General features: G+C 38.2%; 4 protein-coding genes across 4 annotated transcripts; 1 reads left to right on the top strand and 3 right to left on the bottom strand.

The window, feature by feature from the left end:
• Positions 1-6,469: 6,469 nt before the first annotated feature.
• On the bottom strand, positions 6,470-11,150 carry LOC101862522 (cytochrome c oxidase assembly factor 7 homolog). The gene is made up of 3 exons (XM_005104868.3): positions 10,917-11,150; positions 8,228-8,368; positions 6,470-6,954 (listed from the first exon to the last, which is right to left on the bottom strand). Exons 1-3 carry the CDS (start codon positions 11,020-11,022, stop codon positions 6,515-6,517), a joined length of 687 nt encoding a protein of 228 aa, XP_005104925.1. The 5' UTR covers positions 11,023-11,150; the 3' UTR covers positions 6,470-6,514.
• A 1,706-nt stretch (positions 11,151-12,856) lies between these two features.
• Positions 12,857-20,921, top strand: LOC101862292. The gene is made up of 2 exons (XM_005104867.3): positions 12,857-12,980; positions 16,626-20,921. The coding sequence occupies exon 2, from the start codon at positions 16,714-16,716 to the stop codon at positions 18,988-18,990; it is 2,277 nt and encodes a 758-aa protein (XP_005104924.1). The 5' UTR covers positions 12,857-12,980; positions 16,626-16,713; the 3' UTR covers positions 18,991-20,921.
• An 11,962-nt stretch (positions 20,922-32,883) lies between these two features.
• Positions 32,884-52,416, bottom strand: LOC101862057 (nuclear inhibitor of protein phosphatase 1). The gene is made up of 7 exons (XM_005104866.3): positions 52,336-52,416; positions 48,461-48,521; positions 47,287-47,440; positions 46,208-46,422; positions 45,222-45,360; positions 43,749-43,813; positions 32,884-40,035 (listed from the first exon to the last, which is right to left on the bottom strand). The coding sequence occupies exons 1-7, from the start codon at positions 52,374-52,376 to the stop codon at positions 39,706-39,708; spliced, it is 1,005 nt and encodes a 334-aa protein (XP_005104923.1). The 5' UTR covers positions 52,377-52,416; the 3' UTR covers positions 32,884-39,705.
• Positions 52,417-58,123: 5,707 nt separating this feature from the next.
• Positions 58,124-60,811, bottom strand: LOC101861833 (dnaJ homolog subfamily C member 4). The gene has a single exon (XM_005104865.3). It carries the CDS (start codon positions 60,664-60,666, stop codon positions 59,758-59,760), a length of 909 nt encoding a protein of 302 aa, XP_005104922.1. The 5' UTR covers positions 60,667-60,811; the 3' UTR covers positions 58,124-59,757.
• Positions 60,812-61,164: the final 353 nt, after the last annotated feature.

The raw sequence follows: 61,164 nt of genomic DNA, 5'->3' as shown, positions 1-61,164 counted from the left end.
TTTTCAGCTATGTCCCCATTTTTATAGTGTGTCGTACTAGTTCGCATTAGGCCTACCACTAACAATCCCAACGATTGCGTCATATTGCAAACCACAGTAGTCTAACAGGCCAACAGAAGTTTGCAGACGGTTTTTCTCAAGTTTCCTTTGCCTGCTGATATCATGGTTAAGAATATTAGCAAAAAACAGAGAGCTTTTTGTCTTGAACATTTCCTCACCACCAACTCATTTCGTAAGTTTCGCTTAAGGTACGGAAAAAATGTTACGTTTAAGGTGCCCTTAAGTCCTTTTTGGTGTCAAAGGTGGAAATGGTAAATCAGTTTGGGCCTGTAGAGAATCGGAATTAAAAATTCAATGACAAAACGACTTCTTCAGGTCAAACACACAGTGTTCGCACCCTTTTAAACATCACCAGGGTTCAGAATTCAGTAGATGAGCACCTTGAGACGTCTGTCCGTTGACGATGTCTGCAGCAATGACTTTCCTACTTCTCAACGGTCCACACTCTCAAGGCAGATCTTTATTTACAACTGTACCGTTCGCAAAGCTATCAGAGGACAGCAATGTGGTCATGCATGATTCCTCGATCGTCTTGAAAAGTGCGAACTTCGTCTATGACACTTTTTTCCTTGGCAAAGCCCATATTCACCTTTCAGGTTATATCAACTCCGCAAATGCTGTCTATTTGGGCAACCTCACCCCCTCCCCCTTACATTGCCTCTAGAGACAGTTCCATACTGTAAGGTGTACTGTGTGTGTGTGACTTTGAGTATTCATGGTTGAGTGTATCCTTGTGTATGGCACCACTTAACATTATGAACGACGCGTTAAAATGTGTCGAGTCCAAAGGAGGACATACATAGTATAGACAATTGGTTCTCGGAATTCCACAATTTAAGCAATATATTTTTAAAACTCTGTAGGAGAAAAGAAATATTGTTTAAAGGTTACAGAGATGGAAAGATTAGATTTTAAAAATAAAAAGAAAGGAAAAAACAAACCAAGCACTATGACTTTCCTTACAAGATCTTTTAAATTGGTGCATTTTGCATCGGTGTTTTTTATAAACGCCATTTCCGTTTTCAAAAATATTTTTTCTTTGTGAATTTTATGTCAAACAAATTCCTTTCGAACGAATTATTCTGTTCCAAATTACAACATTCTTCTAGTACAAATGTGGTGCGAGATATTTTGAAAAAAGGTTGTACAGTTGTTGTTTTTATCTGTCTGTATGTATTGAAATTATTTTTGTACCTTTTCAGTTGGAGACAGAATATTCCAACATCAGTAATGAATACTGCTCACTGAAATCCTTAATTACTTTCTGGGCAATCAGTATTATCCCTCTCCAGGAGGTAAAAGATCTCTAAAAATTACTACTAGTTCTACTATCAGTATTAAGATTATTAAGAAGTATTATTTTTGAATTTTTTACTCTTCAGAATGTTTTATTCTGAGATTTTCTGCGTGAACACAAGTAAATAATATTATGTTGCTAGATTTAAATACAGAGTCAGTATTATATAGCGAGCATTATATTTAATTTGTTTGTACACTCTAATGTGGAATTAAAACAAAAATTATTTCCATTTTTATGACTTTTATGTGTGTTTTATTTGGTGTACAGAGGAGCTTCATATTATGAATATATTAAACTTTTCAGGTCTGTTTTGACTTTGACTCATCACTCTTAAACAAAAAGTACTAAATATTTCGATGTAAACTGTATATCATTGTGAAGTCAAAGAAATAGTTGTATACCTGTTGTGTATGAAATGTTTCAACGCAGTCATTTTAATTATGTTTGCGTAAAGAGAAGCACATTGGCACGTCAATACTCAATTAGTTCAGGGAAAGAATAAGACAGGCAGAAACAAAAGTAAAAGAAGGGAAGAAAGCTGCACCTTCCGACCACCCACCCATACAGACAGAAACAACAGAGGGAAAGACAAGAAATAGGACCTACCAGTGACTGCAGAGGAAAAGAGAAGTAGGAATAGCCATTGGTGCCCTCAGCTCACCTGTACATTACAGATAGATTATGCAGAGAAAAAAGAGATAGAGGTATTGGCTTATAATTCATCTTTATCAGTATCAGAAGTTAAGTTTTAGTAAAAGAGTTTACAGCACTTGCAACAAAATTAAGTCACATGTAATATGTGCCGAAGATTAGAGGTGCTATAAAAAAGTAACAAACACAAAAAGAAAGAGAGATGAGGATAAATGTTTGAAAGGGGAAAAAAGGAGCAAACCACACCAAAGCACCTGCCAACCACCCGCAGAAGTACCAAGCCAACATATCTAAAGACCTGTATAATTTCTAAACAACCCCAGATCCTACCGAGTACCTGCATAGCAGCCAAGGAGTTCATACCATCTGAGCTCAGGCCTCTAAGTTTTAGCTAAAAAAATATTTAATACTGAAAATCTATTTGTTTAGGAAAAGAGAAGCACATTAACAAATAACACACTACGCTGTCATTTCGGTAATCTAGTGGTTCGGCATGTAATCGAAGGGTCATGGGTTTGAGCCCATGGGGCTCAATGTTGCGTCCTTGGAATAGGCACTTTACACAAATTTTCCTCACTTCACCCACGTGATAAGTACCTGGCTGTAGGCAGTGAAAGATTTTGAGTTTGTTAGTGTTAGTGTTTGAGCGCTTAATCGGCTGCTTGCACTGTATGTTTCCCGGGAAGCCAAGAATGTTTCTGAGGGTTCTAAGGTCTGCTGGGATAATGATAGTTGTAAAGCCCATAGCACAAGTTGTACAACATACATAGAGATATATATATCATATAAATGCAATTATTATTATTAATTAGTGCAGGGAAAAGGCCCAATTATACAAACAAAAAAACAGTTTAGTTTTAGTAGAGGTTTTACGGCGCTCGCAACTGCATAAGGTCATATGAGCGCCAGAAGATCAAAGGTGTTACAAGAGAGTAACAAACATAAAAAAGAAGGAGGGGGAGATAAGGACGATAGATGTTTGATAGGAAAGAAGGAGCAAACCACACCAGAGCACCCGCCAACCTCCCAAGGGATACCGGGAACCACAGTAGTAAAAAAGTAGGACTTGCAAGAGGTGCCTTCCAACCAGCGGCTAAAGGTTCTAAGTAATCTAAGGCTGAAAAAAAGTTTCATTTTAGTAGAGGTCTTACAGCGCTCGCAACTGCATAAGGTCATATGAGCGCCAGAAGATTAGAGGTGTTACAAGAGAGTAACAAATATAAAAAAGAAGAAGGGAAGATAAGGACGATAGATGTTTGATAGGAAAGAAGAAGCAAACCACACCAGAGTTCAATATCATCTGATATGTAGGAATACAAATGTATTTTGGTCAGGGTGTTCTGACAGAACAAATGACAAGTGTATACATAGTTCTACATTGTGGCTTTGGTATAGTGTGAGTTTAAAGACTTGTTCAACATGCAAAGACTGTTTGAAGAGAAGTATGAATCGTAAAGAACCTAACTTTTTTTACACCACAGATACTTTGAGTTTGAGGGGTTTTTTTGTTTTAGTTTGATTTTTTACAAAGCATTTGCAATACAAATAGGTTATATAATGCTGAAGATTACACTAATTAAGGGTGTTGCAAGAAGGTAACATACACACAAAAAAGGAGAGAGAGAGATACGCTTGATAGGAAAGAAGGAGCAAACCACACCAGTGCGCCTGCCAACCACCAATCACCACAGACGCTTTCAGATCAAACATGTTGAAGCCATTATAACACAATAGCACAGCAGGTAACACTCCTTATTTGGGTCAGTGTAATTAGAAACTAGAAACTAACCAGGATACACAAGAACACATAGGCCTACACAGCAAGGTGTTTGAGTTAAGTTAAAGGTTAAACTAAAATACAGTACATCAACAAAACAACAGTGATTTAGTGCTGAGAAAAAGACCGACAGAAATAACAGTGAAAGAAAAGAAGTAGGACCTACCATTACCAGTGGTACCCTCCAAACACTAGGCACAAGGCATTTAATCAAGAAAATGATGTCAAATCAAACCATGAAACAACATTGTCCATTTTTTAAAATTTATTTTAAAAAATCATTGTAAAATTTTCTTTTTATTTCATTTGCATAACAACAACTTCTTACACAGCACTCAACATCCTTGAATACAAACTATCACAAAAATATTTAAACAATGTGGCAGAGATTATTTGGGTGAAAGCCAAGGTTTCCTTTACCTCAGTGATGTATATATGTATTTGTTTCGTTTGAGTAAAGAGAGGTAGATTACACAAGTAACCACCATTTATTGGAGGGGAAAAGTAGGACAGATAGACAGAGACAAAAAAAATGAAAGAAAAGAAGTAGGATCTACCAGTGGAGTTGCGCCTTTCACTTCCAACCATCTCCCCTTGGTGATTTTTTAAAAATCCACAGATAACTAACTCATATCGCAATTGTCAAAAAGCGAGCAACAGCAACTCCATTTCTTTTTATTACTTATCATGAGAAGCAAGGTTAAACGTAGAATTCAGTACTTCACTTGCAACACAGACATTTTAGGCATTTTGAGAGAAATAATTATTTCCCCTCTTTCCAGGGTAGAGAGCATTTAAGGGACATCACTGCTTCATTTCTAAAGCTGTAAGAAACCCAAAAGGCAAAATATAAATAAGCCTAATAACCCCCCCCCCTTTTAAACTAAAATCCTTGGTGTGTGTTTATTTTTGAATCTGTCATCCAAATAATAACTTCCAGAAAATCACAATTCGCAACCAATTGGAGTTTTGTTTTAAAAAGAAGCACATCAACAAAAAGCAAAAAGGAAAGAAGAGAAGTAGGTTTTACAAGACATGCCCTCCAACCATCTGCTCACAACAATTAAATGCTTTCATAAACCCTTCATATATATATAAATGTGTTCTAGTAGCATTCATCACTTTCATCACATCAGAAGCTCAACATTTGATCAGATTTCCCCCTAGAGACAGATACTACAGACACAGCAGCTGCACAAAGCAATCATTTTCTTAAAAGCAACGCACTGAATGCTGACACAACACACGAGTGACACTCACTTATTTTCACCAGAATAAAACGGAATCTGCAGCTTGGTAGAATAAAAGTTAACACAGTAAAGTCAAGAGGCCAACAAATGAACTTTTAAGGTTCAATAATAAGCGAGGCACAAAACTTTCTTTCACCCCACCCGGAATAAATTGTGCACAGAAGAGTTTTAAGCAAAACCAGGCTCGTCTGTAGTGGAATTGTCCAGATGGCAAAGTGGCTTATATTGCTTCCAATGGTATAATGCAAGCAAAAACTGTAGAGTCCGTTTCCGAAAACAATGGGGAAAAAATCCAAGATATTTTTCTTGTATTTAAGCACGCTCTCTACACAATAAACCCGGTTACACCTTCGGCATTCAAGTCATCCATAGGATTTCAGTTTAAGGGAAGACTCGGGTCGGCGATCCAAGGCAAATATCAATACAATTTTTCAAACTATCCAACTTTTGTTTTTTGCGGAAAAACTTCCTTTGACATCTGTTCTATCAAGTCAAAAGGAAGAAACTGTTGAAAAAACACCCTAAATGACCTAAAAGGGCGTTTGAAAAGTGCAAATTGCTCTAAAAAGCATTTTAAAAATCCCTGTTTTTATCTGTTTTTCTCAAAATCTACTTTTTGACATATGTGACCTCCAGGGTGCAAGGAGTTTTCAAAAACTACAGAAGCTAGAAGCTTCACATTTGGTGTACAGGTGCTTTAAGATCGATTCTGGGGATCTATGTAATGGAATTGGGAAATATTGGTAACTTGAGGAAATATTCAATTTTTTTTTGTAATATGTACCCCAAAATTTCGTCAACTGACTCCAGGGTGTCCAATGACTTTGGGCTCACTTTTTTTAGTTTTAAAGATAGGTCAAAATCCTTATATGGATCCCCAGTTGATATAGATTTGTACTTGTGTGCCAAATTTCAGGCTGATAATTCTATATTTACTATGAAATTCTTCTGCACTAAGAAACTGGTTTGAAAATCCAAGTTGGCCGCCACAGAGACCCATTTTTTAGAAAAATTCAACAAATTCCCCCCTAGTACGTCCTATTTACCTATGAACTTCTTACACAATTACATGAAATTGAATAAAAGTCATTCGTTTAGAAAATTTTTCCAGGAGTGTACGTCTCCCCTTAAGCGAACTCCATTATATATAAAAAAAACTACACACAATCAGTACCTCAAACAGACAGTTAATATTTGTCTGATAAACAACCAACTTTCGAATCAGAAATAATTTATAAATAAATATTTCTTTAGATCAGGACACTTCAAGAGAAATCGCTAAAAATAAATTTATAGAAAATCTCTCATAATCTCAAAAAGAGCCACAGCTGTTATTCCATTCTTCCCTTATTTCCCCTGAGAGTGATGAAATGAATCTTCCAACAAATTATGCAAACACACTGGTCCCCACATGGTTATTCCAGCTCATTCTAGCGTTTACCTACAAAATGTGTATGAAAACTAAAGAACACAATATCATTCATTTACTTTGACAGTCGGTTGCTTCTTTCTCGTCTCCTCATACAGCTTCATGGCCCTTTGCTTTGCCTCATTCGCTAGTTTGGCATTCTTCTCCGTCCCGTTACCGTGGCGATACATGAGACCCAGGTTGCTACAACTGTACACGCTCCCCAGCTCACAACCTTTCTTTGCCAGCTGAAATGCCTTGGAGAGGTCCTTTTCCACTCTCTGACCCATCAGATAGAAGGTGCTCAACTTGAAGCAAGCCTCCCCATCGTTGAGCTCACAGGCTTTGTCTAAGAGAGACATGGCTTTCTCCGAGTTGCTCTGGTTGTCGCCCGTGCCTGACAGTCTGAGCTGAGCAGCGTTAAAACATCCCGAGCCTAGTCCGTAATCGCAGGCTTTCTCGTAATATTGCAAGGCAGAGATCAGGTCTGGTTTGTTATCTGGTATACCTAGAAGGAAAAAAGAGTAGATGGTAGATGTTATTTTTATACTAACTTACACACCCATACACACAGAATTTAGGTTCTGTTTGTTTAGCTTGTGGGTTTGATTATTTGTTTATACTACTTATTTGATTCGATGTTAACACAATTTAAATCATTTAGGACAGAAATGGGCAAACTATGGTCCAGGAGCCAGATGCGGCGTATGAGCAGTTTCATTCTGGCCCAAGAATGGACCCAGTAATTAATGATGAAGGTGGCCAAGCTGGAAGCAATAGATCTAATATTCTATCTCATGAAATGCTCTTGCGTGACATGTGCTACAGACTGTAGTGACAGTGTCATTTTAAATATCACTTTCGAGAGCTTTGAGTATTTCAACCAATTTCACCCGAGCTTCGGTCCAAGAGATGTTCAGAATCGCATTATAAATTGACCTGCGACTCGGACACACTTGCCCATGACTGATTTAGGAGGTGGGCTGCTTACCCCCCCCCCCCCCCCCCCCCCCCCACACACACGGCATAATATTTGTTTGAACAATAATCAATTAAAGACACAAAGATACACATAAACCAGCTCCACAACATATAATATAAAAGTAAAAAATAATGTTATATGACAGGAACAATTCAGCAGTAGAAAAGAAAAGAAGCAAAGAGATGTTACAAGTAGTGAGAATGAATGGTTTTCATTTCTTCCCTTTGTGAACCCCAAAACAAATTTTGAAATGTCATCATCAAACCAATCAGCAGTAGTCATTTATTGAAAATTGCTCAAAAAGGGAAACCCCAAAACAAAACACTAATTTAATTGAAAAAAAAATGTTCAAAAGAAAACCATAATTGAAAAAAAAAGAAGAAGAATGTTTTATGCATGACAAAAAAAAATTCATTTTACTTTTGCTCTGTGTTGACAAGTTCACAAATAAAATCACATCTCCCAGTTTAGTAATTTCATGCCACTGATATAGGCCACTATGAAGCTTCTGATAATATTATATTTGACAGATCAAAATCATAGTGAAATATAAAGAATTGTAGCTACTGTCATTTTTGTTCCCTAGTGCAGTCCATATCGTCGAAAATGACCACCCATTGTTGAGGAGAAAAGTAGATCATCTTAGACAGGTGGACATTCAGGACAGTGTCATTATAACATTTTAAAAAAGCAAGAAAGGTGATGAGAAGCGGTCGTTTGTACAGGTGGCCGTTAAAGCAAGTTCGACTGTTTTTCCATTGTAAAACAATATGAGCACAAACAGACAGTTCCAACAAACCTTTTCCAGTGATGAGACACTGGCCATACTTGTAGCAGCTCTTTGGGTATTTGTTGCTGTCACAGTTCTCCTTGTACAGAGGGGCAGCTGCTGTGATGTTCTTCTTCACATTCTCTCGGAACTCAGCCAAGCGGTGGCAGCCTGAATGATTAAAAATAAAGACAGGAATCTCACTAACGGAAACGTTTACACTTCTTTTAACACTATTCACATTATAGATATCCAAATCCAAACATTTTTTTTATTGGGTGTGTAAAGGCTTAAAAAATTTTAAAAAGTGCTTTTTCTTTTCACATCTGTTACTGACTCTTTTGATTCAGTTGATGTGAAGTAACAACTTAACAAGGGAAATCAACAAAATTTGTTTCCTAAAAGAATTCATGATAAGTGGACTTTGTGGTCTGCTTCTTACAGAAAGTCAAAACATGGTGTGTTTGGTCTTGATCTTTTTGTTTCATACCCTTGCAAGCAAATCTTTTAACCTCCACTGTAACCACTGACCATTTAAATTTTATGATCAAATGATATAATTTCAAAAAAGGTTCCTGTTATTATGACATGATAGGAACCTGGGGATTTTTTTAATTCAGGAGGTTACAAAAAAAAAGAAAAAGAAAAAGAAACAGCTTAACAAAATCCTTTGCTTGTGTTTTTATTAATCTAATACTGTAACTGTAAGTGCTTAAGTTTCAATTTAGTAAGGTTTTCTTTTTTTATAGCGGAGGGTTTTACGACGCTCGCAACTGCATAAAAGGTCATATGAGCGCCAAGGGGTGGGTGTCAACAGAAAAGTCTTTACAAGGAATCAGACTTACTCTGCTCACCTCTCTAGCCTCAACAGCATAAAAAGTCTGCTGACTATCACGGCACCCCGGAAATAGCAGTTCACAAGAGAGTGACAAACATACAAAAGAAGCAGAGAGGTAAAAAATGATAGAAAGTTGTTCCGGCACAGCATGAGCATTTAGATCAGACCATTTCATTTACAATTTTCTACTGTGCATAAGAACATGTTAATACCCCCCCCCCCCCCCCGCCCCCTCCCTTTGAGAATGGCCTTTACAAACAAATTCAGTCAGAAGCACTGCCCAGGTGGGGGGGGGGGGGGGGGGGGGGACGGGGGACTGTAAGTCTATGAGAAAGATTTCAAAATTCATAATTTTTTTTTTAGAAATTTCAGAAAAAAAACAACAACCTTGCTGTTCTTCATACGTTACGATTAATGGAGTTATTTAAATAGCTAAACAAGTTGTATCTCAACTATTGGTTCACTTTAATAGGGCAAGTTCTCCTCAAACGAACGCTTCGTTCATATAATTTAATAGGCTATGAATATATATAATAAAATCTATATGGGTATTTTCTACTATTTGTGCCGTCAAAATTTCATGGTGCAACTTATTGTCAAATATCTCCTCCACTATTGAACATAAACTCTCCAGATTTTGCACGGTGTGTAGTGACTTGTATTAATTTGTACAGATCAATATTTTTGTAAAAGACCTAGCTGTTAGCTCTATTCTAGAAAATTCCTTAATAATACTAATAAAAAATCCTAATGGGCGGTTTCTACTGATTTTAAAAGGTTAACAGCTGGGACAATCGCTTTTAAAAGCAAGACAAGTCGCGTCATTTTTTTCAAATCGCGAGTAATTATCTTTATAGAACACATATATATATGTTTAGAGAACCTTTAGAGCAAAAAAGGGTTCACTATTAAATTAATTTGTTGTAACTAGTTTTGCCACTAAAAAGTGTCATTGGTGAGCTATGTTTTTTTGGGGGGGATTACTTTTTTCTTTTAAATTTTCTTTTCAACTTAAAAAAAATAAATATGGAACGCTTCACAAATTTGTTACAACAAATTAATTTTAGTTTTTTTGTGACGTATGGTAACAAGCCCAAGGTGAGTGAGAAGCGGGAAGTGCTGCGAACAATTCTATTTTCCCCATGAAGGATCCGAGGTTTATAGATCTAGTATTTTAATTTTATATAAATTTATGAAGCAGAAAAGTTCTTTAATCTAGAAAAATCTAGACTCTAGATTAGATCTAGATATCTAGCAGCCTCAATTGTTGTGGAAAAATATGATAAAAAAGTTCAGATAAAACTGAGACAAACTGTTGTGCAAAGTATGGGTGACATTGATTCACCCCTTGTAAAGATATTTGAGGATAAGTTGTGCCACGAATTTTTGACCCCACTGACTAGTGTTTAGATTAGGAGCAGCCATATGGCCTCTGTACCCATTTTACTGATAATAAATTTGTAGCTCTAGAGATATAGGCTAGACTCTTACTCTTCTCTTAGAGATCTAGATTTCTAGCTAGATCTAGATCTAGATTCTAGACATAGATCTAGAATCTAGATCTAGATTCTAAATCTAGATCTAGATATCTAGATCTAGAATCTATTTTTTATATAGATTCTAATATAAAAATATAATAATTTAGAGTTAAAAATAAAAGAGAAAACATTGCAAGATGAACTTTAAACTAATATTTCCTGTTAGTCTGAAGACAAAACCCTAATCATTACTTAAAGCAGAAATCTATAAACCTAAACATAGCGCAAAAACACAAAACTAAATCGATAGAAATTAATAGACCACGGACCACTGCTGAAACTAAAGAAAAGGGGTCTCTGTTTCTACTTTCGGTTTTGCTTTACGCAACGTTGTCCAAATTACCGTCAGCTTCTTTTTGATCAAGACACTGAAACTGATATTCGATCTCCACGTCACGTAAATATTCTTTCGTTTGCTTTTCATCCGTTAGATCATAACTTCGAGCCATTTGAATAGGTCGTTTACTGCAAGAACAAACTGCAATCTTGTATCTTCGGCGACTCGGGTCAACCAGCCCAGTTTTCGCTTCAATTTTCTTTTCGTAACTTGACCTTCACCCTGTTTGTTTTCGTATACACGGCGGATCTATTGGTACAAAGTAAGTGTAAATTACATTTTTGATGCCAGAGAAAAGCAGCTTATCTCGGTCACCTAGTTTTGCCAAAATCATAAAAGAAATAGCGTTTTTGAACTTACATTATAATAATATTGTGAAACATGAATGAACAAGGACAATAATTAAGTTTCTAGGTTCAATCATACATCCGTTCAAACTCGGAACGTATAATAATATGTTCTTACGTTAGAAATGGCAACGTGGAGGTGTTTTTACGGACGGCACGAAACTTGTTCCTGTTTTGGAGGGACATTAAAAACCTAGCGCAGTACAATAATATTATGATGCATTACGTGTAATTCGATCAACATCTTATATATATATATATATATATAATATATATATATATATATATATATATATATATATATATATATATATATATATATATATAAATATTTCGTCTCTCTCTCTCTCTCTCTCTCTCTCTCTCTCTCTCTCTCTCTCTCTCTCTCTCTCCCCCCTCTCCCCCCCCCTCTCTCTCTCTCTCTCTCTCTCTCTCTCTCTCTCTCTCTCTCTCTCTCTCTCTCTCTCTCTCTCTCTCTCTCTCTCTCTCTTTGTGGTTTCGTTTATTCTTGTCTCCCACACACTTTTGTTTTGTTTGTGTGTGTTTGTCTGTACATTTAATTTATGTCAGTTTGTTTTGTTTTTGTAAAGTGTTTTAATTACGGCGCTCGCAACTGCATAAGGTCATACGCGCGGGACACACCTAATATTTTCAGTGGTATGAAATTTTGAATTTTGCCCGGGTGGCGGCCGAAGCCTACTCTTATAGATTTTAGACCACCAAGGGATCTTTAACGTGCGCAACTTGCACACGGGCCCTCCAAGATTTTTCGCCCTTTAATATAATTATTGTCCGAGAAGGCTAGGTGTAGATCTTTCCTACCAGAAGATCAAGGGTGTGGCAGAAAGACAGCAGTAAGGAGGAGCCAAGGAGTAGCAGTAGAAAGGCTGCAGAAAGAGTCAGGAGCCCAGAGGAGGAGGCAAGTGAGGGGGTGGGGGAAGAAAGTGGAAATGAAAGCAGACAACAGAACATGCTAGAGAGCAGGAAAGGAGGTGAAAGGAGACAAATATTTAGAGAAGAAAATTTTTCGGTCGCTACCCGGATTCGAACCCGGGACCTTTGAATGAGACTAGGCCAACACCTTAACCTCTAGGCCAAGAGAGCCCCCTCAGTAAGTTGTCTGTTTGTATGCTTTGGATGCTGATAGGTCTCCTATATAGTGGTGAAGCTTTCAATTCATGGAACGCTCATATTATTTAAATTAATTAACGCTGGAATACGTGCTCAATTAGCATGAACAATGGAAATATTAAAATATATCATCGTTTATAGAGAAGCCATTTTTGTGTCGACTGTAATTCCATAGTTTAATATTGTATTATGTTTTCTGACTCGTATTTTTTCTATTGCTTACCGGAGTCAAACAAAAGTGAAAAAAAAGGAAAAAAAATAAGTTTAATAGATGCAAAGTCCTATATTATGCTGTGGAGTATGGCGATAAATGCATGCAACAATAATTTATTATTATTTTTGTTGTTGTAACCTAAACTGTGTAATTTTACAACCCAGAGACGAATTATGCAACCTGGCAATATATAATACCCGGAAACAGAACAGCAAAACTTAATTGTAGCAATAGCATTTTCTGTCCCTCTTGCGCATGCGTGGATTTATTGATGGAAGCTGGGAGAAGACAAGCTAGCGACACTACCTTGTTTACATCGCGATGTGCTTCGTATGCAGAACATTGCGCCATAACGTTTCTGAAGATCAATAGCTGTTGGTAAGTTTCAGTGACGTTGTATTAAGATAAGAACATGTAGTTTATGTCTTTTGTGCTTAAAGTTCTTGGTTGACGCGATTTAAAGGTATTATTTTCATGTTTGTGTACTACCCTGGGCGGGACCCTACTCTTGGCCTCTCGGTCTCCATTGATGATAGATGTTGATCTAGGCCAGTCGGGCACCAGTCAGTCAACAAGGAAGCACGAACCGAATAGGGAACAATTTACATTTCGTCCCAGATGGACCGTGTCTCTTGTTTTAACTTTTTGGATATGCTGCCCTGTAGATTTTCTGCAGACTAGTGATTGTTTTGGGTAATCCTTGTTTTGATTTAGGTATCAACAGTTTGGCCTTTACTGTACTTTACAACGTCAGTATGCCTGCCAGAATTTCATTTTGTTGGTCTCTGTTGGGAGTTCATCAGTTCACCAGGTGAACTTCTTATCTAACGGGAGCCAGACTCTACTGACAGTGGTCACAGTTCCTGGAAGAAACATTTTACTTGTTGTGTGTCTTTGCAGTCTAAAAATTTTGTGCTACCGAATTTTGAATTTTGTTTCTGGGTTTTTTGTTTTAAATATTTTTAAATATTTTTGTGTTCAAATCTAAATAATGATAGTGATTCACTCTTGACCTGCGTTTTGTGCCGAAATGCGAATCTTCACCAGCAACCTAGACTAGATCTATTGATAAAAGAAACGGATGGTAGATCTAGTGTTGGTTCTGAAAAGGTAAAACAACAATTCACAATAAATTGATGGCAGTACTTCCCCAGAGAAAAGCTTTGATAATAGGAAAAAACTACATTCAGGGCTCCATGAACATAGCCTGCAAACTACGTTCACGGCGCTGTGAACGTTGTCACTGCGTTTATAATATGATATTCCTTCAAGGTATGCTATAGAGACTTCTACGTTCAAAACAAGTTAAGTTGGTGCCTCTAGATGTTATTCTAGTGAAATTTGAACAACGACCGAAGTGGCTAGCCGTATGAGCCGTACTTAGATCTTCTTGGTTTTCGACTCAAACCTGTTGAGTACACAGGTCTCATTAGATCAAGATCTAGATCTAGTAATTATTCAGGTTTAAAAATAAAATACATGCAAGTCAGTAAGGCACCTTTTGTTTTTGTCTGAAATACAAATACTTAGGACTTAGGAGGCATTGCAAACTAAAAATTTCATTTACAATTCAGCCATCAATAATAAGTACGGCTAGCCTGATTGTCTAGCCGTACTTAAAGGCTAGCCTAGCCGAGAAGTCTAGCCCTACTAGCCTGCCAGTCTAGCCGTACTTATCTTAGGCCCTATCTTAACATTCATTAGAAGAAAACTGGTCTCATTAGTAATTATTCAGGTTTGAAATACTGGCACTGTCATTAAGGCACTTGGTTTCGTCTCAGATACAAATATTTTAGGTACTGCAAACTAAAAATTTATTTACAATTCAGTAGGCTTATAAATTTTATTTTATTTTTTTGGTCAGTCTAGCCATCATATGAGAAATAAGTACGGCTCGCCGTACTTGCGGCTACGGCTAGTCTAGCCGTCATTAAGTACGGCTAGCCTCTTCCTTTGAACAAATTGGCCCATTTAGACATATATAAGGCACTTGAAAGGATTATAACCAGGAAACAAGACTTCCAGTTTTTGTAAGAATCTTTTTTAAATGAGCTTGATTTTTACATAAAATGATATTGCCTGATAATAATCTTGTTTGAAAACCAATGTGCAGAGAGAAAGAAAATTGGGTAAATTTTTACTTTCACTCTCGCACATAGATCTAGATGCACTTCTTTGAGGTTCAAACTGCAGTATTATTTGCTGCAGATCACATAGCCACTAAAACTGGCAAATCAATTATTTTAAAAAAAATTTCGAACCTAACTAGACCTAGAAAACTTCAAGTTAAAAGGTTAACGGGAGGAGCTACCCTTGAGGACCATTTTCTATGTTTGTTGCCCCGAGATCAAATCTAAGTACACATATAAGTTAGACATAGTAAAATCTCTTGATGTGCAATTTTATTTTGGCATAGCTTCAACGGTTGCTATGGAAACGGCCGCCATCATGAAAATAAAGAATGAATTTGAAATCCCTTCTAAGGCTTTCTTATTTACAGACCAAATTTGGTGAGAGTATACCTGAACCAATCCCTATCAGAGTAACAGCAAGTTTTTTTCAATAGGTGCAAAAGAAAAAAAATTATGAGAATTTTCCCAAAGTATAAAAAAACTGCACAAAAATTACATTTTGCGAAAACCGACAATAATTGTGAAAATTCACTACATTAATCCATCCTCATGTTTTTAAAGGCAAATTACCTGCAGAATAAAGTGTTTCTCAATTGAATCCATGCTATTTTTAGACAAAAAACTGGTGGATCTTCAAAAATCAGCCAACATAAAATGTGCATAGCCTGACCCAAAATCTGCAAAATCAAGGGTCGCTCCTCCCCTTAAAATATGACAAAGACACACTGATTACTGATGAACAAACAAATTCAATTTTTGTCGGAACATGGCTTTGAAAATGTTCAGTAGTGTGCTTTTGTTTCAATCAGTTTCTTGTTCAATGATGGATGGTTTATATAAATTTCTATCTTTGAATGATGTTTTAAAAAGCAGTATAAGCGTTTTAATTTTCATGAAGTTAAGTTATAATTTAATTCGCCTTTTAAAGACTTAGCATTGAGGGTTCCCACTGAATTGGGAAAACGGGAAACGGATGAAAATTTCAGTTTTTAGATTCCTCGGAATGTATTTGCCTTTCGGCTCTCCCAACCCCCAACCCATCCCCACCTTCTCGGCGTCAACACAAGTTCGAAAAAGTCAGATCCCGACAGTCCAGGACACTATGCCACGTGCAGCTAACTTAAACACCCTTTGTGCACTGAGCCCAAGTAGTCGCTCCATGACCCTTTGCCCTAGAAAAACATTCGCTTGGAGAAAGGCCAACATTAGTTTGTGACAAGGTGTTAACAAATGATTGTGCCTGTGGTGGCGTAGGGCAAATAACAGAATTAAAGAAAAAACAACAGATGTGTGACATGTTTTGTAGTTATGTACAATTAATAGTTAAGATCAAAGACTTGTGACGGGTCCTATCAGTTTTTTTTTGGTTTTTTTTTTTTGGGGGGGGGGGGGGGGGGGGTTTGTTGCAAATTTTTACTTCCTAGCTCTGTCATTTAAAAAAAAAATAACCACTTTGAAAACGTTAACAATATCCTGAAGGAAACAGGGGAAAAACAGGACATTTTTCCCCGCCTGATGAGTGGGAGTCATGAGCACTGCAAATTAATTTTTTGGCTCTCCATTGGTCATCTTTTCTTTTTTTCTGCCTATCTGTTCAGGGGGTTCTTTTCAAAAAAAATTTTCAGGTCATTGTTTAAAACGACATTGTTGTATCCTTTTTTACTCAATACGGTTTCCTTTCGGTGTTGAAATTGAAAGCAAATTAATGTCTGGGAATTTTTAATTTTTAATAAAAACACCCCAGTTTGGTTTTTCTTTTCTGTTCCTCTCTTATTTTTCTTTTTTATAAAAAAATGTTCTTGAAAGTATGTCACCTTGCCCTACAAACAAAAATTTATCAATAGATAAATGCGTTGAATAGCATTTTAATTTATATTCTTAATACTTTCAGGTCGACATTTCCAGCTGGGTTTCTTGATCGACAGAGGGTGGGGCTATTCTTGGACTTCGTTGTGAAAGGACATTGATTTGTCCCAGCCATGACTGGTGGATTCTCTAAGGTCTACGAGCAGTGGCTGAAAAACTCCAACCATGATGATGATGATGCCAATGATGGAGACATGGACGAAGAAACCCCTTACGAAGACCCAGAGGGCATAGCGGACTTGATGGACAGCGATACGACGGAGGATGAGGATGGAGGCAGTTTGATGAACCGATCTCCTTTTTACGAACGGCAATGGACAGATAAATCTGCTGAGCTTATTTCCGATTCCGCACCGATTCTTTTAGATGATGATGATGAGATTTTTCCCAGTGAGAAGCAACAGTTTGAGGAAGAACCTCCGATTCTAGAACCTGTGTCTGCACCGACACACGACTCTAAAAGTTCTCAGTCCCAACATTCTTTGGTGAGCCCCCCACGGTCTGTGGTGAGAAATTACAGTCGAGAGAGCATGGTTCGATCGTCTGAGAAAAAGACGATGAAGACATACAGTCGGAAAAGCAGAGTGGAGGAGAATGCTCAAAGTCTCAATGACTGTCTGAAGAAGTCGAAGGAAAGCGGCAATATTTTTGACAAGTTTTCTCCTTTCCCTGCGGGTGTTGAGGATGTCCCGCCTCCTCTAATACCCAGTCCCGAGGCCTTGCGTCTGCATTCTGAGTCTCCCACTGGAGTGGACCAGCCTGCCACTACCTCGGACAGGGAACACCCGGGATGCAGTCCAGACTTTTGCGCCATGGAAGCAGACTCGACTTCTGAAATTTCAGGCGACTCTGTGACGTCGTGCAATGTCCGTAATAAAAACCCAGTGGCGGGTGATGTGGTCGTGGAATGTGACAGTACGTGTATGCTTGGTGGCTCCCCGGCCATCGTTTCTCCGTCTTCAGTGTTGAACGGTGAGTCTGAGGTCCGTGATCAGGGCGGTGGTAGCGGCGTGGAGGCGGATGCTGGTTCTCCAGCGGAGCAGGCTCGGGGCACTACCTTCGTCACAGAGCTTGTCCGACCAGATCCTGTCGCTGCTTCTCTGGAGACAAATGAGAGTTGGTGTGAGCAGGATGCGTCAAGAGATGGTTCCCTCCCATCCCTTGACCACCCGCCTTGTTCAGGGGTCAGTGACGCTTCTTTTGTGCCGGCCTCCCCTGTTGTTTCTGTGTCACCCCCTGCCCCGCCCACCTCTGGTTCTCCTTGTTTACAAGTGAGTGTTGAGACACCGATGCAAGATGAACCTCCAGTCCTCAGTGCTATCCCCGCACCTATCACCTCGCACTCAAGAACGTCAACAAAGCGCCATACCATCGACAGTCCGTACACATACTCTTCATCCGGCAAACGGCCTCATACGTTTCCGTCTCCTAAAGTAGAGGATGAGGCTCCAGATCTCGAATGCTCAGCTCCTCCTCTTCTCCCCCTCATGTCAGAAACAGTCATCACTCTTACCTCACCCGACGGACAATCTAAGAGCTCGTCCCACAAGTCATCAAAACAAAGCTCGCTGTCCTCAAGACGGGGCCGGGAACAGCGTCGTGCTAAGAGACATCGTCACCGTCGCATTACCGTGCCCTCTGAGGATCTGACGTCGGATGTGAGTCACCTTCCCGAGGAGCTTCAGCAGTTTGTGCTGTCCACGCGGCAGCTTTCTGCCATGCAGAGCACACTACACACTTTGGTTCTCACTCTTTTCCCACAGCTGAAGGCTGAGGTCAGCTCTATGAGCCCAGAGTCTCTCAGGTTTGAGCTCTTTGTCAAAGACATGGTTGAGTCCTTGCAGCAGGGGGATGATCAAAAGTCAGAGGAACACCCACCGCTCACTCTGACAATCAAATGTGAAAAGGACGTCGGGAGTTACGTGGACCAAATGGCGGGTAAGGCAGCACAATCGTCTGATGCATCGAGAAACCACAGTAGTAGCAACTCATCACCTCAGTGTTTTGTTTCCAACCATTCTCAACGGGACGAGCCCGCCCTGTCATCACATTTGTCCACTCGCAGTCGGCGGCCAACAAGACAGTGCACAATCAGAGAGGACCCTTTCACCTCGGAAGTGATCCCGCAGTTTTCCCAGCTGGATTTGAAGAGTGAGGAGGAAGGCGGGGGTTTGTTGACTCTTAAGCCCGTGAGAGTGTGTGTGCAGAGGACGTCTAGTGAGCATTTGCACAAATTTTGCTGTTTGTGTTGTGACTTGTTACAGCTTTTACTGCCAGAGCTGCCCGTCAGCTTGTGCAATGAGCTCTCGAACAGCCCCTCAGATCTGCTCACTTTTATTGAAAACGTTGTGGCCTCTAATCAAAGGGAGAGGAGAAAACATTTGCTGTGATTGTGAAGATTTTGGTCTCCTTTTCCCTCCCGGGACATTCCTTCGATGCAGGAATATGTTGTTTTGTGCTCACAGGATGTAGCAGTGCTGGTATCTCAACCCCACCAGTGGCTCTCCAAGTTAGGTTTCCCTCTCTGTTGATGCATATCTCTTGAGCGTGAACATTTGAGTAGTTGAAAAATGCCTGTTGGATTTGTTTGAAATTTTCACTGACTGCATGCTGCTAGATGCTAAAGGACAATGCAGTTGAGTGCTAAGATAATATTTTTGAGTAACTGTCAAAAATACTGCAAATAGCAGTACAAAGTATAAACAAAGACAGAGTACTTCACGCATTGCCAACTTTATGTGCCATTTCGCTGCACAGCATTTATATTATCAGCAAAGATGTGTATTCAGTCAAATTGAAGTATGATAGTATCTTTGGGGTCATTGATTTTTGTAGGCCACCAGTTGTTTGTTTGACCCAGTGGTTGATACATATTGAGTAATCGAATGAAAATTACAGATACCCAAGTCAATTTTCTTGCAATCAGCGTTACTAAAAAAATTATCATCTTAAACTGTAGATGTTATATTTTTCACAAGATATTTTTCTTCGGGACATTTGTATTTAGTTTTATGACTGAAAATAATGGTCAGTTGTGAGTGCGACTGCTTGTTTTGGAGGTGTTCAGTGAGTTTGTTTGCTGAGGGATATTCTTCTCACCCTAATGACTGTGATCATTTATGGTTCTTTCCCCTGTACATGTGTTCAATTGTATGATGCTGTCTCTCTCTCTCTATCTCTCTCTCTCTCTCTCTCTCTCTCTCTCTCTCTCTCTCTCTCTTTTATCCTTTGTTCCGTGACATTTATAACGAATGTGTACTTCTGAGTGGATGTTTTGTTTGTGTGTTTACAAACCCTATACCAGAGTTCATGTCACTGAATGAGAGCTTTTTGGCATAAAAGATATCATGAGGTATCATGGACATGTGTACATAAAAGCTTGCACTCTATGTGTACGTCTCAGGGTAGTGACGTAGTGCAGCATTTTGTCCTGTCAAGGTCATTTAGTCATAGAATTAAGTTGCATAATTTATACACATTATAAATTACCCCCAAATTGCTATTTCCCTGTATTTTTTAAAATCTACATTCATGTAATTGATTTTCTCTTATTGTGGTTTGGGTCATTCCGTAAAAAAATTAGATTGCAGTGACACACTTAATGCGGAGATGAACTGCTGTCAAAAACGCAGCCACTTGATGGAACCGTTCTTTTTTAAATTTCATTTCCTCTTACAAAAAAAAAAAAAAAAAAAGAACGGCTCTAGTGTATCTGTAATTTATTTCAGCAGGTCTGTCTTGTCGTTGTTTGTGTCTGTGCAGTTTAATTTTTTTATGGAATGGCGCTTTTATAATTACCTTGGTAATATTTTACATTATATATCAGAAAATATTCTCAGACTGAAAACTCTCATATCGACAGGTCGAGATGTTTGTAGGAAAAATATCACGCTTCCATCTCTTACTCTTGGGTTTAATGGTAAGAATGTCTCAAGAAGACTTGTTGCTCGGCTTGTTTTAATTTTTTTAAAATCTTAGTATTATTTGAGGCGGTAGATTTTTGTTTGTAAAGTGACAATAAAACATAGGGAGTAGTAATAGTATGCACTCCTAAAAGTAGTACCTCTGGAAGTTGTGTAGCCTTTGACTTTGATGCTGCATCAGAAGTGTATTTTTTTTCAGCGAAGAAGACGTACTGAATTGATACTTCTTATTGTCCTTGTGCAATGTGGAAACAACAGAATAATCAAAATTATTTGAATTAAAATCCAAAAACTTGAAAAAAAATTAAAGATAGTGCAGCCTCTCTATAACGCCATCATTGGGATCAGAAAAAGATGTCGTTATAGAGAGTTGTCATTATAGAGAGGCAACCAAAAATTACTAATGGTATACAAGGGAAAAAAATCGGGACCTGGGTACCATGTCGTGAAACAGAGGATGTCGTTATAGAGAGGCTGCACTGTACTTGGTCTGAATGGTGGTGTTTATTTTGTGAAAGATTTTGCATTCGGTAGATTGTTGACAACAATGGTGTATGCAATAAACTGCGCAGCATAAGTATTATTTCAGGATTGGGTTTTTTCCAAGTGAGAAAGTGGGGGGTAGGGTGAGTGTGTGTGGTAGTGTTGTCACATGTTATTGATTGATGAGACATACTAAGATAATCACCACGGCGAAGCGTGGCACTTTCGTCTTGTGGCATTGATCTGGCAGCTGTAGCAGCAGCAGCAACTTGGAACAGGAGGCAAATTATCTTCTGTGCAGCTCTCTCTCTCTCTCTCTCTCTCTCTCTCTCTCTCTCTCTCTCTCTCTCTCTCTCTCTGCCCCTTCTCTCTTTTTCTACCCCTTCTCTCTCCTTCTCTCTCTTTCTACCCCTTCTCTTCTCTCTCTCTCTCTCTCTCTCTCTCTCTCTCTCTCTCTCTCTCTCTCTCTCTGTCTCTCTCTCTCTCTCTCTCTTGTGTCTCTCTTTGACCCTCCTCTTATCCTCTCTTTCATTACTCTGCATTAATTTGTCTGTGCCTTGTAAATGCCATCACATATAAAAATTATTTCCCTTGTCATACCTACATCTCCCAGCCTCTTTTCTTTGCTCAAAGTAGACATGCATGCTTATTAAATAGCTGTTGCTGTCTAAGGAGGGAAAAGAATTTAAAATTGAACAAACTACTCACATTCTAAGTGTATCTGCAAGTTCAGTTTCCCCCCCTTAAAAGATTATAGTAAGTGTTTCGTACACACCCAAGATAATTATTGTGTTGGATGTTTGAACATTAAATCATTTTTTAAAAATAAATAACAACAATTAAATGTATCCTGAAAACAGTTCTTTTCATTTATACTTAAAATTATTTTATTTTATGGGTTTTGTGAAGAAATCTGGCCATCGTTGAATGTTGGTTGTGGGTTTTTTCTTGTAATGATTTTTTTTTTTCTTTAAAAGGGAAACGGAAAGGGAATTTTATGGAGGATTTTTTGTTATTTCATTTATTCAAACTGATGATGCTGCTGCTGCCTATGGGCTTTTCTTTTTGTGTGCTCCTAGTCATTTGTGGTGCTGTGGCAGAAGGTACAGTCAAAGAAATACCAAAACATAAAGTACAGGGAGTTCCATGATACCGGTTTTATTGCTTGTAGTTGTAGAAAAATGTGTTTTTCTAATATTTTTTTTCCCTGTCTGTGTATTAAAAAAAAAAATATTTGAGTGAATGTGTAGTTATATTGTTAAAATGTCGTGAATGTTACGATGAAATATTTTAGTTCAGATTGAAATCGATTCTTTTATATGAATGAATATCATGTTCCCTTTAAAAAAAATATGTGCCAGACACTCACACTGATGCCTAACATTGCAACATGATGTTATTTCTCTGTTGTGAAATTATAAATTTGATATGTATGTGCAAACGGTGTTAATTGTAAATTTAGCGATTGATTATAATGCTTTTGTTGTCTCACATTCCATCTCATTGTGTATTCTGTTTTAAAGTAAGAGAATGTCTGTGTTGCGCATGCATTCATGTTGTTTTTCCATTTTCCCATCAGATCTGCCTCCCCAATACTCATAGTCCTATCCTCTTAATTAACTCTCTTCTTTTACTTCATTATCTTTTCTTTTTGCTTCCCCAACCTCTCATCTTTTATTTCCATCACTCACATCTCCTCCCCCTTTAATTTAAGTTTTGAGTCACTTACATCAGGCATGGCAGTCGTGCATTATATGTTGTGGGTCCAGGGCAAAAAGCAAATCTGAACTAACTGGTGGGCCAACACAGGAGAGAAGTGGGTGAAATTTGTGGAAATACCAAAGCTCTCAAAATTGAGTCTAAAACTGACACACTAGCAGTTTGAATGTGTCACTCGAGGACATTTTGTCGCATTTTAGTTTTCAAGACAGTTTGGTTTTTTATTAATTATCAACTCACTGGCAGCCACATTCATTATTAATTACTGAGTCGAGTTGCTGGCCAGATTGAAACAGCTGCTGACCAGATCTTGGCATGCTTGACTTGCCTGTTGTTGCTGCTTGTTTCTCCCTACTGTCACCTGTCTTTACCTTATATGACTGATAGCTGAGGATGATAATTTTTCCATTGTTTCTTTCCATCCTTAATAGATGGTTGGCGGTTGCTATCGTTGCTCCTTCTTTCCTATCAAACGTTGATCGCCCTCTCTAATTTTTGGCACTTTTATGTAATAGAATGAACTTATTTGTGTTGCAAGTGAAGTAAAGCCTACTAATACTTTATAAAAACGAAAACTTTTCCATTTTCTTTTCCCCTCTTTTACCTTCACTGCCCCCAAACCCAGTGTTCAATTTCATGGGTCAAGACTGACTGACTGGTCAGGAATATACGTGTGTGCCAATCCTGTACATGATGTAATGTACTGCTCGCAACATCTCTTTGATGTGTTGTTTAACCATGGTAGTCAAGGATGTGAAAGATTGTGTTGCATTCATTATTTCCTGCTTGCTCGATGATGTAGGTTTGTTTGTGTGAGCTGCTATAAGAAAGTGTTAGTATAGGAGATTGCATGATGACTGATATAACCTGTACTTGCTGTTTCCGTTCTTGGTCTACTTGTTCAATAGAAAATAAAATAGAAACTAAGAAAGGCATTTTTTCTCATTTTCATCATTTATGCGTCATCTCTTTACTTTTGTTGAACTGATTGTTTTTTTATGTTGTGAGTGTCAACGGTATTTTTCCGTTAAAGGATATTATTGTTATTAGTTAGGAACTGGAAAATACGTGTTGATTTAATTTAAAAAATTTTTAAAAAATATTACGGATGGGTGGTTGTGACATTGAGTAGAATATATATAGTGTATCGGTTCACATTTTCACTTGTAGTTGACTTCTCATCTTTGGTTTTTAACTGTTTTCTGTGTCATTGTTGACCTTTCCCCCCCAGTACGTTCCTTATCACTTTGATGTCACTTGCAGCAATAATGCGCCGGTGAAAATTATCCGTTCTGGTCACGTGGCGCAGTTCTGCACCAGGCCGAAGAAGTCCGTTGCAGTCACTCTCCTGGCTGGATGACCAGATGGGGTATTTTATACTTCTGACTGTGACTGCAAACTGTAAATGGACAGCTGGATGTGAATTGAACCAGGGGCAGTTTTGATACTTTGTCTGTCGGCTATATGTTCCTATAAACTACACTCCCAAAATTCTAAACTTTGAAACTGCAGTTTCTCAATCTTTGGTATCCGTTGCATGTGCTTGAGAAATATTTTGTTGAAATTCAAATTTTAAATAGTGTTGAAAAAGCTAGAAATAATGCAAAATGTGGGTTCATTTTCCTTTCTTTGCTGGAAAAGAGGTGTTTTCTGGGACAACAACTTAAAATTTTTATTTTTAAAAAAAAAATCTTTCTTTTTTCTCTTACGAAATGACTGTATGGGATGATGTGTTTTTCTTTATTCCAAACATAAAACAAAAGCATTAAATAAAGTGTTTAGAAGTCTATCTGTCATGCCTCTCATGACACATGTTATGGGGCAGTTATTTTCATTTTAAAACGGAAGTAGATGTTTTCTGTGCTGCTTCCAACTATCTGTTTCTACAATTTTGCTTTGGAAGACAACTTTTTGTCATTAACACCTCTCATTTTCAACAGAACAAACTTTTTATGGCAATAACATTTTAAAAACAAGAACAACGATTTTTGTATTATGTTATGTTTTCTACGCTTAATATAAATTAATTAGAACATTACATGTGATGGTAAAGGTGGTACCTGATATCGGGTAAAGCCGTACAAGTATTATTAAGATAAATAACATTATGTTTTGTTATGGTTCAATTACTTGAAAGTCATAGAACTGTGAAAGTAATTCTTGTACTTATAAATGGGGAGTTGAAAAGGTTGGTTTATGACCTGTGAAGAAAACAGGGCTACTACAAAAACTTACAATCAATTTCAATACTTTAGCTATCTATTAAAATTTTTCTCGTTAACCCTCCAAGTGTTGACGACTATTTTTAATTCATTTTTTAAAAAATTTGCTTTTATGTCCTTTTCAAAACACATTTCTGTGGATGTTACTGAATAACATTGATCAAAAGAAAAAAAATTATAAATTCTATAGCTTTGGACATCTCCAAACTTTGGTAATCATGCTAGTTTTACCTCTGACACTAGGTCGTTCCCACCTTCTTGACCTCTCTATTCTAGATTGATGGATATTTTTTTCGTCAGAGCAAGGCAAATGAGCAAGCTTTAAGATTAAACCAATTGAACTTCCTTTGCCCGAAAATTGACAAGCGCCCGATTCCACCGTATTGTGACATATAGTCGACCAGCTGTTGAGATGTACCAGATGCTGCCCAAAATTTTGACATTTTTCTTTTGTTGCAGTTTTTTAATTTGTGGGATTGTTGCATATATTTTTCCAAATTTATTTTTGTACAAAATCGAATTCTAAATGTTTCAAAAAGTAAATAAAGAAGGAAGGTACAATTGTTACCAAAATGAAACAGGCTTTTTTCTCTCTCCTTAAAAACTTTGCTCTCTGGGCGTTAAACAGCTTGCCGGCGATATGTACAAAAGTAGGTTGTGCTCAGAGGGTTGTACATTTAGTGTACTGTTAAGGTACTGAACATTGACATTACGTAAAAACAGCTGACAGGTGTAACGATTCGGATCAATATTGGTGAAGGTAGAAGACCAGATCAATTCGTGTGTGGGGAGGTTTTTACTTCAGTATCTCAGTCTATCCGCTAAGACATTGTTACTTGTATTTCTCTCGGCCCAGATTGGCCACTGCAGGCGGGGCTGAATTAGTATGTCGCGTTAATGATCTTTAGTTGATGTAGAAGGGTTGTAAAACATTTATATCATTACTAGAAATTATATCTCAGGAATTCTGTTTTTCGGAGTGGGGGGAGAGGGGGGGGGGGTCCCACTATTTTCACTGAAAGAAAGTAAGAGAGAACTGTTATCGTTATTTTTTCTGTTTAACCCCATGTTGGCCTTGTCAATTCACTGTCTTTTTCTTCACAAATGTAGCTTGGTAAATTTTCTCATTGTTTTTCACAAACACCCAGCTGCATCCCTGACATGTGTAATGTTTTTCGGCTTTTTTTTTGGTGTCATTTTGGTCTAGGCAGGGTGTTTTTAAAGTACTTAGGAAGTGAAGAGTTTAAATTGAAATGTTGACCATAGATCAATATATTATGTACAGTGCTCCTGCGCATCCACTGATGTTCTTTCCATAAAGTGTTCTAAGATGGTCAATGACAGTCAATGTGATTTATTGGTGGCGGCGGTGCTCTTTCTTTGTATTTTGGTTTTGTTAATCTTTTTCACAAGTGGTCAGATTAATCTGAAAGTACAGATTTCTGAAGATGTCTGGGTTTTGCACAAGTATATATAAAAATAATAAATGATGGTATACACGACAATCTAAATTGTGAGTCCCCACATGCATATAATCTCCTGGGAACTAAAAGGTTTGTGATTAATTTTTGGAGCCAGTTGGTACCTCTGTTGTTTTAAGCAGACAGGATTTGAAGCGAAGTGTGTGTGTTTGTTCTATAGCACTAACATTTTTGTCCCAGAAATTAAATTTTTTTCCTCTTAATATGTAGAAAATTCCTTTTCCTTTATTACATTTTTTGTTGTCGCTCTTTTAGTGTTGTACTGTGAGTGAGCAAAGTGAGAGTAATCTTTTTGTGAGTCACTGTGTTTTTTTCTGTTTATTTATTTTTTAAATTTTTTTTGAGATGTCGAAGGAGTTTTTATTTTTTAAAGGCTTGTCTGTTATCCTCTGGTATTACTTTGCTGTCTGGGACAGTGAGTATTTCAGATTCAATCTACTGAACTTTGCTGTTCATTGTTTTCTGTTATTTTGTTCTTCTTTCTCAGATTCTATGTGGAATTTAATTCAATACAGATATATTGATTTTCTACTTGGTTTTATCTTGGAAGGTATGGTTTCACAGATCAAGCCAGTCTCTGTAATCTGATATGGTTGAGTGGGATCTGCCCTGCAAGAATGTAGGCCACAGTAGAGTGCGCAGTAAAATTAGGTCTGTGGGCTGTTTGCACCTTCTTTCATTATAAATTTTTCTCCTCCTTTTCTTTGTTTGTTTCTCTTTTGACGAATGTGTGTGTCTCTAACTAAAACTAAAATGTAGGTCTCGGGTGTTGTTTCAGTAGGGATGTAATTTGATATTAAGGCTTTATCATGATTGATTAGATGTTTTGAGATTTTGTTTTTAAAAAATGATGGGCCTGTTTATCGCCAGCAAAAATGTCATTATTAGTCTAAAAATACCAACCAATTGGTAGTGTTATGCTGACGGGTGTAATTCGAAAAACAAAATTGTTGAGATAAACTTCTACTTCTGGTCTTCCTTGTAAAGATACCGGTACCAAATTGTATTGTCAAATTTTTGTCAGCTCAGATTGGCTGACGGTCTTTATTTCCTGAAACTGGCAGGGTTCCAAATGAAGCCCTTAAATCAGACGTGAAGATAATTGGAAACTGGTTTTCTGAACGACAAATAGAAGCTGGATAGGGGAGACCATCACCATAGTTTATTTGCTTGGCCAGTAAGTGCGTTTTATGAATGTAAGAGTGTGTGGGGTGCACAGAAGAAGCCAAGTTCGGGTTACTCAGTCTAATTGCATAGATCTAAAAACCAAAAAAGGGCTAATGTTTAAGGAAGTAGAAGGTAATAGATCTCTGACTGGTAAATAAGAAATGAAAGTTTTGTTTTCTTGAGCAAATGGCAGCAAGTATCAAAATGTAGGATAGTTATGGAGTTTGGAGGAGAAGAAGAAGAAAAAAAAAAAGAAACATGTACAGTAGTAGTACAGTCAAAATTTTCCAAGGAGAAAGTGGTTGTCTTAGACCCTCCCTTGTCACACCTTTAACCTTCGGCATTTATATGACCTGTTTGTGCTGCAAGTTCAGGAGAACTCTTACTTAATTTAGACTAAAAGACAAGTGAACGTCCTGGACAGGGTTGTTATAATATATAGACAAAATGCAAGCAAGGAAGAGGGACGTGTTGGATTGTACAGGTGATGATTGTCTTGAGCAGGTAGTGGTTACAGTAGGTTTGATTGTATGATCTCAGAACTTATAGCCTGTGCCGCTGCAGTCACTTTGACAGATGACCATTTTCTTGCATCTTCCCCCTTTTGACTTTGAAGAAAACCAAACCAGGTTGTTAAAATCATGAGGTGAATAATACAGGTCCAAGTTATTGCACTGTCTGTGCAATAAGGTTAGCCAGGGTGTTAAAATTTTAAGACAAAAATTACTCTTTTTTTTTTCAGAAGAAATAAAATGATTTGTATACCAGCCTTACATGGTTTTATGTAAAGCATTTCTTCTGCTTTTGTGCTCCTTTCATCACAATAGCTCCCTCTGTACATTCTGAAAGTTGTGTTAGTTTTATGCCTAGTTTCAAGCAAGCCAAATTGTTTTTGCTAATTTTGTGTTATTTCAAATTATGGGAAATGTATGCTTTTAAATACTCATATATGGGATTTTCAATTATTTTGTATTGTGACTTGTTATAATTCTTTTGTTGTACTTGAGTTGAAGTGATTGGGGGGGGGAGAAGTAGTGTCTATGGTGTATGCAGCGGGGATAGGCGTTTCTCTGTAGCGCACAGAAGACTGTAGGTCAATTCCCGAGTAGGGAGAAATTCTTATTGAGCATCTCGGTCTTTCTGCTGGAATGTTGTATCCCTCTCAGCATTGGTTGTCCTTGTCCTAAATGATCCATATATAGGGTCAATGGGGGCTTAAAAACATCTAGATTGAAAATTGTTTCTCTTTGTTTTATGGAAAAAGTTGCAAGTTGGAGAAATGCTTACAAATGTGGCTGTATACTGGGTCTGTGTATCAGACACTGCTATGAGACTTAGATATTTGGTTGTTTTATTTTTCCCCTCAGCCATTTCTTGTGTTTGCAAAAATTAAAAGAAGTGGCATACATTTTGAGAATTTTGGCGAGCGTCTCTTTTTAAGAATATCTGCATAATCTTGTAAAAGCTTCTTGGAAAACTCAACATAAGTTTTCAAAAGTCAAGTTTTTAACACTCTGTCTTGTAAAATTTTCACAAGTGAATCTCATCTGGCGATATTCACGAGGATTGGATGCTCTAGAAAAACACTGTTATAAATTATATATCTCTAATAGTCTTTATGCAATGTATGCTCTAATTATGCATGATTTCTGTGACCATATAAAGGTGTGTATGTATGCACGGGTGGTTGGTGGATGCCCTGGTGTGATTTGCTTTTTCTTTCCTATCAAACATCTATCCTCCTTATTTTTCCTTGTTTTCTTTGGATGTTTCTTTCTAGTACTAGTAACATATTTTTAACCTTTGACATTTACATGACCTGTTTGTGTTGCAAGTGCTGTAAAACTTTTGCTAAAACTTGGTGGGGAGAAATCTGTTGCTTCTCTATGGTGTGGGGTTGTAACATAAGTTTCTGTTGTTTTTGGTTTGGAAACGTATTGCCTAGGTCTGATGTAGATCGTTTCTCTATATTAATTCTTTCTTTATTTTTTCGACTCAAAAGTCTCTCTCTCCACCTTCTCCTCTCCTCCCAAGAATGTCAGATTATGTATTATGGTTGTCTAACTAAATGCTCTCAGCGTACCTGACTGTTTGGGTCAGAGAAGTCAAAGCTAGTGTTATTTAAAAAAAAAAAAATGTCCAAGCTTGCTCTCCCCCAACCCACCCATGAGTAGACTGACTGTTTTAAAGGGCCTTTCGTAACACAAAAGAACGGATGCACATATGCTGGTCATGTGAAGTGAGGTCTTGTGGCACTGTAATCTTGGTTACTCTCACTTTTTTAACTGGTTTGGTATAATAAATAATTTGTTCATGTGTTTGGAGTCAGGATTTTTAAAGTTAGATTCTTCATTATGTATGTGAAAAGAGATGTATTGCTGGTATTCAGTTAACTTTTGCAATGTTTGTAAATATATGTTTTGTTTTATTTCCATGACTTTGTTCCATAATTATTTTTCTTCTACATTTCATTGAAGTGGAAGAATTCATTAATTTCCACACTACATTTTGTCTGTATTATGTGGTTCATGAAATTGGTGCATATAAATATTATAATGTTTCTTTCATACTGTAAAGCTGGGTTGTTATTGTAGACATAGGTTTTTTTCTTTTGGGGTTTAGCTCAATTGATATTTTTACGTCTTGGAATATAATGAAAACGATGTAAAATCTCCCATTAACAGTTCAGTGGGCCCTTCTGATAACAGTCACGACTCGAACGGGACTCCAGCTATAGCAGGCTTATAATAAATCATTGAGTGCAAACTCATTTAATGCGTAGTCAAGAAGTACAAGTTTCTTTCAGACAGAAGAGAAATGTTTAGCCATAACTGTGGTCGAGCCATCGACAAAATCGTAAAGGAAGTGGACAAGAAAGCAGGAAAAAGCAAAACAACAGCGAATTGGACCTAGGCAACCCGCATTAGGCCAGAGTCGATTGTGTACCCTTTTAATTCTAATGTGTCACATCATGTGTTCAGGGGAGGACAGCTAGATGGACTTTGGGGCTGACAAAAGTGACACAAGTCCAGTTAGTGACACAAGTCCAGCAAGTGACAGCATGACCTTGGCCTGGCACCACATCATCATGTTGTCTCCCCGTTGGGTGGCGAGACTTGTTACAGGGAGAAAAAAAATTAAATGAAAAGAAGGCTCTGGGTGCTAGATCTGCCGCTGATCTATGTGCGCTCCTGTTTCCAACCATGGTAACTACATGTATTCAATGTGACAAATCTTTATAAAGTGCACATACATGCTGTGGGTGCTATAGAACATGGGTATGTCATGTGTTACAATATATAAATACAATTGTAGGCCATCTCGAATTGTCTAGTCAACTTCCCATGATGTTATAGAAAAGGGAAGGTCAAGATGAGAACAAAATATTTCTGTAAAAGAAAGGAGATCTAGTTACTTAAGTTACTGTATGAAACTTCTTCCCCGTCCCCAATATATATAAAACGGGGTTGTTCGGCTATAACTGGGATATCATGTCAGTCCTTGCCATCCTGTTATTAAAGTGTTATAGTTATAGTATAGTATAGTCAGGGTCCCCTGTTGTGACAAATTTGGGAAAAATCATTCGATCGTGGGTTTTTTTTTTTTTTTTACATTTCCTATAAAGGTGAGACACTTTAATTTACTTTAAACAAAACCGCCCAGATCTACAAGGACTGAACATTTTTGTTTGTTGGGACATGTATTGAAATGATTGTGTTTGTTACTTGAAATCGATGAACATTTCCTCATGAAATTGAGAGTATTTTTGCCTGTATTTAAACCTTTTGACTGTGATTTTGTTCACCTGTGTATATCACTACATTGTATGTACGATTGGCCTTGTGTGGTGACGATGTTCCTTGTGTTACCGGTACCTCACTCAGAGACAGTTGTTGCTCTTTCACCTTGCAAAGTGATTGTTTTGTGTACATGTATAGATTTGTCTACCTGTGACTGGAGGGACATTTGCACACATGTATAATGTATAATGAGTTTACGAAAATGTATTTATGAAAGTTCTGTATGTTTGTGTGTGTGTGTAGAAATTATGAGATATTAAACTGTTTGTGGGTGTCAAAAGTGGGAATAAACGGTGTGTTTTTGTTTACTTGAACAGGAGTGAGGTTTTGCTGATTCCTAGTTAAAAGTTTGTTATTGCTATAACTACTGTATGTACAGTGTGTGTCTTAATTCTTAAGGAGTGGGCGGTTAGCGGGTGGTCTGGTGTGGTTTGCTTCTTTTTTCCTATCAAACATCTATCGTCTTTATCTCCCCTCCTTTTTTGTGTTTGTTACTCTCTTGTAACACCTTTAATCTTCTGCACTTATATGACCTTATTGTGTTGCAAGTGCCGTAAAACATTTACTAAAACTAAATAAAAAATTCTCTAGGACGTAGCGGACATACGTTGTATGTCTGAACAGGAGCAGATCAAAGGAAATTTTATGGTACTTTTCAAACCACCATTGACAAATGAGTCGAGGCCCACCTCCTAAATGATGGAAATTGAGTCCATGGGTGTGTAGTAAAAACACCTACATGTGGGGGAGAAAAAAAAGCTCTCCATCTGTTGGGTCAGCTCTTTCGAAGGTGAAAGTAGGAATTTGCAGGTGTCTCCTGACACAATCTTACAGTTGCAGTGTTGAAAAAGGTGTGAAACCCACAAACAGTGAGTGTGGGTGGCAGGTGTTCTGGCAGAATTTGTTCGGTTCTCTCCTTTTCCTTGTTTCTTGTCTGTGATTTCAAAAAAAAATTTCTTTACAGGAATTAGAGCGAGATTATTCTGAACTGTTATGGAACATGATACAACAAGCTGAGTTCAGTGGGTAGTTGGCGGGTGCTCTAGTGTGGTTTGCCCCTTCTTTCCTATCAAACAAACTCATCTATTGTCTTTATCCCCCCCTCCTTCTTTTTTGTGTTTGTTACTTCCTTGTAATAGCCTACCTCTAATCTTCGGCACTTATATATATGACCTAACTGTGTTGCTAGTGCCGTAAAACTTATGAAGAAAAAAAGCAGAGCCCGCGGGACACGTGAACAGCAAGTGCTGAGAATGATGATAGTACAATTACAATGTCTACTGCACCGGTACTTACTCGCCTATAATATGAGCAATTTAATTATAAAGAATAAAGTTTCATTTTTGCAAACAACCTGCGATCTTTCACTTTTATCTCAAAATTCTTAACTCCTGATTAAGAGTTTAAAGACAATAAGATGCTTGTGAAAAAGAAAGTGGTGATGAAGTAAGTAAAATTTACACTAAAACAACAAAAAAACGAGAATTCTTTTCATTGGAGCAAAATATTGTAATTTTCATTCAACCTGACAATAAAATGTAAATTATTATACATGTAATTAATTACAATAACTGATGTGCAGGCATAAAAAACAAATGATGATGAAATGAAACAAAGATTTTATCTTTGCAAACTGTATGAACACACAGGATAAGCTCTGATAATGTCAAGAAGGAAACCAATGAGAATTCAATCCCCTAAGAACAAAACAAACAAAAATGCCACAGCAAACTTGCCCTCACAATTAAGAAATAGTTAAACACAGTAGCCCCCCCCCCCCCCCAAAAAAAAAAATCCCAAACAACAAAAGAGGCCATGAAAATGTTTTGAAAGTTTTGACAGTGCATTTTGTAAAACATACAGCCATGCAACCTGCACAAGACACATAAGCATACACACACACACACACATGTTAAATTGAGGACAACACCACACAGCTAATGAACAGGTCTACTCAAGGGCCATACTCTTCACGTCTGTAAACTGTAATGTACGTGACGGTTCAAAGTAAATTATAATGCCCCCGTTGACACATTTGATAATTTAGGAGGCACGTTTCTTTGGCCATGCTTGTTGGGGGGTTGACCAAACTGAGAGGGATACAACAGCCCGGTAGACAAGATAGAGATATTCAATGAAAAACCCTCCCCACATGGGAATCCAACCCATGACGTCTTGTTATAATGACAGCCGTAGAGCTAATTATTACACTTACACATCAGAACGGCAGTAATCTTTCACTCTTAAACTCTTTCACTGCTGAGACGTTTCCATCTACATCTGTAAAGACACAAAATGAAATGTTCACTCAAGAGAGATTTTAGCGCAAAGCCACACCCTCCCCCCTTTTTAAGAATAAGCAACAACACAAGCTGTAACTGCATTTGAAAAGAACCTGTTTCAGAAAATGCAAGAGATTACATATATACGTCTACACAGTAAATGGCTTAACCTCTTCACTGCTGGGTAGACATGACATGTACTTATAACATGTACTTGATTCTCCCAAACTTGTTCACTTGACAATTTTCATCGATATTTTTAAAGATGTATTTGCAACGTGTGCACTTTCTTATTCTAAGTAAGGGGAAATATATTATGGCTTTGTCTAGATCTCTCCTAATGAACATTTTGTCCAGTCTGTACAAAAGGAAATAGATATGTTTCAGCACTGAAAGGGTTAATACAGTGTACTTATGAGGAAAACCAGCATTGCAAACTTTTTGGCCTTTGATAAATAAAAATGCTACACCTCTTTTCATTCAAAGAAGGTGGGACATCTACAAAAGTGTTTTACTACTACAAAAGGAAGCAAAGTTTATTTTCAGCTGACTGGTGAGCAAAACTTGAGGATCATAAAAACAGCCCTCGAACACAGGTTCATAGATTTAACACTTTCCACTCACGCAGCATACAACATTATTGTCGCTATATCACACAGTCACCGATCAGCATCAGCATCCTGTGGGGGGGGGGGGGGGGGGGGGATGGCTTCTTACCATCACCGACTGGCCTCCCATGGCGGGAAAATGTTAATACTTTATGCAGGTGCAAATAAGTAGTTTTACGTTACAAATGTACCCCAAGACCACTTTTCAGTCTAAGCACTTTCATTTCTACTTCTACCCTGCCATCAGACATATACATGCAGGACAAGGTACACTGAGTGCAACCATTCATGTAGACGTACATGCATACATCACACTTGCAGACACATCAACACATGCACGAAAAAGGAAAGCAACTGGAAGAGAATGCCAATTTAGTCTGTGCTGAATAAATCAGAAACTACCTCTATTTTATAAAAACTCCTTTCCAACAAAAATAATTATATGTGAAGAGTTCAATATCTTTTACTTAGCTGACATCTGTGACATTCGGAAAACACTGTCTCCAATCAACATCACAAGGAAATTTTTCCACTGTTTATGATTTCATAAATTTTAAGTATAGTTTCCGAGACAAAAACATGGAGGTAGAAATACAAAGCTTGGTAACAGTCAGCATATACCATTTTGGAAAAAAATTCGCCTGATCACACTACCTGAAGACAATCCAAATCATGACATCATACACTCTGGTCACAATGAAATTAAAATCAGTCACAAACAGCAAATCCATATCCAATGGTCAACACAACCATAAGGTGAGTGTCATGGACTTTTACTTAATCAAATTAACCCTATCCGTACGTCGTGTTTTACTATCGTATCCATATGACGTGGCGAACTCCGGGCCACCACTTACCAAAGAGGAAATTTACTCATTAATCCTATCTGTATAGTCGTCTGTCAAAAAGAATTTTTGAGAAATACTGAAAGGTTCAAAGAGATCTTCTTACTAGAAATATTCTAAAATTTAAAATGAGAAGAATACAACCCAGGGGGTACAAAATGACTGCAGGGCGTACGGATAGGGTTAACCCACCAAGCTAGTCTGATTCTGGAGACAAGGTATGCCAACATGTATGTATACATACACGAGGTCGCATTATAGGTGAGCACATAAGGTACTTGTCCTAATCATACCATTGAGAAGTGTATAACAATAATATTATAAGTGTTTTATGCTTCCATAAATACATTTTGATCATTTGAGAGGTCTGCTGATTCGACTATGCCTATTAGGGTAAACCCTCGCGAAGCAGAATATTGCCAACAGATGAATATACTTCACAGAAAACTTCCCCACGCGGAAATTTAATTCACATCTTCTGCAAGTGACAAAGAAAAGCCAAACTATTAAACAGCTGACACCAGTCGTTTGATCAAGATTGTTTGATAATACTTCAGCTTGCTGCCATCATCAGTAAAATATTAACAAGACTGTTCCATGGGTAAAAGTTGGTCACAACCATTTTGCCTGAGAACTGTCAAACTCATAGCATCTAAAGAGGCTTTGCCTGAAAAGATAATCGAATTACTCCCGTACTGTCGATTTATGCTTGAACAGCTCAGTTAAAAAGTCAGACGTTTTTTTTAGACAGTTGCCAGGTAAACGAAAGAAATCCATGCTTCATGAGATTGATGTTTGTCCAGTCAAGGGCGGCCATCCCCGGCTGCTGGCACCGTGATACCGACTGGCTTTCCCTTGCCAGAATTTCTGGCCACAGCTAGCAAACTTTTATCCATGGACTGTTTTAACAAAACCCATTATAAAAAACAGAGAAAACCAAGTCCTGATGGCAGTAGAAGATAAAATAAGTAGTGGCTTTTGGATTAGCCTTTCGATCAGAAGAACTGAAACTCATACAAATTCAGTAGAAGAGAAGCAACTAAACCAGGACACTGAAGAAAATAGAACTGTCTTCATTCTTCATTTACTTGTGCTATCAAATTAATATGCTATTAATAATTAATGGGATGTTGTAAAGATCCTTTGATTGTTGAAAATTGCAGAAGAGTAGGTCATTAGGCCGCGACCCAAGCAAAATTAAAAATTTTCCTATTACAAAAAATATCTCTATCACACCTGTAAAAATAGTAGGACATACCCTTACACCCTCTTTGATTTCACACACACTGATCATGTCTCTCCCTTCGAGCATATCAAGGAAGTCAAGATCTGAAGGGATGGGAGTAGCATTTGGAACATGATTTCCTTCATGTCTACCGCTCAGGCAAAGCTACAGCATACATACCTCTTTAAGATCGCCCACCAAGATCATGCAAAAGGCCACACAAGTGTGACTGCATTTCATAAACACCCTGAATTTTTTAATGAGAAGCATTTAAAATAATTTTGCACTTCAAATACTCAAAACAACATTCCATCCTCATGACACTAACGAGGGGCTTCTGAGACACTCAATCAAGTTCATTACAAGACAACATTACAGTACAGGACCTATGGCAGCAAAAGAAAGCAAAAGCACCACTTTGTACGAACAATTAAATAGTAATTGCAAGTGTTTTACGAGCCCATCGTCACAATGTACATCATTTAGAGAGATACTTGTTAAGAAAAACTTCCCAGCTTGGGAATCAAACCCTCGCCTTCTGCATTTGGCGGTTGGGAGCCTTACCATTACACCAGACACCAGAGTAAGAGAAAACTAGGACAGGGTCCAGCAAAAGTTTTAGATATTTTTTTTTTACATGATTAAAACGTATGTTCTTGTGTCTCATACTCATTTGACAGATAACTCCATTTTTCCAGCATCTTTAGCAAAGCATATTTTTACACCCTAAAAAGTTTACTAATGGTATCTGCAATCAAGTCACAGAGCAGTTCTTGTATTAGCAAATGGACAAGTATATCTGCAAATAAAGGGTTAAATCAATGTACAAATTAATAATGAAATGTGTTACGGCGCAGTGGAATCAGGTGCTCGAAAATATTTGGGCATGTGGTGTTATTGTTATTGTTAACATGTGAAAGCTGATTTACTTATATCAAGATATCCGATATTGAAGGAACTGAGGTCGCATGATTTCAGTGGTGAAATTAATGAGAAAAAGGCCGCTAAAGTTAGGTAACTCCAATAGCTAAAGAGTCATTGAAAACTGAAAAATGGCATATTTAGTGCCTTTAATCAATGTTTTTCAGTAAAATTCACATGAAAATGTGTTTTTACATGGACATAAAAGAGGTCAAGCCAAAAAATAAAAATTCGATCAAAATTTCCAAACTTATGCCTCTTTCTACGATTTCTTTATTTTGACGAGAGCCTGACTTCACCACGCTGCCTCACAAATATACACTTCATCCATAGAAGTATTAGAAGTACATCTGAAGACTACAGGGGTAAAACAGCAATGTCGCACTATCTTTCTGAGTTATGCCCCAAGCGGTTTCGTGACACTTTTAAAAACTTTTGTAACAGGAGAAAATGGAAATACTTACGTAAAGGAGATACTATTCACCGCATTTTTTTTTTACAAAACATTTTGTTTTCCTGAACATTTTGACTTTGCAGTTTATGCCGTCCAGTGTCATGTATGTTGTCTGACGTACTTCTAAATGAATACTAGTATACAGTTATCTTATTTTTAAGTGCAGCTAAACTCTGATGCAAAGCAGTGCAGACAACAAGTTCAAGGAAAACACATGTTGATGTCCATTTCACCCACAAGCATAGGTGTGTCTTAATGGGGCAGGTTCTGTCTGAATTCCTGTAAAAGTGATGAACACTGGTAAGTAATTACAGATTCTCTTTTTGGGTTCCAATGCAGGAGAGAAATTTAACAAATGACTTGAATTTGCAGATTTAAAAAAATATATCGCAATTTCAAGAAGTGCGAAGAAAAAAAATGGTATACAGTAATTTTATACCTTCCGAAAGATACCGGGTTCAAACTTTTTAAAAAACCCAACAACCTAAGGTTTCTCAAGATCACAAAACTGTGACTTGCCAGATTCTCAACCTGTAGTCTTTGTGTAGTTACATTTATACCTCAAATAACGGAGGACCAGTCTTGATTTTGGCCTACAGCCCTACCTTGCTGATCTATAATTCTAAAGCAAAAAGGACTTAATAATATCCATTGGTGAAATGCTGTGAATGAACACAAGGCGCAGAGACCAAAAAACAACCACAACACACTCACGTATGCACACACATATCTATTACCATACACATAGCATGTATATATTATCTGTAAGGTTTTTTTTTCTCTCTTGCTCTTGCTACACAAGCAAAGACAAAAAAACCATACAAAAACGAAGAAAATTTTAAAAAGGACATTATATTATAATCAAAGTACACTCTGTCAATCTATCAATCTCTCTCTCTCTCATCAGTTAGCTATCTCTCAATCATGCCTTTCATCTTCCACACTCTTTCCTTCACAGCACAAACCCTTGCATAAGTGCATCCAACACATACATCTTTTTACACTCATGTAACCCACTACCATACTCCCCCTTTTCACTTGAGAATTAACCATTCAATAGTCATAACAACAACTGTCGAGTGCACCATTTGTCCTCATACCAACCCTTGTTCAAACCACAATGAAACAATGAGAACAAGGTAAAATCTATGACTGCTCTATTAAACTCCCTGAATGATCCCAGATCTAATTTAATATAGCGGATTTGCCAGCTGAACAAAAACTGAAAGGCTGAGTCATTCAGAACACCTTTTAACCTTTTAACATTTGCTGAGACTAAAACGCTTCTCGGAGAAAACACTTTGTTATACAGCATGAAACACGCAAAGCTAACCATACAAATCAGCTTCTGCAAACAGGTTTGATTTTGAAACAACCCTGCATTGATTTCACATGCAGGTCCCACTTTTTTACGATGCCTCTTTTCTTTCTGTCTGTCCGTTTTGCATTTTTCTCCCAGTATTAAACGACTGTTGTCAAGCCTTTGCGCTTTTCTTTGTTCTCTTTTCTCAAAACTGTATGAGTGCGTGTGCCATATGCAGATAAAGAATTAAGCATCCTTCAAGAACAGCAATAAAAAGACTTGCAGTACGTTTTACAAGTGTCCAAAGACAGACAGGCCAGTTAATTTGTACTTCATTGCTTCTTGATCTGCTACATTCAGTACACTGTTCCGCCTTGAAAGAACAATGAACTAGCCCTTACCACCCAAAATGAACAATGAACTGGCCTAACCATTTTTTCCAACCCAAAATGAAAAATGAACAAACCAATTCCAACCCATAATGAAAAATGAACTAGTCCATTCCAATCCATAATGAACAATGAACAAGCTACGCCCATTCCCAACCCAAAATGAACAATGAACTAACCAATTCCAACCCATAATGGAAAATGAACTAACTCATTCCACTCGGAATGAGCAATGAACAAGAAAGTCCCACCTACCCACCCACCCACAATAAAACCCCACCCCTCAGACCAGCAAATTGTGCGAAGGTTTCTTCCCCGGCCACGCCTCTTTTGCATATTTCTTCTTCTTGGGCTCCTTTGGACCGGGCTCTTCCGGGACAGTGACGGCCACAGGGGGCGCCGCGGGGGGAGGGGCGGGACTCTGGAAGTCCACGTCCGGCGCTAAGTTCGGCACGGGCAGGCCCAGTTTGGCGGCGATGCTGAGCGGGTTTGCCAACATGGAGCCGGGGCCCGAAGCGGGCAGGTCACCGTACAGGCTGGTAGGACTGAGGGGGTTCTTTGACTCGTGGATGTGCTGGTTCATGCCCGCCGCTCCGATGTCCAGTTTACCTCGCTGGAATGAGAAATTAACAACGATAAGATACTAAGGAACAGACAGACTGTTTACCTCGCTGGAATGAGAAATTAACAACGATAAGATACTAAAGAAGGGGGGGAGATAAAGACAATAGATGTTTGATAGGAAAGAAAAAGCAGACAGAAAGACTGCTTACCTCGCTGGAATGAGAAATTAACAACCAAAAGACACTAAAGAACAGAATGTTTATGTTTTAGTAGAGGTTTTACGGCGCTCGCAACTGCATAAGGTCATATGAGCGCCAGAATGATAAGAGGTGTTACAAGAAAGTAACAAACATAAAAAACAAGAAGGGGAGATAAGGACGATACATGTTTGATCATTGATAGGAAAGAAGAAGCAAACCACATCAGAGCACCCGCCAACCACCCACAACAAACAGAAATACTGTTTACATCGCTGGAATGAGATAAAAACAACAACCACAACAACAAAAATTGAATAAGATATTGAAGAACAAAAAGACTAACAGACTACTGGGCACTACAAAACACAGATGTATCACAGATAAGAACAATCAAATTTGCTCTACTAATGGCCATCTGTCCATGACAATCAGCGGTACAGACGACCACTTCCCATTTTCCCCCTTTTGTTTTTCAATATATACAATCATGACACTGTCCAAGACTTCCACCTGTCAATAGCAACTACAAAACACAATGGGGTGGTCACCTTAGGCATTTTTAACTGTATTGTTTTTGTGGGGGGGTTTTTGGGGGGGGTTCTTTCATGTAGACGTTTTTACACCTCTATCAACACAATTTAAACTATTTCGGTGGTGAACTTTGATCCTGCCTGTCAGGACTAACCCATGCTAAGAGTGATACAGTGTGCCAACAGAAAAACCGAGACACTCTTTAAAAATCCTCCCCAAACGGAAATGAAACTCAGGTCTTCTGCATGTAATGGCTAAGTAACCATCTGCTGCACCACAAACACCATTACATAAGTATTGGAACACACAATGAAAAGGTAAGACCACTAAAAAAAAACAACTTTACTGGCCTTTGAAGGACATGACTAAAGAACAGCATTCTCATAATTTGAAACAAGTTTAACTTGGTATTGCTACACAAAAATAATTATTTGGCAAAGACAACACAAATACAATTCCTATAAAAGGGAAAATAAGTGTGGCTGCCATAACAAATAGAATAATGGGGGGGGGGGGGGGGGGGAAGAATCCCATCATCTATTGCAAACTGGCAATACATTTCTTAAAAAACAAATACCCAAAAACTGTTAGTTAAGTGTTAAGCTAAAAAAATGAACTATGCTATGGAATCAATAATCAAATGATTAGGCTGGGTTGTCGGGCTCCACCACAAAAGGTCAGGAAGGAGCCCAACAATTGTGTCCTTGGGGAAGGCACTTCACACAAATTTTATGGATTTAACCCGGGAGGGAATGGGTTTCGGCTATAGACAGCGAAAGATCTTGTCAGTTTGTTAGTGTTTTAGTGCGTAATGGGCTGTTAGCACTGTACGCTTCCTGAGATGCCGAGAATGTTTCTACTTTTTTTTTATAGTTGAGGGTTTTACGGCGCTCGCAACTGCATAAGGTCATATGAGCGCCAAAATGTTTCTACTGTTTGCTGGGCAGTTGCGAAGCCCATAGAGCATGCTGTAGAGCATAGATATGCGCTATATAAATGCAATTATTGTAAATGTAATCATTATCCTCACATAACTGTGCTTTTTGTGCATTATTCATATAAGATTTATCACCTTAAAAAAGTTTTCCACCAACTATACAATTGCATTACTTCCAATCGAGTGAGGTTTTTCACTGAGAATGGCAGAGCAAATCATTCATGAGTTAAATGATAAATGTACAATACAATGCCTCTTCCCAAAAAAATTGGTATATATGTGAAATTTGATCTAGCAATTAGAGTTCGAAATGGCTTTGGCATCACATTTTCCAACTGTCATAATGCCAAAGTATCATTTACAAATTAGATTTCCATTGAAATCCAGTTCATCATCTTTCCATGCCAGACATTTTAACAGCAGTCATGAAAATGAAAAGAAGCAAAAGTCCAGGAGAAGATAGAATTACCGCTGAGAAGCGTAAAACGATTGAAAAAAAAGGTTATGAGATATTCCTTTTACTAAGGCTATTTAACGAAATTCTTGAAAAAGAAAACACGTCCTTGGAATGGAGAAAGGGAAATATAATTAATAAAACAACCCAAAAAAAGGGGACTTAAAAGACTGCAGGAATTGGAGAGGAATAACGCTTTTATGAGTGCCGGGAAAATGATTTTGCGCTATTATCTAGTCTCGTATCAGAACTACAATAGATGAGAGACTAAGAGGAGGAACAGGTGGGTTTTCGACAAAGGATATCGTGTACAGATCAACTGCTTGTTCTAAGAAATATCGTAGAACAAAGGTAAGAATTTAATGTTTTTTAATTATCTTGAACTTTGTGGACTTAAAAAAGCCTTTGACAGCATAGACCGAGAGGCCCTGTGGAAAACTTATGGCATCCCAACAAAAATAATAAACTGTATAAGATCATTATATGCCAATGCAAGCTGCTGTTTCCTAGTTGAAGCAGAGCTATCTACATCTTTTAAAGTAAACACTTGTGTTAGACAAGGCAGTATATAATCACCTGTACTTTTTGGAATTGTGATCGGTTTTGTAATGAGTCAGTAAATACATTGAAACAGGCATTGGATGGACAAATGGCACATATTTAGGAGATCTAGATTTTGTGGATGACATCTGCCTGTTAAACACCACAGTACATGAAGTGCAATCAAAAAACACACAAACTAGCAAAAGTTGCGGAAAAAGTTAGCCTTATAATAAATGTATCCAAAACAGAAGTACTACGATTATGATCAGAAACTACACCCATCACTCTTTATGGAGAACCCCTTGCAGAAATTAATAAATTCAAATACCTTGACAGCATTATATCCAAAACTGCAGACTACCTTGACGACGTTCACCAAAGACTTAAAAATGCATGGATCGCTTTAGTAGAATTAAAAACTATATGGAAGTCAAAGATCATTTCATTGAAGACGAAATTTAAAATATATAATAGCAATATTTTAGCTGTACTGACATATGGTTCAGAGATATGGAAAACAAACAAAACAATTCAACGAAAATTATAAAGCTTCCAAACAAAATGTCTACAAAGAATTCTACTAATGGAATGAATTTATTACAAATAATGAAGTGTTGGAAAGAGCTGGAATTGAAGATATCAACACAACAATAAAAAAGAGAAAATGGAGATATCTGGGGCTTGTTCTGAGAATGCCAAAGATGAGATTGCCCTATAAGACATGGCATTGGAAACCAACTGGAAAGAGAAAGCGAGGAAGACCAACTGGAAACTATAGAGGCACAATTAGGGATGAGACAATCATCCAGGGCCAAGAGATGTTGAAATTGGAGAAAGTGGCCCGGAACAGACAAGCTTGGCATCGACTGCTCTCCGCCTTATGTACCTGACGGTATAGGGAGGGAGTAAGTAAATTTCTTTTAAAGTAGGTTAAAGGTCAAACCTAAAGCTGCAACCAGTCCGCAACAGTCTTTACAGAAATATTGTTTAAGTTTATTATCAAGCCAGGGCAAGAAACCATATATTCAAACGAGCCATACTCCTTCATTTAACTTAAGACGTAACCAGTCTGACATTTGAGCACAATGAGAGCTTACCTTTGTTGGGATGACTGTTGTTTGCACCAGATTTCTAAACCTGCCTATTGAAGGGTCAACGTCCTCTGTTCAAAAACAAAAACATTGGAAGACACAAATGAGAACGGACCGAATGAGGATAAATTCCCACATACACAGACACAGTTACCCTCCTTCTTCCCCACAAGGTGTAGAGTTTACACAAAATGTATCAGCAGCCGATCGGCATGAATACGGCACAGCCTACATACAAACATAACTGTTAAAACTGACAATCCATATGAAAAAAAAAGGGTATAAATAAAAACAGATGCAGTGGGTTGAACTATCAAAAAAAAAAAAAAGAAGACAAAAATGGAAAGAAATTTAAGAACCTTCAATTGATATTCATTTGAAAATAATAAGGAGAGAGACTGAATTAAGAACAGACAGACAAGAGTTGTTCAGATGTTTTTGTGTTCGGGTATTTTTTTTTAAGGAGGGAGGAAAGGACAGACAGACAGACAGACAGACAGTGATAGAGAGACAGGAGAGAGAGAGGCAGACAGAGAGAGAGAGAAAGAGAGAGAGAGAGAGAGACAGAGAGAGAGACAGACAGACAGACAGACAGACAGACAGACAGACAGACAGAAAAGAGAAAAGATGTCTGTCGAATTCAAAAGGCACATTAAAAGAAAAACAAAACAAACAAAAAAACGACCAATGAAATCCCACCCACAATAAGTAATCTGAGAGCCTGCTGCATCAGAATACTAAAAATGCTTCCCAGACAGCTAAAGTGGCTGAAATTTCCCGAAAAGCATCAAGGACGAGTATCAATTATACCCGCATTTTTGTTTGAACTCAATAAGAAAACTACTGGGAAGAAAAGCGCTGAGTAATGGAAACTTTGTCACAAGACACTTTATCCCAGTCAAACAATTATTACGATGGATTATTTGAAGTATAAAAAAATTGAGTAAAGAGAAGCACATTGACATGATAACAGTAATTTTATGCTGGGTAAAAGTAAGAAAGACGGAAATAACTGAGGGAAAGAAAAGAAGTAAGATTTCTGAGAGGCACTCTTAAACCATTTTAAAAAAATGCGTTTTAAGACTGAACTCTTCAATCTTCGGAATACTGAAGACTATCAGACTATCTGACCATAAAACATGCAGAGCCTTTCATTTGAGCCTTGATGTCTATTTACCAGCATCGACTATGAAACTGCAAAGAGGGAAATTAAAAGACCAAGATAACTTCAGCAAAATGAAAATACTTTCACATAAGTAAAGAATAAAAATATTGTGAATTTTTTAAGGCCCAAATTATAATAACAATACTAAAGTGATAACTGCTACTTGGCATTTGAATTATGGTTACTTTATCAACCTTCATATGTTAAACAAATAATTACAGAATTTCTTTTCATTTTTAATCACAACTGCTTCAAGCATGAAAGAATGCTCATTTGATAAACCTGCAAGTCAAAAAAAAGAAAAACGATCGTACCTGGATTGATAACATCTTCCTCATCTGCAAAGCCAACATGGCCGCCTTTGTGTTTTCGCTTGAGTGGGTTTGGTACATCGGGCATATCTGCCACTGATATTACTCTACGGTTGTGAGCTGTGTTGAATTCTGTGAGATTCTGATGGAGAGAAACGAATTAAAAAATGCGCTTTTTTTTTACTCTGGAGGGGTATGTAAAAGTTATATATTCCCATAAAGTAAATTTTATCATTTTTTAAAAATGGGCAGCATTGAACCCTGTTTGTGAACATTAAGTGGAATACAACAAGCAGATGATTAAAAAGGCTTCCCCACCCGTGAATCAAACTCAAACCATCTTCATACAACAACAAAGTGCTTAATCATTACACCACAGATGCTGAGAGACAGTTCCTCCTTCCCCCCACAATTCTCAAAACTAAAAGCACAAGTCCATACTTCAAGCTTAGATCACCAGAATTTTATTTTTACCGGAAGTCACTTAAGCTATGAGAACTAAACCCTGAAACCTTAGAGAAATTTCTGTCAAACTCTTACGAAACTCATGCAAACTAAGAAAGCGTGATGTTATCTGTAGAATACAAAAAAAATATTCTAAAACTCTTATTAAAAGAGATTAAAACAAAAGCTTCTTTTCTATCCTTTTAAAATTATATATTCCTCCTTTCATGCCAGTAACTTTCCTTCATTTTGATTACAAACTTGACAAATAAAAACTAAATTTTATTTTATTTCTCTTCCTTCTCAGACGTTTCTTCAGCCTAAAATCCAGCTCCGGAACAAACTCAACTTAGTTTACATTTACAAATAAAGTATTAAACCAAAATTCCCCCCCACCCCCCAAGTAAATATATTTCTTAAATGTTCTTTTCAGAATGTATATAATTTTAAAAGAACTGAACAAAGCATGTCTGTACAACCTAGCAGGTAATTACTAAATAGAGTTTGAAGTACATGGCTAAAAAAACCGAAAAACCAAAACTCACGTCGAGTTCTGTCTCAGACTCAGGAAGTCCTAACAAATTCCCCTCAGACTCATCCCTCTTTCCGTCTTTCTCGTCCATGCCGCCCACTCCCATCTGCGGTCGTTCTCTGATAATGTAGATGCGTGTGGAAGCACCGTAGTGAATCTCGCTGTCTATGGGCACCTGCTGGGGCTTCTTGGACTCCAGACGTATGTGTCCGATAAACGTGCCATGAGCTGGGGGGGGGGAGAGAGACAGAGACGACTTACTTTCCAGCAAAAGTAAAGTGAAGTTGAACCTTCGAACCTACTCTAACAGCTATTTGTCCAAGACAGTCACCTGTACAATCGACCACCCCCCCCCCCCCCCCTTTGCTATTTTGATATTTTAAAAATACTATAATGAGACTGTCCAGGACGTCCATCTGTCTCAGATTTCCACTTTTCTCCTTGACAAAGGATGACCGGCCGTCTTACATAACTTCAACTGTACATGTGTCCATACCCCTCTCCCACCCCCTAATTTTGCAGTGGTTGACATAGTGCACAAAATCTAGAGGCAATATCTCACTGAAACAATACACACTGCACGTCATGATCCACACAATGCGCAAGACATATCTGTGTGTGTGTGTTGTGCGCGCATGTGTGCATGCACGTGAGTGTGTGTGTTCCTTTTTTAGTTTTACCCATTTTCCAATAAAAGCATAACAATGGATGGGGGAAAAGTTTTGACCCCATTGCGTATCATTAGCAGAAACCAAACGATTACTGCACATCAGGTATTTTTCACATGTTCCTTACAGATTTTTTAAAACTTTAAACATTTCATTTTTTGCAAACATTTTGAATTCACAATTTGAATTGCCCAGTGTCATGTGTCTCAAAGCAGTAGTAACCCCTATAAAAATTTAACCTCAATTAAGCGGGACACATCATCCCAGTAGACAGAAGGAGAGACTCAACAGAAAAAAACCCCGAACTTCCCCACTCAGGAATGAAACTCACATTTTCTGAGCGCCACGGCAGGTCTTAAGAAATAGAATCCCACAGTTATTTTGAGCAATCCAACTTCAACACAAATATTAGACAGGTACTCACTACTGCCGAGGTCGATGAGAAATGGACGAGAGAGATGGCGATGCCACACAAGAGCTGCGTGAACCCTTGAACATGAGGAGTGGTCTATCGTGAAGTCACACAGCTGTTTGTTACGACCGAAGAAGTATGCCTTTTTCTCATCAATCATCAGTTTCTGAAAATATAAAATGATCATAGATCACATGTAACACACCAATAGCATCATCCTACATATAAATAAGCAAACAGTCGCCACTACCATCAACATCCTCGTATAGCATTAACACTAGAACAAATCAACCAAAAGTGTCAGATATTTTCGTTTTTTCATTCACTTTTATGAGAAAGTATTAAAAATAGTGATGGCTTTTCCCGTCTATGCTCAGTGAACAATCTGCAGTAGATGGCATATACAGTGGCGTCCGCTTAAACTGAATATGGTTAATCCAAAAACAAGAGGTAAACTGTAAACCGAAAATATATAAAATCCAAAAAAAAATTGTTCTTCTTTACTTGAGTATCTCTGTAAACTGAAAACATTGCTAAACAGTTAAAAAAATAAAATGGTTCCACAGATTTTGGTTTAAACAGACTTCCCTGTAGTTAATTTACACCTCAAATTCACTTTAAAAGTTAATAGCTGCTCAGTAATATTTGTTGACAGAGCATGGTGTTACCTTTTATATGTAAAAAGCCACCGCTCCAGGTATTATTAAAGAATCATAATCACCAACAAACAAGATTCTAGATGGTACAAATCATACATCCTTTTTATAGTAAATTAAAGCAAAGAGAAGTGCATAGACACAATAACTGTAAAGGGAATTACAAAACTGATAGAAGCTGCAGAGGGAAAGAAAAGATGTTGGATCTACCGGATACACCTTCCGACCATCCACAACGAGTTTTAAGTTTTAATAGTTTTAGTTTTAGGAAGAGTTTCACAGCACTTGCTGTGTAAATAGGCAGGTCATTATAAGAGCTGAAATTTAGAGATGTTACAAAAGAATCACATACAAAGAAAAGAAGGAGAAATAAAGGCGATAGACGTTTTATAGAACAGAAGGAACAAACTACATCAGAGCTTTTTTGTAATGATAAAATTATATCTTGGTCTGCAGACTTCCATCTCTTTCTGAAATAAAACAGTCCTTTTAGGAAGATCATTTACACAATAGTTGCAGTGCAAACAAACCTGGATCATCTTTCCGTCTTTCAGAACATCTAAATGCAGACCTGGAGGTGGTTTCCCTGCCCTGTGGAAAGAAAAGAGAATGTAGTGTACCCACCTTGTTGAGAGGACAGAAGTTTAGTTTGAGGCTACTTTTTTCTGGTTTTGGAAATTCCTGATTCTCCAGTTTTAGAATGCTGTACACAGCAGAAAATCATTGCCCTGGAGATCAAAGTGCTTAATGCATCTGGCTGCACAGTTTCATAGATTTTGGTAACCTCTCTGAGTCAGCCACTTTTCTTTGCCACAATGGGTGGCCATCGTGGACAATTTTGACTGAACTTTGTCAGCTGTTGTACTCTCTTACTGTACCGGTTTCACTGATAAATTGCCACTCACGCAGCAAATGGTTTACGGGTAAAAAGACCTCCCTTGCAGCAGCAATGTCTGCCTTAGATCATTATATTGATTTATGAAACTTTGATCATTGATAAATTTTCTGAGAAATGAAGAAGATTATTTAAGGCCAGATAGAGGCAACCCTTTCAAGACATTCGTTGGTTTTATACAATGTAGCAATGCCAATGAAAATTTAATTTTTTGCTTTAGCCCTTTTTATTTTGGTACCTAAGAAAGAATTTTTAATTTTAAGAATTATGCTTCTTGAATTTTAAGAATCGGTTTATAAATTAAAAAGTTATTGGGTTGTAAAGGTCTAGTAGGCAAAATATGGATGACCCAAATATATAGGAAAATACTCCGAAACAGTGGACCACGCAGTAGCAGATTCTGTAAGATAATCGATGATACCTCCGTTTTTATTGGAGTGTTAGAGAGAAACTTGGCTACCCGATGTGTTTTTGGGTGGAGAAATCTTTTCTGCCGTCAGTTTTACTAACCATTTCGTAGTTATTTTGTCATTAAAATTTTGGTGTACATATTACGATTTTGCGAGTGTTACTAAATAATGGCAAAGCTTTTTTTGATGACTTAAGACCATGCCAACCTTAAAAGATTATAAGTTAATTCAATCTACATAGTATGCCGTACAATTAAAAATTCTTTCTCCCTGTTGAGACGTGAACACCCCGAGGCGAGATAAGCTTGCCTCGGAATACCCCCATTGCGTTGTTACAGGGGAACAGAGAGAAAAACAACCTATTTTCAAGTGACCAATGAACGGGCCCGCAATACCAGTCATGCGGGGATTTATAGGTTCACATACATTTGCTACGAGAGTGAGCACACTATAGAGGATAGATAGATCTATTACCATCTCGACATTGAAATTCAAGCTCCTTATAGTTTTCGGTACACCTTGATACGAAAGTGTTCCCAACACCAAAAGTAAAGGTTAATATCAGTGGCGGGGCACCATTGGCGCAATTGCTCCACCTAACCCTGGCCTTCACCCCCCCCCCCCCTCTTTTCTAATTGTTCTAAACCAGCCAGTGCTCTATGTCTACATTAGGCTTACTGTATCCTTGCGATCCGTCACCTGGTGGCTGCGCCAGTGAAGAGACAGACAGCTAGGATGGTTTATAAATTATGTATGCTCGTCGCATCGCTTGCGGTAGTGTCTGCTGGGAGCAAGCAAAATCTTTGCACCAAAGTTATTTTTGTCACTGTTGAGAAATCTAGGCATCGTTCTTCCCGCACAAGAAGAAAGGTGCATGAAACTGCTCTTCGCAGCACCAATTTGGTGCAGGCTAAAAATTTGATCCAAGTTTCCGCGAGCCTATTTACTACACTAGTGGAGTTTACGGTAACTCAATGAAGAATGGGAACGAAACTGTTGTCTTCCTCTATTGTGTAGCAAGTCATGATGCTGCATGAAGTAATTAGAAATCTTTAAATCTTCTCAGATTGTGAGCATAGAGTGAGTTGTTAGTACATTGTTTAACTTTATTGCAGCTTTTATGTGATTTCATATCTAGAAACAGTTTTAAATATCGATAGATGTTAGATTACGGGCTATCCTGCAGATTCTAATTGACTTTCTCTAGAAATCTTAATAGAGCTAGTAACTACTAAGCCTATTGCCCATTTGCTCACTTTCCAATTATGCACCACCTTGTCTGCAACCCAAGCGACGCCACTGGTTAATATATAATACGAACTTCAACGTCCACATATCAGATCATTAGTTTGCACTATTTTCTGATAGGTTGCTGAGTTTCATTCACATTGGTCCAGAAATAGAGCAGACCGAGGCTGACAAAGTTAGTCATCTAAGCTACGACCCGGTCCAAAAATTCACCCGCAAACAGGACCAAATTTTCGCCGCGCGGGAAAGCCCAATTGGCATTGCTATACAATGAGTTTACATAAAGTCCAAAATGAATACTTTTTGGAAGGACTTCCGTAATGAACGATCATCCCAACAAACACTTGGCAAAGTAAACAAGAGACCTTTACCCTAACCCAACCCTTACCCCAAACCCGTTAGGAAGAGGCTAGCCGTACTAAAGTACAGCTAGCCACTTCGAACCCGTTTTTAAAAACCCTAACCAACCCTCTATTCTCTACTCTGTTTCATATTTTCATATGGTCGCTCGTTGCAGAATTCCACCCCCTTATTTTTTCGAAGTGGCTAGCCGTAGACTGCCAGTCTAGCCGTACTTAGATCTAGGTTTGGCCCAATCGACTCAATCCTGTTAAGTACACAGGTCTCATTAGATCTAGATCTAGTAATTATTCAGGTTCAAATACATGCAAGTCAGTAAGGCACCTTTTGGTTTTGTCTGAAATACAAATACTTTAGGCATTGCAAACTAAAATTTTCATTTACAATTCAGCCATCAATATTAAGTACGGCTAGACTGACAGTCTAGCCGTCCTTAAGTACGGCTAGCCTGGCTGTCTACCCGTCCTTAAGTACGGCTAGCCTGGCTGTCTACCCGTACTTAAGTACGGCTAGACTGCCAGTCTAGCCGTACTTATCTTAGGCCCTATTTACATTAGAAAACAGGAGGTTTAAAATACATGCACTGTCATTAAGGAACCTGGTTTTGTCTCAAATACAAATACTTTAGGTACTGCACACTAAAAATGTATATTTACAATTCAGTAGGCCTATTTTTTGTAAATGGTCAGTCTAGCCGTCATTAAGTACGGCTAGCCTCTTCCTATTTTTTAGCCTGTCCTAAACAGACTTTTGGTATGAGAACATGATGAGAGGATTTTACAACATTGACAACAATGACAACATGTTGATGTATGGATGTATCGTAGGCTACTTCAGTCTGATCACTTTACTGACTTTACCTTGCGGCGCCACTGAGACTGATGAGAAATTAATCCGTTGCTGAAGTGACAATAATGAGGAGAGAGACTGAGTGGTGAATGCGTAGACCTAGATCTAGATATATGAACAAAATTCTTGTGCAAGGCCAACAAAATTTCGGATGGACTTCTGTAACAAGCGACCACCCCGACCAACAACATCAACAAAGACGAAACCTAGCCTACCAATACTACCATATAAACCAGGCTAACCCAACAAACTCCAAACCCTATCTCCACCCCTCTATTCTATGGAAGTCTTCCCAAAATTTCGAAAGAAAATGAACTAGATCTATCTAAATTTCAACAGTTAATCCAACATAGCACTGTTAGCACTTTCACGTTTCACTTCGAATGTTAATTGACATTGATGTCCGAGTCTGATGTCACTGTTGAGAAAAGATAGATTCTAGATTTTTAGATCTAGATTTCTAGATATATCTCTAGAACGCGTCGACTGACTGCCAGACTTGATCTCTACGCATGTAACTGCAAGTCTTTTGGGAGTACAACATATTCAAGTGCAAAGAACACGAATCATGCGTAGGGAGGTATAACGTGGCCTTTAACGTTCAGAAATTACAGAAGTTTATCAAATAAGGTGCAAAACATACCATGAGGGGACCTCGAAGTTGTTTACTAGTGGGACCGACATATTGTTTCATGTCGAGATAACTCAGGGTAAAAATCTATCTCGATATTATATTAGTGGAATCGATACATCATGTATCGTTCTCTTTGTTAATTTCCACGCTCATTTTGCAGACATAGACAACAAATTATGTATAAGTATAAGGCTAGGCCTAATTATTTTTAATTTAACGCAGTTATTTCTATAAACTTTTGGACACTTTTAAAATCGACCAAAAAAACAACAACCAACAAAACAACCCTTGAACACCTTGTCCTCACAGGGGAAAAAAAGCACAAAAGAGGCATCTTGAGCAGAGGAGAGAGGAAAGGACGTTTGTTTTATGCTCCCTGTTGCAGCTGATCAAATTCTTGAAATGAGTGGTGGGCCGTTATAACAAACGAAGACACGCTCGTGAGCAGACACAAAGTACATACACACACATACACTACACACACACACACACACACACACACACACACACACACACACACACACACACACACACACACACATACACATGTACACACACACACGCGCGTACACACACGCACACACACACACACACACACAAACACACAAACACATACATACACACACACACTTGGGTATGATAGACATGCAGCGAGTGAGTGGATGAAAACAAAATTAAAGGGGAGGGGGTGTTGAAGGGTCCCAGTGATTCAGTAGCGACTAAAAAAATAAGGATAGTACGAAGAAAGACGTGTGTACACTTTTGGCAATCTGAAAAACACAACTGTGTGTGCCAACTCTCTCTCTCTCTCTCTCTCTCTCTCTCTCTCTCTCTCTCTCTCTCTCTCTCTCTCTCTCTCTCTCTCTCTCTCTCTCTCTCTCTGTGTGTGTCTCTCTATTTCTGTCTCTCTCCCCCTCTCTCTCTCTCTGTGTGTCTCTCTATTTCTGTCTCTCTCCCCCCCTCTCTCTCTCTCTCTTTCTCTCTCTCTTTCTCTCTCTCTTTCTCTCTCTCTTCCTCTCTCTCTCTCTCTCTCTCTCTCTCTCTCTCTCTCTGCCTCTGCCACCCTGCCTCTCTAGCTCTCGCCCCCCCCCACTCTCTCTCTCTCCCTCTCTCCCTCTCTCTCTCTCTCTCTCTCTCTCTCTCTCTCTCTCTCTCTCTCTCTGTCTATCTACTATCTCTCATAAACACACACACACACACACACACACACACACACACACACACACACACCACACCACACACACACACATATGGCGCTCATATGACCTTTTGCAGTTGCGAGCGCCGTAAAACCCTCTACTATAAAAAAACCCATACACACACACACACACACACACACACACACACACACACACACACACACACACACACACACATATATATATATATATATATATATATATATATATATATATATATATATATATATATATATATATATATATATATATATATATATACAGTAAACATGGCTTAGTGGGACTTTTGGTTCCAGAACAAAAATCCCGCTCAGGGAGAGTTCCCGCTATAGGAATGCAAAGGGGAAATGACCTAAACATTCTAAAAATCCACACGATTACCTCCCTCCCACATCAAAAAAATATTGCGCTTTAGATTAGTCTTCTCTTTCTTGTCAACTTTGTTGATCATCTCGGCCTTTAATTCGAGTGAGAGGCACTTTCTTTTGTCTTTGTTATGAACCAATGCTTTTCCTGGGCCTTGTTGCTTGTGCTGGCTATCGTACCTACGTTAGGCCTACTGGAGAACTGGTATCGGTATAGTGGATGCGTGGGTATGCTTATGAGCATCAACGATCGCAATTCAATGAATCAGGAATCACACACTACAGGTTCTCTTTTTTTTTCCTTTTGGCCTAGCCTAGGCCAAGGGTTATGGCCTATACACCCTCATACTCAGCTGAGCGCCTTAACTACAGCTTATCACTATTGGAGTGGCTCACGTAACATGTCTCTCTGTACCATCTCTCTCTGCGCCTGCCCCACATCACTCATCACTGGACTGGCCAATTACAATGCCGCACAGCTGACTGCCTGTTTGGAGCCCGCCTACAGGTTAAGTCTCGCTGTAGGGATGGTCCTGCTGCAGCGGGTGCCGCTATAGTCATGTTCAACTTCATATCTATAAAATAAATATATTATAATATATAAATATAAATATATATATACATATATATATATATATATATATATATATATATATATATATATATATATATATATATATATATATATATGTGTGTGTGTATATATTATTGTGTTTGTGTGTGTGTGTGTGTGTGTGTGTGTGTGTGTGTGTGTGTGTGTGTGTGTGTGTGTGTGTGTGTGTGTGTGTGTGTGTGTGTGTGTAATAATAATAAATCTTGTGAAAAGAAGACAGATTTTCATTTTCCAGTCAGTCCTTGTAAGAAAAAAAGACATTTGTATGATTCTGTAGGCCCACTCCACAGTAATCTGTAGTTATTGGAATACTAACTTTCATCTTAGGGCCTTTCTTTTTAATATATAGGCCTATACATATAGCTTGGGTGTTTTTACTGCCCCATCAGTAGCCTACAATTTAGACCATTAAGGTTCAGGCTTCCACCTCCGGCCCTGCCTGTCAGTGTCAGGGATAGGTTAGCCCGGGCTGAGAGGGATACAACATCCCAGCAGAAAAACCAAAATAGGCTACTCAATTAAAGTTCCCACTTAGGAATCGAACTCGGATCTCCTGCAAGCAACAGTGAAGTGCCTGACCGCTATATCACACTATGCTAGGTGGTTCTTAGGATTTGAACTCTGAAAACAGAACAGGCATCTGTGGTGTAGTGGTTAGATTCTTCACCATTGTAGGCAGAAGACCTGATTTTGATTCCTAAATGGGAAATTATTTACGGTAGAAACCATATATAAATTATTACATGACAGTCAGGCCTGGTACATTGTAATAACAGGGATCCGGTAATAACAGGGATGAAGCAAGAGAGGGCTGCGGTGTGCTGAAGACTTCGGTCTAACGCACGCGTAATGTGTTATGCAGAGGCCTGAGGCCTGCTACATGGCCACAAGAGAGAGCTGCGGTGTGCTGTTCGTGGGTAGGCCTACTTGTGGCAAGGGAAACTACCCATGAATAAATACAGCTGGATTAGTCCACAAATGCTTACTTCCCATGCATTTCTGATTTTGTTGAACAGGGATCTGATATATATATATAGAAGTAGAAGGACTTTTTGTCTGGTCCCACCATCCCTGTTATATCAGGTTTCCACTGTATTTCTAGTATCTTATTCTTTTCTGAGGAATTCTCCATTCTTACACCCAGCAGATTGGTCCTGACATATGGGTTCGAAGCAGCCTCTCTCATATACGATAAATTGTACAGTAGCCTACTGATACGGAAGTCAAACATTTACGGTACAATTATAAAGTATAAGTCTATCGGAGTTCTGGAGTGGGCTACTAGTAGTATGTGTGCAGAATTGAAGGCTAAATGCACATTCTCTATTTCTGTATGGCAAGACTTCTTGCTTTCAACACTGACCAAGTATTCGGTCACTGCATTGTTATGTATTCACCTCATTCAACTAACCTGGAGTGGGCAGCTATTGAATTCAGTGTTTGCGGTGCAGAGGATCTATATGATAGTATATGTGTCACGACGTGGTGGAATCAGGCGCTCGTCAATTTTTGGGCATGTGAAGTTATTGGTATCATCTGAAAGCTTATTCATTGACCTTGCTTTCAAGGAAAAAAATACCCATCCACCTTGAATAGAAGTCGAGATATTTGCAATTGAAGGAGGTGGGGTCACCTGGTTTCAATGGAAAAATTATCTAGAAAATGGCGGGCAAAGTGTGGTAACTTCAATATATAGTTTGAGAGTCCTGAAACTGAAAAATTACGTTTTTGGTTCCTTTAATAAATGTTTTTCAATAAAATTTACATGGGAATGTGTTTTCATATAAAGGGCATAAAAGGTATTGAGCCAAAAAACAAAAATTTCATTAAAAATTCCTGATTCAGGCAGAAAAATGCCTGTACCTTTAATTTCATAATTTTGAAGAACGCCTGATTTCACCACAATGCCTCACATATCTCCTTCAAAGTAGATGTGAGTTTGATTCCAGAGTGGAGAAGTTTTTATCAAGTAGGGCCTATCACCATCTGTTTGCTGGGATGTTACATCCCACTCCACCGTGGTTTGCAGGAAGGAGCCCATTTCCTAAATGATCTAAATTGGGGGTGTAAACATTTCCGATAAAAATAAAGGCCACCAGAGAGAATCTATTGACTGAGATTGTGGACTGACTACATTGTGGAGAAGACAGGGAAATCCTTCGCCCAAACTCTTAAGCGCTCAAACACACAAAAAAAGAGAAAAATGGAGGGAGGCACCTGATGAAATTCTCTGTCATACAGCGCCTCTACTAACTTTTACTAAGACTAAGATCCTCGTGGATTATGAGATCAGTGACAGTGACAGTAGGGAAATAAATTTATACAGACAGGATAAAGAGAAAAGTTGAACAATGAAAAATAGGACAAGTTTGGGCAGGCACATTACTTGTGTAATAGAAATACATGTACAATGGAAACCATAATATGGGGTGCCCACTACGGCTGGATCGGGCCGATCGCCTGACTTGATCACCTGAAATTGAAAACAAACACGTTTGTTTTTGAAGTGATCGAGTCGGGCGATCGGCACGAACGGCCGATTCCATTCGTAGTGGGCACCCCGTATAACAGGCCCAGAAATAACAGGGATCCGATAATAACAGGGATTTTTTACATCCTCATTTTTTCCTACTCTTTGTCTCTATTAAAAATTATCGGCAATAGCAGGTCCTCATAGGAGCCCAATTGGTTAGCAGGGACAAAGACTCGTTAACAATGTATAAAAAGTAAGAGAGAGAGAGAGAGAGAAAGAGAGAGAGAGGGAGAGAGAGAGAAAGAGAGAGAGAGAGAGAGAGAGAGAGAGAGAGAGAGAGAGAGAGAAAGAGAGAGAGAGAGAGTAACGCAGTGATGGAGCAAGCACATGCAATGGGTGAAGCGAGAGAGGGCTGCGGTGTGCTGCAGACTTCGATCTATCCGTAAGCCTAGCCACATGCACACGGGCAGGCCTGCCACACGGCACTTGTGGCAAGGGAAACTACCTATGAATAAATACAACTGGATTAGTGCACAAACGTTTACTTCCCTTGCATTTCTGATTTATCAGGGATTTGATACAACCAGGACTTTTCTCTGGTCCCACCATCCCTGTTATATCAGGTTTCCACAGTACATGTTTCCCTAGCAATACAGTTAGACCGTCGATGAAGAGGTGGGACCTGAGATGTACTATAACACCCATCTCCAATATAGGACCAAGACAAGTTGGTGGATAGTTGAAGAAACTATACAGACTAGAACGTCCTCTTGGGTTCGGACCAGAATCACTTGTCTTTTGCTGAGCAAGAAACATGTGCATACATTGAAATTATGTTTGTTTGTGGGAATACTAAAAGGTCTACTATTTCTTTTATGGCAACATTGCGTTTGGCCTCCGTATTGTTCAAACGCTTGGCCAAAGAATGGCAAGCTTGTTTCGTAATAAACACGAAATCCATAATCACTGGCACGACTCTGACCATTACAGTCGTCTTTCTTCCTTTTACTTTTTGTGCATATACATGCATCACGAACAAACTAATAAAACTTTATGAAGGAAAAGTCAGAGGGGAAAAAATGAAAATTACAGAGACACCCACAAACATTATAATTGTTCTGTTTTCAAACAAAAGAAAGGAAAAAACTGCATTTGACTGGCTTTATTTACACTTCAACAGTACACCTGAGTCTGCGAATACTACAGTACCAACTGTAGTGATAAAATTGAAAACCATCAATTATCAGCCTCTTGGTAGGCAGGAGTTTACACATTATAATATATTATATATATACATACTAAGTTGTCTTAGCTGTTCACAGACAAGCACTGAAGCAACCACAACAATCGTACCTAAAATTTAAAACAAACATGATACCCTAATAAACCAAAACACAATTAAATTAAAGTCCACTCCTAATGAAAAGGAAGAGAAAGTCTCTACTCTTGAGACTGTTTGAGATGCATGGTGCACCACAGCAGACATACACACTAAAAATGTGATTTAAATTTTAATTTCAAATCATTTGTAGACTATTTCATTTTTAATTAAACCATTTAAAATTACAAATTTGGTGCTGGTTTGGTTGACAGTATACTGTGATTCGCTGATTGGCTACGGTAACGACAGTGCTGGGGGCATTTAGATCGAAGGCAAAGGCAATTGCTGTGTCAAGTAGATCACAGAATTTTGCAATGGTAAAGATTTAAATTTATCAAATTGACAAGACGTGACAGCAAGTGACTAAATGGGACTATATTTCAAATTTTCAAGAAATCAGGGGACCAGCCCGCTATCTCCCCCTAGACAAACCACAACCATCAAAACATTTTTAATACAGCCACTGATGGTCCCAGCCTGTACAAACACAGAGAGGATAAAAGTAAACTGATTCTTGTCACAAGAAGTCCTCCCCCTCAGTTCAAGTGAACAAGTAAAATAGTTGTCAGACTGATCCGGCAAAACTGCTGTAAATTGACGAAACGCCTGTTTTCATTTTTGGTACAGTATCAAATTTTCTTTTATTTGCTACTAAACCAAAAGCCTCATCAGTTACAACCCCACTTGTGAGAAAAAATGTTGGTCTGGTTACAGCAGAATAGACCTTCAAGTAAACCAGAAACATCAAGGTAGACTATCAACTGAACCGGCACCTTCCAGTTTTTAATTTTTTCTGAAATCTTAATTTTATCTCTAAAATTCACAAACACTGGTTCTCAAAGATGAAACCAAAACCAAAGTACAAAACCACCTTCCTTCTTCCCAACAAAATAATAAAAAACCCTTTAATCATTTGCTAAGATCACCAAAAACATCTCTTTTCTGAGGCTCAGAAATCAAAATCATGCACAGAGACCAATACATCCCTAAGTTCATCCTTTACAAACACTTTAACTCTAATTTTCCCATTTTTCAACAACAGACCCATCAAGAAGACACCAGGACTTAACTTACCAAGTCTCTTCAGTGAAGGAGACAAAACTACATTGCTATGAAAGCAACTTCAAGGACAATCTAAAACTTTAAATTACTCGGAATAGTAAGACAGAAACTTTCCTGAAGTTGAAGATTTTTCTGCGGTAGCCTACTTGTAATTCATTTTTTAGAAGTAGAAGGCATTCTGAACTTTTACAGTCATCAAAATGAAAAGGTTCTTAAAGGGCTCATCATATATGACCTTTTTATAATATGCTGTTAACAGCTCTAGTTCCGTAAAAACCTTACTAAAACTTTATAAAAATTAAGGTGTAACCTATTGTTTAGTCACATTCAAAGAATTATTACTGAGGGCCTTTGCTTGCCCGAATTTCAGCTGCTCTTTGCATCCATATTTCAGTCTGTTCTTTAGATGTGTACATTTCCGCATTCTTTTTCGCATTCATCCATAGTTCATGAGTTTTGACATCTCTTGCATCCAAGTTTTTAATGTGGAGGTCTGAAGATTTTTTCACAGCCACAAAGTGAAGCACTATTCCACACAGCATGAATATCATACAGCCTGTAACAATTTGCATGTTCGAAATCTTTTCAATTCCTTTGACTCCATAATAAGGTTGACTCTTGTAGTACTCATCTTTAGACTTGTCCCGCATGGAATAAAGTTTCTCATCATAGAAGTGAGCTGGGTGGTGATAGTAAGGATTACCATCCCGCCCACTGCTGTTAGATTTCACACCATCCGTAGCAGTTCTCATTGCTAAAGACAAATCATATTCACGACGAGACAAAGGTTTGCTTAATACAGAATAAGCTTCATTGACCTGTACAAACTTTTTATGGTTGTTTGGATCTTTCCTATTCAAGTCCGGGTGGCATTCCTTTGATTGCTTCAAGAATGCTGCTCTGATATCATTCCCAGTAGCATTTTGTTCCACCCCCAACACTTCATAGTGGTTCGCTTTGGACAGGATGGTAATAAATCTACGAGGATTTGGACAGTGAAAGAATGGTGCTCCTTTGTATACAGAAAACAAATTCAGGGCAGACTTTTTGGTAACTGCATAAAAGGCCAGATTTGGGCTGGTGGCCATCGAGGAATGAGGTACGTTCCAGCTGCAATAGCTGGGAGTTGATGGTGAAGAAAGGTCTGTATTGCCAGGAGCCACTGCTGAACTGCTCGATGGCTGAAGGTCTGAAAATGTAGTCCTTGGCGACCCTCTCAAGCAGTGGCAACGGCAAAATCGAAACATTATTCGGACCAGCTCGTGAATGTCATCGTCTCTCAGTAAAACAGCCGAAAGACAGACAAATCCAGCAGCTGCCGTTCCTACTTTCGAAATTAGCTTGGTTTGTCCCCCACCCAGGTCAGACAGCCATTGTTGTTATGAAGTTATGAAATATGAAACAAAAACAGCTCTAGCCAAGGGAAACCACCCTGAAAAAGTCTGCAGTTTTTATTAATTGTGCTCTCCCTTTGATCATTCCTAATGATCAAAGCCTGCCTTCAGCAAGCAGCCAGTTTGAGTCTGTTTGACTCATCCTGTTTGACACAATGTAAAATGTAATCTTATACTTCCTGGCGAAAAGCTTTCACTCAAATTCTACCCCCCAAAAATACAAATTTGAAGAACATAAAAAAGACCAAACAATAAATAGTAGATCTAATCAGCCTACATGTAGATTTCTAGGTCTATATTATAGGCTGTTCGTCTGTATTGTTTAAGTCTTGGTCTCAAGCAAACAAACAA

Source organism: Aplysia californica, unplaced genomic scaffold (assembly GCF_000002075.1).
Source record: "Aplysia californica isolate F4 #8 unplaced genomic scaffold, AplCal3.0 scaffold00439, whole genome shotgun sequence".
NCBI classification, from domain to species: domain Eukaryota; kingdom Metazoa; phylum Mollusca; class Gastropoda; order Aplysiida; family Aplysiidae; genus Aplysia; species Aplysia californica.
This window is presented reverse-complemented; position numbering and strand designations above follow the sequence as displayed.

What these genes read in the sequence shown, in the direction of transcription:
- LOC101862057 (XM_005104866.3), bottom strand. Translation starts at nt 52,376, where the DNA reads ATGTCGGTCCCACTAGTAAACAACTTCGAGGTCCCCTCATG. An exon ending in TCTCATCGACCTCGGCAGTA is followed by an intron (nt 46,423 to 47,286) that starts GTGAGTACCTGT and finishes CCCCCCCCCCAG; the next exon opens with CTCATGGCACGTTTATCGGA. An exon ending in AGTCTGAGACAGAACTCGAC is followed by an intron (nt 45,361 to 46,207) that starts GTGAGTTTTGGT and finishes TCTCTCCATCAG; the next exon opens with AATCTCACAGAATTCAACAC.
- LOC101862522 (XM_005104868.3), bottom strand. Translation starts at nt 11,022, where the DNA reads ATGGCTCGAAGTTATGATCTAACGGATGAAAAGCAAACGAAAGAATAT. An exon ending in TGATCAAAAAGAAGCTGACG is followed by an intron (nt 8,369 to 10,916) that starts GTAATTTGGACA and finishes TTAATCATTCAG; the next exon opens with GCTGCCACCGCTTGGCTGAG. An exon ending in GTGTCTCATCACTGGAAAAG is followed by an intron (nt 6,955 to 8,227) that starts GTTTGTTGGAAC and finishes TTTTCCTTCTAG; the next exon opens with GTATACCAGATAACAAACCA.
- LOC101862292 (XM_005104867.3), top strand. Translation starts at nt 16,714, where the DNA reads ATGACTGGTGGATTCTCTAAGGTCTACGAGCAGTGGCTGAAAAACTCC.
- LOC101861833 (XM_005104865.3), bottom strand. Translation starts at nt 60,666, where the DNA reads ATGTTTCGATTTTGCCGTTGCCACTGCTTGAGAGGGTCGCCAAGGACT.